A 72,089-nucleotide genomic window follows, 5' to 3' on the forward strand; every position below is an offset into this window, starting at 1 on the left:
GAAGCTATTTGAAAATGGTTTCCACTAAAACAATCTTAGAATTTGTAGCATTTAAAACATTGTAGTAATTAACTGCCCAAGTGGGGTTAAGCATGTGAATTTCACCATCAAAGAGTAAAAAAAAGTAATGTCAAAATTTGACAATTATTTTTGAAAAAGACCCACCTAACATCAACCTCAAATTTTCAAAATAAGTAGCTCTGGTGTTCCTCTTTAACATAAAAAAAATAGGAGGGTATTTTTTTGGTATGTTCAAGAAAAAAGTTATGACCCAATGTAAGCTGAGGGCTGACTTAGGCACCTTTTGTACAAAGCCCCCAAATTTCCAATGACTGTTTCTAGTTTTCTATGTTGAAAATGTTTATAATTGTCAAGACTGAGATGATTTAATAATTGAATTGTGCCAGAAGTTTGAAACTCCAAGTATTTGCTGAAATGACTCAGATTATGTCATTACTTCCAAAATCATGGACTAATATGAAAACTGTTGAAACATTTCAAACAACTGAGTGTCTTGTTTGTAAAGCCCAGAAGATCAAAAGGGAGCATGGTATTTTAGACAAACCTAGTTCTAAAAAAACAACATAGTATTCCTGCAAACACCTTTAATTTAGTCACAGAATTTTACAACAGTGATGAAGTGCTCTGAAATGCTGGATTCAGTGTCAGTAAGCATATGAATTTCACCATCAAAGAGAAATAATAATAATAAAAAAATAATGTCAAAGTTTGGCAATTTGTGGAAAAGTTCCACCTAATATCAAACTCAAATTTTTGAAATAAGTAGCTCTGATATTCCTCTTTATTATATAAAAAAATTAGGAGGGTGTTTTTTTGGTATGTTAAAAAAATTTAGTCTCATATTTAATTTTCTAGTAATACGATATGCATGGCTAAGTTAGTTTTTTTTTTTACAATGGTTGATGATTTTTTTTTTAAAAGGGAAACTCTTAGCTTAAATGTAATTTATAAAGTTATTTTAAAACAATATGTGCCTATTACGTAGCGTATATAGTCAGGGGTAAAAGTGGGTCTGAAACGGTAGAGAGATGGTAGGTAGCGGCATGACGTCCCGCCGTTCCCCTGTCTATCTTTGACCATTGTAATTTTTTTTATTAACTGGGATGCTGTACATATTTTTCGGAGGTAGGAGGAGGGCATCTTCCCGCGTTCCCCTGTATTTTTACTCCTGTATATAGTGCTGTTTGATTGTTTTTACGAAAGGAACATTGAATAATAGTGAACTATCGTCATGTAATACACATATAACATTTACATGTTGGTTGATTGTGAGCAATTTGAAATATTGAGCCTAAGATCTCTTATGACAAATTTCAGAGAAGGTCTTAATAACTTGAATTTCTTCTTCAGAAGTGCTTTAATTTCTGAAAGTACCAGTTGAAATACTAGGTACTCCGATATTAATGATGCAGTTTTCATACGGAATCCAGCATGGATCAGGTGTTTGGGGCAGAAAAATACTTTCTCGGGTCCATAGATATGAAGGAAATTCATATTACAGTCACGATGTTCTTGTGAATTCTCAACCATCTTTCCAATCCATCATTTCTCTTCATAAATGCACGCAATATAAATTGTTCACATGAAAGGTTAATGTCTTTTGATTCTGCTTGAGTATTTAGAGTGAATGTTGTCTTTGAAGAAGATACACGACTGACTTCAAGCTTTGACAGGTTCGTGGGTTTATAATGATGACTCTCACGTGTCCCTTGCAATGTGATGACTTTTCAAGTCTCCTTTGAAGCATTGGACGAACGTTTTCAACATCTTCAGCCACACACACACACACACACATTGGTTATAGCTTGACAAAATTAGAAGAAATCGACAACAGTATAACAATCCAGTGACTGGATTGTTATCCAGTGACCTCTGTAAGCTAGTATGTCTCGCTAGACATTTCAGCATCCCGCCTATGCCATCGCAAACACTTTTGCCGTTGCTTGTGGCAAAATAGTTCCACTCACAAGTGAGTACAAAATCATTTATTGAGGCCTAAGTTGACAGTTTTTTTTAAAAATATAGTTTTTATATCGGGCTGCTGACCCATCTCTAAAGCACATAACGTGTTTAATCTGAGGATAAACATTGTTAACATACTTGAAAAGAATAACTTGGAAAGCATAAAACGTAGCATAACTTTATCATGCTTTAAAATATCACTGACATAACATAATCAGACATTTGATAACAGAAGTTAGAGGATCTGGATAGTATATTCCAAAAGGACGAGAATGAACTTGAAACCAGTGGCGTAGCACACTTTTGCGCCCCTTTCCCCCGCAAAGTATAGAGAAGGGGCCCTAGTTGTAAAGCCGATAGAAGTAAGATTATCCAGGTTATTTTTTAAATGGGAAGGTAGGCATGTGGCACATCAATTAACACTGTTTTTTGCAGGGGAATGCAGTCTCTCAAGCAAAAATGCGTTATCATGTCCCGTTCTAAAGTTATGACGCCCCAAAGTTGACGGTTTTCTGTTTCCTTGCAGTGAGAGCGACATGGCACTAACGCTGCAAGAAAGACGTGATGCCCCAAATTTGACAGTTTTTCTTTTCGTTGCAGGGAGGGCGAGATGGCACTGACAAAGCAGGAAAGAATTGAGATCACCCTAATGTCTGGGGAAAGAAACAGTTGGGTGATTGCCCAGGACTTCAACGCGCGCCACTCCGAAAGACCTACAATAAGCCACAACACCGTTAGCTACCTCATTAGGAAATTCAGTGTAACTGGTAATGTTGCCGACATACCACGGTCAGGTCCCCCACGAACCGCGTCAGATGAGGAAACATCCACAATGGTGCTTGCTGCGAGCATGAGAAGTACAAAGCGCAGCACAAAGGCGATAAGAGGTGTACCACGTGCTTCCGTGATGAGGATTCTCCATACGAACAAGTGACATCCCTTCAAGCTGCAGCTTATCCACAACCTTTCAGAGGATGATCCAGACCGCCGCATGGAATTCATGAATTGGGCTTTGTTACAATATGACCGAGATCCGAATTTCCCAGCCAGCATTCTCTTCACAGACGAGGCAAACTTTTATTTGGATGGGGAAGTGAATCGTCAGAACATGCGATTGGTCGCATGCAAATTCACATGCTATTAATCCTTGCAAGAGTGTTACCCCTGCTCATATCATGGTGTGGTGTGGCATATGAAACACGTCGATCATAGGACCCTTATTCATTCCTGTTACCCTAAATGGTGTCCGATATCTGGACATGCTACAGGAGTTGGTGATTCCGTTGCTTATCCGCCCTGATGCCACCTTGCCGCGATATTTTCAGCAAGATGGTGCCCCACCGCACTATGCGCTGTCTGTGCGGGAATGCTTGGATCCGCATTTTCCTGGATGTTGGATCAGTCGCCGAAGCCCTGTGAAGTGGCCAGCCCGGTCGCCGGACCTCACTCCTTTGGATTTTTATGGGGACATTTAAAACACCTGCTGTATCAGGAGAAGATTCAGGATGTTGGACACCTACAGGGACGTATTCAGGACGCCTGTGATAGCATCACCCCCGCTGTGTTGTTACGGGTACAGGAGGACTGGATTAAGAGACACCAGTATGTGCTGCAATGGACGAGAAACATGTGGAGCACATCCTGTAGGTGGGACTTTGGGACATCATAACTTTGGAACGGGACATGATAACGCATTTCTGCTTGAGGGACTGCATTCCCCTCCAACAAACAGTGTTAATTGATGTGTCACATGCCCTCCTTCTATTAAAAAACTGGATCCAAGATGGCCGCCATTCACCACGCATTCATCAATCGGTAGTTCATTTACCTATGTCCGCCCTCCACTAGTGAGATTTGCTTTACTCGTGTTTTTTTTTCAAAACAATACACTGTACAAAGACTTATGGAACACCCTGTAGTTTATCAATACGAGTAATAACTTCATACTTTGTATGTTTATTGAGTTTTTCTCAAGTGAGATAAACTTATCTTTTTGCTTAGTCTACGTCTTTTTTATAATACGAAGAATCACTTCATGCTTTGTATGCCCTTTGCTTATCTTAAGATTCTTGCAGAAAGCAAAATAATTCAATAAAAATGCCTGTATGTCGATTTCCTACTTCGTGTATTTCAGCGGACTTTTGCCCCATTGCGATAGGACTTTTGCCCCCTATACTGGGGTAAAAGTCCGAATTTGTCCATCTTTTTTTAAATTGCTGTATCTTATTAAGTAATAAATTGGTAGGCTTTCTAGCACCTTCAAAACATAGAGGAATGTCCACTTATACTTCTGTGCGAAATTCGTTATTTTGCCGTTATATCTTTCTGCTCCAGCGAAATTCAAACACCAAACTGCGGCTTTTCCCCCCGCTTACTCTACGTCGGACCATTCTTTAAATTTGGGAATTGTGATAAACAAAATTTTAGCACGAGGCGCGAAATTTGAAACAATACTTGGAACTTTAGTCACAGCTCAGTCTAAGATCATTGGTGGTGGTTGATTTTACCTTGAGCTTTAGAAATCTGATAGCTAATCTTATTGAATCTTATGGCTCATAGACGAAAGGCAATACATGCTACAACACTTTGAAATTTAGTCACAAGGTGACGTTTTTTGTTTGGTCAATCACTAGCAAAGTTATTGTTGATGCAATTTGATTGGCTGGTCACTATCTTTCACGCAATCTGATTTTTGATTATTTTCAAGTCTTTGCTGTATTCAGTTTGTTTAACATTTATCAAATACTGTTTAAAAATCTTGGTTTGAACATTTTCGTTCAACATTTTGATAAATATGATTAAAACCGTTTATTTGTTAATCGAATGGTTAAAAACTGGATAAAGTTTGACGGTTAACCGTGAAATTTTTAAGTTTGAAAACTTTGTTTTCAAAAATTTTAGTTTGAAGAATTTTGTTTGAAAAATTTTTGTTTCAAAATCTTGTTTGAAAACTTTTTCGTTTCGGGATTTTGTTTGAACATTTTTCGTTTGAAATTTTTGTTTGAAAATATTTTCGTTTCAAGATTTTGTTTAAAAATCTTTTCGTTTGAAAATTTTGTTTGAAATTTTTTCGTTTGAAATTTTTTGTTTCGAAATTTTTGTTTGAAAAATTTTTAAAGTTTTTGTTTCAAAATTTTCGTTTGACATTTTTTAAGTTTGTGCACTCATTGGTAAAGGACCATTTCGTAACTGTTTAGAACAAAAACATCTGGCAACAATGTTTATTATGATGCAATAGTACACGTCAGAACATGGTAATGCAACGTCATTAGTTTTGCATCATCGTTCGAGTTAGTATTCTTCATAACGTCATCATGGCTACTTGTCTGCAGTTTCTAAACTCACGTGATGTGATGAAATCATTTGCCAAGATTACTGATTTACGACAGAATATACCGTACAGAATCTTAGCTAGGCGAATGATCCCTGCAAGGTTTGGATTAAGAATCGTATTGAGCATTGAAAATGATAAGAATATTATTTTACCAGCAAGATATTTACCAATGGAAGCTTCAAAACAAGAAGAACTCTTACGTTTATTAAACACTGAATCTGTAGCTATCTTTATGCTACAAAGGATTCTCGGGTCGAAGTCATCAATTTGAATTCAGTACACAGCCGGATCTGTGAATTTGATTTTGTCAGCATGACGTCAGCAATTGTGATGAAATCATGAATTCAAATGTCAGCACATTCCATTCCAATGACGTCAGCAACCCACACAGCAAGGAATATTTCCTCAATCAAAAGAAAATATTTTCCTTGGTTTCCAAAAGGTTTTCCTTCTCTGAAGATTTCCATGCTGGTTTCCCCAATGTATTCCGAATATTTCCCGAAAATATTTTCCCAAAAATGTTTGTAAAACATTTTAGAAATTACCTGGAGTACATTTTGAGAATGCTTGCCGGAAAGTAAAACCAGGAAAATATTCACAAAATATATTAGAAATATTGTGTTGGATCTAATTTAATATGTTTTCACTGTTAAGGGAAATATTTTCGAAAGATACTAAAAATGTTTTCCATATATGATACGGAAAGCAATCAAACGAAATATGTTCCACATATTTAAAAAATGTTTTCCATATATGATACGGAAAGCAATCAAACGAAATATGTTCCACATATTTAAAAAATGTTTTCTAATACGTTATTTGTAATATTTTCTATTTTTACGAGAAAACGTATTAAATATATATTTTAAAAAACATTTAGAATATTTTAAAAATAAATTATTTCGTAATATAAGAAATATTTTTCAGAAATGTTTTAAAAAGGTTTACTTAATTTTTACAAAAGTATTTTGGTAATCTTCTCTAACTTAAATTAAATATTTTCGTATGATATTTTAGTATTATTTCCAGAATATTTTATGGAATTTTGAATATAAAACTTTAAAACAGGTAAAAGAAAACATTAAAAATGAATAGAAAATGTTTTCCATTGTGTTTTGGAAGATATTTTGTGTCTTTAGTGAACAACATTTTCTGATATAGGTCTATTATAGAAACATTTTTACATGTTTTCAGAATATACTGTTCCGTTACTGGAGAAAACATATTCCTTGTTATATCTGAGAAGTATCCCAAATATATGCCGGAACTGTTTTTTAAAATGTGTTTGGAGAACATTTAATTAACTACGGGAAGCAGTGGCGTTAAATAAGCTTTCCGGGCTTAAGCCTCCCCCGAAATTGTTTTACTATATTAAAGTAAATGAAATATCCTGCACAATTTTCAAATTTTCAGGAATAAAGTTAGCAAAGATTCCATCCACGAAACAAAATCGTAAATATGCCACTGAACTGGATGTGCATTTTTAGAACGTTAGTAGGAATATAATGTATGGAAAATTTTCACAAATGGTAATAGAAATATTGTGTTGAATGTAATGTAATATGTTTTCAATGTTGAGAGCAGGGGTAAAAGTGGATCTGAAAAGGTTTGGGGACGGTAGGTAGCGGATGACGTCACGCCGTTCACCCTGCCTATCTTTGCCCATTGTAATTTTTTTTAGGAACTGGGTAGACGCCGTATATATTTTCTCGAGGTGGGGGCGGTGTCCCCCCGTACCTTTACCCCTAGTTGAGAGAGAAAATGTTTTCTAAGTAACACAAAAAATGTTTTACATACATGATAAAGGAAACAGAATAGGCCTATAAACAGAATAAAATGTTTTCCAACATGTCATTTACATTCTTTTCTATTGTTACAAGAAAACATATGAAATATAATTTTTAAAATATTTCGAATATTTTGAAAATAAATTCGTTCGTAATATAAGAAATATCGGCCTATGTTTAGCAGAAGGGGTCCAGATCTTTTCTCTAAATAAATGTTACTATTTTGGTAATTTCTGTTCACATTCGGTTAGTTTAGGGTAGGGTTGGTTAGTTTAAGTTAGGTTAGGCTAGTTTAGGTTACGTTAGGTTAGTTTAGTTTATGTTATATTAGTGTAAGAGTCCCACATAATTTTCCAAAAATGATAGAATTTCGCTTATTTCTACTAATATTAGGTTAGTTAGTTCAGGTTAGCTTACGTTAATTTATATTAGGTTAGGTTAGATTTGGTTACGTTATGTTACGTCTAAGTACTTGCATCACTCATTTCTCCTGTAAATTTTGTGTTTTTTACGTGCTTCTGGACCTTTTGTACTAAACATACTCCGAAATATTTTTAAAACTCCTATTAATTTTGTATGGAAATGTGTTTGTTATCTTGTCCTGTAACTTAAATGAAATATTTTCATGCAATATTTTAGAATTATTTCCAGAATATTTTATCGAATGTTGAATAAATTCTCTCACGAGAGTATCGTAGTAGCATTATTACCAATCATTATACTAATTATAGCAGCACCAAAGAAATATATTTGTTAAAAATTTGAAATTTATGATATCCAGTGTGTGAGATTGCTAATTAGCATCGCTACATCAACCGTCATTTGTTTATCAAAGGTACCAGCATTCCTTGCGCTCTATGTTGAATTCACAAGTCAAGACAAGAAGGAATATTTAGAAAATAAATAAATAAAATAAAATAAATCTCAGTATATTCAATCATGTTGAAGAAGATATCTTTATATAGAAAAAGTAATGATTATGTATATTGCTCGTAATATTCCTTTAACTGAAGAAGATATATGGGAACTTACGGAAATAATCAGCTGACAAGGGAACCTTCCGAAAATGATAGTTGCAGTGAAAGATGTGGCCTATGCCAATTAAAAGAGCTGTAACAGAGATGTTCATTCCCAAAAAATTAGCTGCCCATAGCAATAGGTTCAAGAAATATAAAGGGTGGAAGTTCGGGAAACAGCAAGGTTGGACAAGGGGGAAAAGTGCAAATTCCGCAAAAAAGGGGGACACGACAAAATACAATGCTGACAGGTGATGTATAGAAAGAGACTTGTCACAATAGGGAACAAATGAAGGCCATCAGTGGGGTTAACAGTGTTGCCAACTGCAATGAAAAGTACATGTTTTGCAAAGAGCACTATATGAAGTGAGTGCAATATTCAGGGTCAACCTGTCATGTAGAATACAAGATATGGCGTGTATAATCAGTGGTACAATCTAATAAAAGAAAATAGAAAACACAGAAGTACGAAAAATACGGAAAAGACGGAGTTGGCCATAATGCGCCACATTTGATCGCGAGCTGTGCATATTAGAATAAACAAAACAAGAAGCACCGACTATGCAGGAAACCGACGTACCTAGAGTCGAAAAGAAAAACGAGTTCCAAAGTTGGCAACACTGACCATGAAAATCCAGACAATTCTAATGTAGTTAGGCCACTCGCTTCACAAAAAGAAAATTCCGGCAACAGGCATCACTCGGAATGCATCAATGCTAGAGTGATTGAGGCAATGTCAAGTCGGGGAACTTGAAATGGTTGGGTTGAGCCAACAACCGATAATAGAAGTAGTGAACATTATGTCATGGTTGGGTCGTATGTGGGAATATACAGGGTGTCCCACCAAACTTTGTGACCTGAAAGATTTGCGAAAGGAACAAAAATGTGACGGATCCAGTTGTGCAGGAATGTACCAGTGTCAGGGGGTAATAAAAGTCTGTGAGAAGCAAGTGCCCCCAGGATCCCCATCATAGGGCCCCAGGAGCCAATTTCAAACTTTCAAATGGCAACAGGGACCGAGTGGTAACTCTCTCGATAGATCATGGAATGTGCAACAACACCTATAGGAAACATTTGCTATATGAAACATGTTTTTTCAAAATAGCCGCCACAAATATATGTTGTGTCTTAACATGGCATCGAACATTGTGATCTCGAATTGCTGCGAAGCGATAATAGATGTTGCAAATCCAATTGCACAGGAATGTACTCATGTCGAGGGCCAAGAAAACTTTGTAAGAAGCAAGTCCCCAGGCCCCCATCATAAGGCTTGAGCGGTCAACCGCAACATTTCAAATGAGAACAGGGGGCGGATGATATTTCTCTGGATAGATACAACACCACCTATAAGAAACATTTGCTATATGAAGCACGGGTTTCAAAATGACCGCCAAAAATGCACGTTGTTCTTGTCACCGAGCAGATATTTTGGCGGCCATTTTGAAATCCCATATAGTAAATATTTCTGATATGCGTTGTTGCATATTCCAAGATTTATCGAAAGAAATATAACTTGACCGATGGTGCTATTTGAAATTTTGAAGTTGGCCCCTGGGACCCTATGATGGGGAACTTGGGGGTACTTGAGTCTCACAGAAGTTTGTCGCCCGCTGACATGGGTACATTCCTGCACAACTGGGTGTGTCACATTTTTTCGCTTTGAAACTATTTCAGTAGCAGAGTTAGGTGGGACGCTCTGGATATATCATATAGGCGGTGATAGTACTGCAGACAGCAACCCACAGCAGATCAAGCCTTTGATTATGTTTGCTTTCTACAGGTGTGTATATGTGATAGAAAGACTACAAAAGGTTCCGACACCTCTAGAGTACTGTTTCGAGACATTCACAGGCGATCATTGTACCATGTGTGACGGATTAGCAGTATTCCGCTGTGCTCACTGCAAATGTATCTTCTGTTTGGACCATTGTCTCATCGAACAATTGCACGTACAATGTGGACGAGCATGTACAAATGATGCGAAGGCTAATGCCTGTTGCCGGAATTTTCTTTTTGTGAAGCGAGTGGCCTAACTATATTAGAATTGTCTGGATTTTCATGGCCATTGTTGCCAACTTTGGAACTCGTTTTTCTTTTCGACTCTAGGTACGTCGGTTTCTTGCATAGTTGGTGCATTCTTGTTTTGTTCATTCTAATATGCACAGCTCGTGATCAAATGTGGCACATTATGGCCAACTCCGTCTTTTCCGTATTTTTCGTACTTCTGTGTTTTCTATTCTCTTTTGTTACATTATACCACTGATTATACACGCTATATCTTATGTTCTACATGACAGATTGACCCTGAATATTGCACTCACTTCATATAGTGCTCTTTGCAAAACATGTACTTTTCATTGCAGTTGGCAACACTGTTAACCCCACTGGTGGCCTTCATTTGTTCCCTATTGTGACAAGTCTCTTTCTATACATCAATTGTCAGCATTGTATTTTGCCGTGTCCCCCTTTTTTTTGCGGAATTTTCACTTCCCCCCTCCCTTGTCCAACCTTGCTGTTTCCCAAACTTCCACCCCTTATATTTCTTGAACCTATTGCTATGGGCAGCTAATTTTTTCGGAATGAACATCTCTGTTTCAGCTCTTTCAATTGGCATAGGCCACATCTTTCACTGCAACTATCATTTTCGGATGGTTCCCTTGTGAGTTTAACTATCAAACACAACACTTATAGCCTAAAAGAAGATTTTTCCGAAGTCGGTGGCGCACCTCAACACTGTTAATAGTGAAGAGGAAAGAAAGATAGACAAGAAAAGTCGGTAAGTATAACGATTACATAAAATAATTTAGTTTTATTGTCTGTATAAGTGATTGAGTGTCTGTATAGTATACATGAAGCTGCATCAGTTCCCGAATAAGCAGGACGCTCATACTTTTAGGGATTATTCATTGAGTATGTACGAACTTACAAAGGGGGGTAACAAAGCGACTTTTATTTACTTATCGACTGATACGAAAATAAAAAAAAGAACGTACCTGTACTTTATATCTGCATGTGTAGTGCCCTTGTACTTTATCTATGACTGTGTGTGTGGAGGGGGGGATTTAACGCATATCGCATGTCTTGTGCACATGGGTACTTCTTATATTGCTCTACGTAGAAAATTTATGGTATTTCATGTAGAAATGGTAATAGAACACAGAAGAAACGCAGATCAGGGGGTTCTCATGTATACTATGTATTATCGAGAAATTTATGTTTACAAATTAATAAAGGTATGGGATGCTATATTTCTATTTTTCATCTCTATACATAAAATACCGTGAAGGTTTACTTTTGGCTCACCAGTCGAAATAATTGCTGAAAAATAGATTCTTTTAATAATTTTCTTTTTATTGTCGGATTGAGTATAGCCCGCTCCCCCTAGTGATTTTTAACGAGTCATAGTGATTCTAACGATTCATACTAGTTCATAATGAATCGGAATCGCATGTTATAAAGATTTTAGATGTAGGGCCTAAATCTTGCGGTAAGGAAGCTTTAGTATAAGTAATAGTAGTAGCTTTAGTAGCGGTAGTAGTAATAGTAGCAGTAGTAGTAGTAGTTAGTAGCAATAGTAGTAGTAGTAGTTAGTAGCAATAGTAGTAGGAACGGGTTAGAAGCCCCGCACGGGTTGGTTGGGTTCTGTTCTCGATATAAGTAGTAGTAGTACTGACTCTTCCAGTTCCGGTGACAGGGGGGAGCGGGCTATACACAAGCCTTATTGTCTCCTAAAGATTTGCGCTAGGCGATTTGAAATACATCACATGGAATAGATAAAATTCAAAAGGAGCGTCATATGTAATTGTCGAAAAAGTATAGTTATTCTTTTGATTTGCGTGTATATATACGTTGCCGAATGTATGACGTAAAAACTACAGTGCAAAAAATATAAATCAGCCTGTACTACGTGGCCACTAAAAAGCACCAATAGGCAGGGTTGTAGAACACAGGTTCCTCTTCCTATTTATCTGTAATAAAAACAGAAATCAACGTGCCCTGCGGGGCTCTGACCCGCCTTCACTTGCTAACGCTCGCTCGGCAATACTATGTGAATTAAATATTTTACTTTGGTACAGAAAAGAAACATCTATTAACCTATATGGGGGACCTGTGTTCTAGAAGCTTCCCGCACCAATACTGTCTGAGTCAGAGCATTGCGAAGTTGGAGGTCAGCAGGAGCGAGGGGATGCTTCCAAAGGGAAAATATGCGGGGAAGTCTTTACTTTAGGCAAGGCAGTGACAATGACCAATTGATCTGAACCGGTTTCTGCAGTTACAGTTCCCAAGAAGGAAAGAGAAAACAACGTGCCCTGCGGGGCTCTAACCCGCCTTCACTCGCTAATGCTCATTCGGCAATACTATGTACTGACATAATATCACTGCCTTGCTCAAAGTAAAGAGTTTAAAAAGATGCGTACATTACCATTTTTATGACAGGTTATAATAATTCTGCGTGCAGTTTTACTTCTGGTGTGCCACTCGAAAGCAGTGTTTCTTTCAAAAGTAATGTTCCGGGGGCATTGCTCGTGCTATTCTAGTTATTATTATATTATTTTGGTCTGCTCCGGGGAGCCACTGCTCTCCCAAAGACAAGTCTGGAAGAAGCACTGCTCGAAATACTTAGTGAAATATAATTCTTTCGCTACTTTCCTTCTTGTCTATTTAATGATTTTCGCCAAGCGACGTATAAATTTTTCACTTATAAATTCAAGGGGACCGTCAGAATTAATTGTCGAAAAATTACAATTCTTTTACGATTTGCGTATTTATACTGATTCCTGATGTGTGGATAAGAAGTCCAAAAAATACAAACCAATCTGTGTTATGGGGCTACTAAAAAGCACGAATGCCATTTAACCGAGTCAGGGAGGGTGAAGGCGGGGGGCCGAGGGGATGCTTCCGAAGGGAGTAGGCACGTACATTTCTATTTTCGTGACGGGATAATTGCGCGTATATTACCATTTTAATGACGTATTTACGATTTTTTTCAGGGGAGAAGAGCTTGGCTAACTTTGTTCTCCAATATAATTCATTTACTTTAATATAGTAAGTACAATTTCAAAGGGCTTAAGCCCGGAAGCCCCCCTTAAATACACCACTGGGTTATAATAATTCTTGGGTTCTCTCGAGCAGACGTTTACGCCGAGAACTAAATTTATAGATAAAATATGATGTGAAATATTTTTCGTGAAGGAATGAGAGTGTTAATGTAAGTTATTTCTATCATTGCACAGCTTATTGAAATGGATTTTGAATGCAAATAGGGTAGAAGTAAGCGGCGGGAATTTCCGGTTCATACGTCAGTTGTGAACATCTGCGATGGCCGTAATGTAAACTTTTTTTTTTTTTTTTTAAGAATTGTGTAATAAAGAGAGAAGGATTATAAAGTTTCTACAGAGTCATGGTATGGTGAAGCGCAAAGTGTGGAAAAGATTTATTAAAGAAGAAAAATTCAGAACAGAGGCAATAGCCCTACATACACTATTTTCTGTCGTAAAGGTAAGAAAGAAAGGCGGTGTAACACTCGTGTATTAGCTGTGAAAGGTATTTTTTTTTTAAGGATCGAAATTAAGTGTTTTTGAAGATAAGAATAATTACAAATATTGTAAATGTTTTTGCACCATCCTCGTTTATGCGTACCCCCCTGCCTTGTCGCTGACGTGCCTGTTCGCTACGCTGTCGCTCGGGCCCCCCTGCTGTGCTTCTGCCCTGACTCAGATAGCATGCGTGCTTTTTTTACTGGCCACCTAACAGAAGTTGTTTCGCTTTTTCTTTTAGAGCTCCTCATTTAGTACATACGGGGGCGCGGCTGCTCAGTGATAGAGCGTTCACCTCAGGTGCTTGGGGTCCCTGGTTCGATCCCAGCTCGCGCCGTGTGGACTTTCTCGTGGGTTTTCTCGGGGTTCTCCCGTTTCCTCCCTCTTTCTTTATTTCTCATTATCACCGTCTCCTGTAGCCTAACCGGCATGACCGTGGGATATTAAACTTAAGGATTTCTTTTCGTTTAGTGCATGCTCTGCAAAAAGAAACCGGAAGATGCAAGAAATGCGTCAAAATTTGGTAAAACAGTCTGCTTGAGTATTACCTAATTCTGCCTGCAGGTTTACTATTGGCGTGCTGCTCGAAATAATTGTTGAAAAATTATAATTCTTTCGCTAATTTTTTTATTGTCTCTTAAATGGTTTGCGGCAGGCGACATGTAAATATTTCACCTGGCATATATAAAATTAAAGGGGGCCATCAGACTAGATTTGCCGAAAGATTACAATTATTCTTTTGCGATTTCGTATATATATATATATATATATATATATATATATATATATATATATATATATATATATATATATATATATATATATATATGTATATGTGTGTGTGTGTGTGTGTGTGTATTGTGTTCAGGGTTTGCCCAATTGGGCCCAGCCCGGAAAAACCCACCTGGGTTTTTGAGCTTTTCGTTGGTATATTATTGGTGCAATTAAGGTGATCAAGTGATTGGAAGTGGTTCTTATTAGATTTTGGACTTTCCTTGGGCGAATTAGTTGCTTTCGCGCTAAGATATACAACATTCAACGTAAGACCCGGGGGCGCGGTGGGTCAGTGGTAGAGCGTTCACCTCCAGTGCTTGGGGTCCCTGGTTCGATCCCAGCTCGCGCCGTGTGGACTTTGTGGTGGCAAATACCGTGCTCGTGGGTTTTCTCGGGGTTCTCCCATTTCCTCCCACTTTCTACATTCCACCATTTCACTCATTTCTCATTATCACCATCTCCTTTAGCCTAACCGCATAACCGTAGGACGTTAAACTTTAAGATTCCATTTTTTCAACGTAAGACCTTTATAAAGTTCTGAATGCATTAAAAAAGCCGTACCTTAGATTCAGAGTGGAAAGAATCATAGAAGTTGTCATTTGAAGAGGGATACACTATGTTTAAATTCTTGTATAAAAAAAAAAAACCTTTCTGGCGCCCTTTTTGTTTTTTCTTCGCTTTAAATACATACTATTGTGCCATGAATACTTCTCAGAATCATCTTCCTGTAAACTTTATTTGCCAAAAGCATGTACTACAAGCGCTGTTATAACATTTAAAACACTTCGAAAATCCTTATTTTAGCAAAATGCGCAATTTTCCCATCTTCAAGTGACACGTTCCATTTAAGTGTCCGTGGAAGAGAGAGTTGAACATGTATAGAGTATATTTGAAGGGTAAGGGGAAAATAGAAGGAATGTCACAAAATTGTATTTTTGAGAAAACGGTGTTTTAATATTGAAAACCTCGTAAAAAGGCATAGGCTTAATCAAATCTTTTGCCTGTTTTTACATAGATATTTTTACATCTACGGGCATATATATATACAGGCAAATAGTACCAAAAGTCACCATCACATAGGACAAGTACCCAATAAAGCACACACATGGACATTCCTTGTTTTTTCCCCTTACCTTTCATTTCATCCTTTTACTGAATTGTTCTGTCATGTTGGTAGTTTTTTTGAGCATTTCATGATTCATTCCTATATTCGCGATTTTTTGTATTCTTTGCAATGCAACGTTATCAAAATTATTCATTTGTATAAGGCAAAGTAATATGTATGGCCTGCTCCGTGGGAAAAGAAATCAAGCAAGGTAGCGGTCATCAAGGCCTTAGTAACCACGTCGGCATTCACCTGGTACGACTGAGGGAAAAAGGATGATCGGGTCCAGATTTGAGATCAGAGCATTCGGAATGAGACGCTAGTTCTTCATCAACTCAAATGCTGCCACATGTTTTCAAATTATTATTATTATTATTTAATATTAGGTTTAATATTTATAAGATGCTATACTTTTTAAAAATAAATGTGTGACCGCTTCAACATGTTACAACGTCCGTAATTAAGCTACAGTCTAAGGTATGTCACTTTCAGCTGTAGCTGTTGTCTTCCTTGCCATTTACATTTTCTTCAGGATGTTACTTTTGTAACACAATAATGTCTTCACAAGCTGCTGTAGGTCCTACACGAACATTTTAAATATTTTTGTAAGTTTAAGATGTAATAATTGATCTTTAATCATTCCCTGCTGTTATGTTATTAAACGCTGCCTATTATTTTTATTTTCAGAAACTGTGTAACACAAGAGAAACGTAAACGTAACTAACGATGAGATCGCGTAGATTATTGGGATTTGGCTTCAACATGTCATACAGAGACGAACAAGAAGATCAGTTAAGAATTCAGCTGCAGTTCCACAGAACTTTAACTGACAATTCGCAGCGTCGAATTTATAGTTAGTTGTGGTAATCAAAAGTGACATTATAAAGAAGCAAATACGTTTTCTGGTTATTCAACAATGTAATATTTCTTGAAAGTTGCAAAAAGTGACATTTCGTGAAAAGATCTATTCCCCATGCGCCGTAGATTTGTAGAACATATTTTCAGCAACACATAAATATTGTTGTTGATTTTTTTAATTAGTGTCAGTGACATAATTTTCTAGAACAAGTGAAGTTAAAATGTGAATTTATGATATTTGAGAAGTTTGTTCTTAATGTATAGAAACAAATAATACAAGCAGCATGAAGATGCTGCTGAAGAGTATTTAAATAAATAATGCCAGAATAGTGTACATTTATATTTTTATTTAACTACTAACCGATATAAACTTATATAGATGTATATTTATTATAGTGTACAGTGTAAATTATAACTACATAATGTTAACTTGCTCTCATAATTTTAAGCTGCTTTTATTATTATTATTACTATTAACTCAAAATCTTATTTACACACAGAAAGCTTCTGGGTGTTCCACTGCTACTACTGGTATGTGGCCACGCCGTCTATGTATGTTGGGGTGTCTTATGTGATGTTGCGAGGTTCAGACTGCAAATTAGAGCCTTCACAATCATCGCGTGCCAGTTTACAAAGCGGCTATATTGGATTTATTATTTTTAAGATAGGAAAAGGATTGCCAACAATTGTTTCTTGAAATGGATGTCTAAACTTCAATCCTTTTCGTATTAAAAAAAAAATCCAATACAGCCGCTTTCAAAACTGGCAGGCGACGATTGTGAACACACTGATGTGCAGTTTGAATGTCGTAAGTCACATAAGACACCCCAACATATATGCACGGCGTGTCCACATACCAGTAGTACCAGTGAAACACCCAGAAACATTTTGTGTGTAAATAAGATTTTGAGTTAAAAAAAATGCTTAAAATTATGAGAGCAAGTTAACATTACACTGTTTATTGCATTACACTGTTTACATTGTAGTTATAATTTACACTGTTTTTTTTTTATTATTATTATTATTATTATTATTATTATTATTATTATTATTATTATTATTATTATTAGTAGTAGTAGTAGTAGTAGTATTTTATTTTTATTTTGTTTTTATTTATTTATTTATTTATTTATTTATTTTTTGGTCTGAGTCTGTGGGCCGCAATGGTTCCTCGTCATGAAGACAGAGTGAGGCGAAGACGTCTAAGCAGGTAAAATTGTACAGAAGAATCTTATGTTTTCTTCCAGCTGCTATGTCACAGCCTGGCCGCCTTGTTTTCAACCCACTATTTGTTCCCAGCAAGAAGCCGTTATACCATATATGCAGAATGACGCAAAAGTCCGGGGCCCATAGGCCAACTCGGTTACTATTGCAGGTATGGAAACACGGTAAGATATGTAAGGACTCTTTTAAATTTCAGCAACACTTTTGTTTTTGTACTAGTGTACCGCTCAATAAAGAAAATGCGTTACCATACATCATGTCGGGCTACACGAATGAAAGAATGTGTGGTTTGAAATTAGCTACACCGAGAAGAATTGAAAGGAGACACAGTGAAGGATAAACGTGCAAATGTAACATCCACGCCAGAGGCGTAGCAACCACGGTGTTGGGGGGGAGGAGGAGCAGATACGAAGGACGCGAAATTGGGTCTTGCACTGTATTTTTCATTGTGTCTTTCCGTTCCCTTTGGTCCAAATAATTTCAAACCACACTTTCTTTCATTCGGTGTTGTCCAACAGTGGCAGCGTTGTACTTTTCGTTACTATTGGGCGGTATACTATTATAAAAACAAAACTTGCTGCATTTTAAAAATTTCCTTCTGTATCTTACCTTGTTTCCGTATCTGCAGTAGTAACCGAATTGGCCTATGGGCTTTGGGTTCTATCATGTACAGAAAATATTCTGTAAATATTTTGTCATGTACACAAAATATTCCCTAAATATTTTGTCATGCACAGAAACTATTCTTTAAATATTTTCTGTGATGTACAAAAAATATTCACTAAATATATTTTGTCATGTAAAGAAAATATTTTGGCATATGTAGGAAAATATTGTCTGCGTTATTGGTAAATAATTTTAAAATATTCCATGAGAAACATTTTAAAAACCATTCCGTTAACATTGTATAAAACGTTTCAAATACTTTTTCAGTAGTGTTTGGAAATCGTACAGGAAACATTTTTAGGAAAACTTTTCTAACGGCGTATAAAATATTTCTACAACGTTTTTGAGTATATTCAGAGAATATTTTCAGTATTATGTGGAAAATGTTTTCAACAACATATGGAATATATTTCCTTAAGGGAAGTAGGATACATTTTCTGAAGGAAAATGATGGCACGTTTTAGAAACGTTTTGAAAATATTTCATTGCTGTGTGGGAATAGCTCTATGAAATCATCAATGCAAACGTCAGCAAATTCCGTGTCAGCCCCTAAAATCATTCGAGCAAGTACGTTTTAAGCGGAAAGATGTATAGTTCTAACGATAAAGAATTCCTCTTCGCAAGCTTTTATCCGATAAATATATTTAAAACAAAACAGTTCATGGTTGGTATCTGTGCTACAACGTTTGAACCTGTGATTCGATTGGAAAAAGCAGAACAATTTGCTGTACAACTGAACTTTGAAGAATGGCAGATATTATGTACACGAATCGACCAAATGAATGATTATTTTCATGGTGAGCTAAATGTGACCATAGTCAAATCATTAGGCTTAAATCATGAAGTTGTGCTGCGTACAGTCGTCGAGAAGAAGATGGTGCTGTTACGTAAAAAGAGCACACTGCATGAAGCCCGCAACATGGTGTATCTAACGCAATTTTGGCGGCGGCGGCGGGCGCCACGCTCGTGGGGACGGAAAATTGTCCTCAAGTCATGCAAGTACTACTCTCAAAATATTTCAAAAGTGACTTACTCCACTCTGCCATCCAACGCCTCAGTTTTCATAATAGTCCACGATTTTGGAAGTTATGACAGAATCTGAGTCCCTTCAGCAACACTTGAAGTTTCAAATTTCTGGTACAATTCATTTATTAAATCACCTCAGTCTTGACAATTATAAACATTTTCAGCATGAAAAATTAGAAACAGTCATTGGAAATTTGTGAGTTTTGTGCAAAAAATGCTTAAGTAAGCCCTCAACTTACATTGGGTCATATTTTTTTCTTGAACATAGATTACCAAAAAACACCCTCGTAATTTTTTTGTGTTAAAGAGGAACACCGGACTACTTATTTTGAAAATTTGAGGTTGATGTTAGGCGGGCCTTTTTCAGAAATAATTGTCAAATTGTGACATTATTTTTTCTTTTTTTCTCTTTGATGCTGAAATTCATATGCTTAACCCCGCCTGGGCTGTTAATTACTACAACGTTTTAAACGCTACAAACTCTGAGATTGTTTTAGTGAAAACCATTTTCAAATAGCTTCAATATGTCCAGAGATCTAGCGCTTTCAGTACGTTAAGTCGAGGGCGGACTTAGGTGTTTTTTGCACAAAACTATCAAATTTCGAATGACTTACAGGAGTCCCCTTTGAGGTAAAGCTGTAACATTTTACAGGTGTGTTGTATTTGAGTACTACAACATTTGTACAAAATTTGAAGAAAATCTGAAACATGAGCCACCTTGATTATTTGATTTAATATAGAATGGCCATTAAATGAAAAAGTAACTTTCTCAGTTCAGCAGGATGTACGAATGAAGCTTAAGAGTTCGCAAAACTAGCACGCGGAACGTACATATTGTTGCGTGAGGAAACTTAGAGCTTGTTGAATTAATTTGTCACTAATGGTGTATTCATAATCATAATTTATTGCATCCGTTCATCGTCATACAAAAGAATTGTACATGTCACTTATATATATATATATATATATATATATATATATATATATATATATATATATATATATATATATATATATATATATATATATGTATGTATACACCAGTATACATAAATATACATACTATTATTACATATGGATTCTTATAGACTCACTAATTTACTTACTATACATTTAATTTTACGCATACGAATTATTTTGTACATATTCTTCAACCGAGTAAAAGCATTGCTCTATCAAGTACCTTTTAAGTTTGAATCTAAAGCTATTTACAGAGACTTGATTTTTTTATACATGATGGAAGTAGATTGTATAATAGAGTACCTTTGTGCGTAACTGATTTATTTGTATATATTTGTTCTATGTGCATGCAAATGAATGTCATCTTTACTTCTTGTGTTGTACCTGTGAATGTCTTTGTTAACAATAAATTCACTACTATGTTTTTTTTTCAAATACATTAACATTTCGAGCAAATACATTGAGGGAAGAGTCATTATTGCAAGTTCCTTAAAAATATTTCTGCAAGAAGAGTTCCATTCTACTCCTGCAAGTACTCTTACCACTTTCTTCTGTAGTCTAAAAATAACAATACTTTTAGGTGCATTTCCCCAGAACATCAAGCCATATTTTGTTATAGAATGAAAATTTGTGTTATATATACACACTTAGCTGTTTTTACATTAATCTTATCTCTTACACATCTAATTGCATAACATTGCGTAACTTACTTCTTACATGTTCTATATGTGGTTCCCAGTTGAAAATATTAGATATTTTGACTCCAAGAAAGGTAGCAGTTTCTACATATTTAACTGTTTTATTATTTATTCTTATTATTGGATTGACTTGATTACTTTTACCATTGTAAAAATTTAAGGCACATGTTTTATTTGCATTAATAATTAGGTCATTTTTTCAGTCAACCAACTTGAAAGTTGGCTCATTGGCGTTTGGCAGTTTGAAGCTAATTCTCTTTCATCTTTCCCACTAACTATTACATTTGTATCATCTGCATATAAAGTCACACATGAACTGTTAATACTTTCAGAAAGATAATTTGTATAAAGAAGAAAGAGAAGTGGCCCTAGAATTGATCCCTGTGGCACTCCACGATTAATAATTTCTTCATTTGATACACATTTTTGAATTTTATTATTATTATTGATGGTTTGGTGACGAGCAAGGGAATAGCCTGGTGAATTAGTAACATCACGTTTTCGTTTTACATAAGACATCGTACTAGAGTACGTTTGTTTCATCTTGGCACACTTTCCGCCAGTTCATTTGGTTGGCTTTTAAAGATTTTCTGCTAGCACTTACGCGAATGTTCTAATCCAATAGACGTCTTACTGCCTTTGTCGTGTAGGTGACGTTAGTTGTCAGCCAGCCCATCAAATGAGATCATTGGTATTTGGCGGGTAGTTGAAGTGCTTAGTTGCCACACGCGAACAAATATGTTACAGTGACTTGTGAGTGGTGTGGCGTTTTGCTGCTTCCTAGCGTATTGTAACTAACCACTAAACCGTGGCGTGGGAAGAACGCGTTGCAGACAGATCCATCGTTTAGGCGGGAAGCGTACCAAGACAACGTCACCTGGATACAAGGCCTTACAGCTCCAAAATGACTTCATCATCAGAAGAGCACAGAAGTCTTAAGGAAAACACAAGTCCTAGCCACATTATAATGACTTTTACGATCATTTTGTTCGCATTTTCGCAAATTCGCGTAGAAATGGCTACTTGTAAAATAAAAAATAAGCTAGTATTGTCACAATAATAAAAAATATGACTTACGAAAGAATGCAAACTTTATACAAGTTTAAATTCGCAAGCAGGTTGAAAAACAAAATAATGATTTTATGACAAATCTGTTGTTCTAAAACTGTTGTTTCAAGTTTAAATAGCATTTTTAAAGCTAATTTTATTCCAATGACAACTACAGATACACTCAAAACCACTTACTATGAATACTTTTACATGTTTACATAGATATAACAAATGTAACTGCTGCAACATGCGTTTTCTACACTATTTAACTCTTCATAAGGGTACTTGATTTTAGTATCTTTCCACATTGTTGTATGCTGCTGTTTCGGTTTTTAAAGCAATTATTTAATATGACATTAGTGGTAGCCCAACAAATAATTTTACTCAATTGTTTCAAATCATGTCCCTTACTACATGGGAAGAAAATCTCATCGAACTTCTGATCAACATACCTTTCAGCAAGCAACATAACTACACCTCTTTGATCATTACCTTTCAAGAAAGCTTCGTTATGTTCTTCAATGAGTTTTCTTTTTTAATAATGCAATACATAAGAAGCACAATATTAACAACAATTTCACTTGGATCTATGTGCATTGAAAGTTTTCTTATGATCCGTGTTACATATAGAGCCAACAACATCTAATTTGTAGTGTAAATCATTGCAAGAGAACGATGTTGATCAGACAGAGAGGCTACACATCGAACAGAGGATTTATAATGGATAAAAATTTACCACCATTCTCTGCACAGGGACAAGATTTGTGACTCCAGGGGGTAAGGCCGGATGAGTTTTGACCTGCACCCGTACTGTGTTTGCTGTATTTGTGTGAATTATAAAAAATGCCACTACGTGGCGCATTCGTCTAACAACAAAATTCTCCAGATACGTGAATGCACATAGAAGGACTTAATCTGCAAGAGAATGCTCTCAGCAGATTTGGTGAAAAAATCTTCATTTTACGTTCTATGAAAACTATTAGTTCCATTTACGAAAAAGCACATAAAATTTTCTTTACTGAGAAATGAGAAGTGTCGTATAATTTTGAACATTTTTGCCAACAAATTATTGAAAATTATTGACTATAAATCATTATAGAGATTAAAGTGAAAAAGTGTTTTTAATTATGTTACAGTTGTTAAGTAATCGTGAATAAGTAACCAAGTAATCAAGTACGGTATTTAATGTGTGTATTAACGTTAAACAAGTCCAAATTAAGTGTTTAATTTTCGACAAAAGAAGATACGTTAACTCTAAAACTCTATCAAACTGGGTTACAATATAAGGAAAAGTTTCATGAAATTACAACAAACAAGATGATTTAACTTATTTATATTGTACTTGTAAAATATATCTTCTTTCTATGAAATTTATATTAAGTAGGTTTAATCCCACCAAAAACATACATGTAAAATAAACAAGCCGATTTTTCGTCAGGACTCTGTTTAGTTATCTAAAAAAAAAAAAAAAATGAAATGTAAAAAATTTGCCCTTGCTTATACGTTGTAAGCAATGTCTTGATGATCGCAGAAAAATATTCAGGGTTTTGATAAATTTCCAAATCAACCTTAGTAAGTTTTCAAGGCAGGGTCTGGAAATTTCCTTAGTATTTTTGTGTAATTATCAAAACACTTTAAACAACGTGTAGGCAAGGAACTTGGCATAATTTCTATAGTTCAGTTTTATAGATGAAAAGGTCCTGACAAGAAGTTGGCTTCTTTGTTTCACATGTATGTTTTGCTGGGATTTCGTAATCTTCTTGTTCAGATTCTTATAAATATGTGAGTAAATAATGCCATTAATATATTCACCAACTGCCTATACTTCGTTACTTTCCAAACCAAACCCCAATCGTGTACAATATGTCGAAGCCATTTTTTTTAGTAAACTATAGAAAAATGTTTATACTTGCCCCCTTCTGGAAATCACAAAGCGGGCGCCCTCGTTTAAAGTGTAAAGCATTTTTTATTCAAACGATTCTAGTTATACACAGCTAATTCGCTCTTGCGGGCGGGACCTTTTAAAATTTACCTAATTCATACACATATTTTTTAAAGATAATTTTAGTGACGTAGTCGACTGGACCTTAAGGTCACGATTAAAAAAAATATTTTAAGAAGAAGAAAAAGTAATTTCTGATGTAGAATATAAAAAGTCAGGGAGTTCGACAGTGTCAGTTACGGCGAGTACCTTGTGTGTTGTGATGTTCTGTGAGGAAGAGAGTGGAGTGGGATTTCCTATACACCTACACTTACACTTACATTTTCTTTTACATTTACACGTAGTACATTCTCTTCTTTTTATACTCTTTCTTTTTTTATTTTACACTTTCCTCTAACTTTTTGCTCTCTTCCATTTGGCTTTCTGCCCTCTTTCACCGTCTGAACTTCTTTCCCGATTTGGCCTTTACCTGACTTTGACCTTTTTCTCGATTGTGTCCTGTATTTTCTTCAATTTTGTTCCTGAATCACAAATCCTTCATGTGAGGTATTCAAAAGACATTTTTGCAATTGTAGAACACATGACTTTAATGCTGGTGCACCGATCTATTTGACCGCTAATGGTCTCAAGACCAGACACAGTGATGCCAATTGAAGGGAAATTTCCCTTGGCGCAGGGAAATTTTGAGTAACTTTTGGAGAAAAGGGAAATTGCTTGTAATCTCTCAATATTGCAGGGAAATTTGAACCTCTCCAATCATTTATAGATTGAATGTATTTACGTATCTGATTAATCTCATTAAAATTCAGTATATATTCAACGTATTTATTCCAAACATAATCCGTTGCACATATTTCATATAAATTCTCACAAGTTATCTTGCTTTGCATTCGTTAATATTTATCAACATTACACATCGATCAACATATTCAGTTAAATTCGAAACATTACAACAATGCTTATTTAAAATCTTTTATCAAAATTAATCTTTCTCTTGTTGAATTAAATGCAACGCAATAAGATGAAATATTTCTCAATTAAATTATCACTCCAACTATTATAACAGTTTGGTTTTCCCAATCAGAAGATATTTTTCCCAACCAGAAAATTGATTGTGAAGAGGATTAAGCGATGTAAGAGAAGAAAATCTGCGTGTCGTGAATGTAAATATGTATATATGGGCGAATACTGGGTCATTAGTGTGTGTGTGTGTTTGCGTAAGTGTGCGCACAGAATTCTAAATTCTTAAGAATTCCGCATTTCTAAACTCTGTATTGTGCTTACGAACATTCCTCGTGTACAGCCAAAGACAGTAGCAGCTAGAGTTTTCTTTGTGACTGTTCGTATTCGTTTCAGTAAATATGGGAGTGCTGTTCTTAAGTAAGTACATACCAAATATATACTTAATATTTTCTTTGTACCTTAGGTTACATTAATATTAAAATCTATCATGATATCTAGGATAAAATTAAATTTACATAATATTTATTTTATATTCTTTATGATTTATTTAGGCTGTCCGTCCTGACCGAGGTATTTATAGGGTTTTTCCGCAGTCACACCAGGCAAATGCAGATATTGCACCTTTAACATAGGTCCTACCCTAAACCTTTCCATATTCTTCCCCCTCCTCTATCGCAACGCCTTAGATATCTAAACAACAAATCAAGTTCAAATCCTGCGTAAGCTCAAAGGAAGGCTGTCAGGTATCTGCTTATATGTGGTTATAAGATTGGGTGAGGGGGTGGAAGCGAAAACGATTAAAAATACGTTTACTAAATACAGTACTTGAACGGTTTGGATGAAGGGAAATTTTGTCCGGAAAAGGGAAATTCTGAAGCTTCTGAAGGGAAAACGGCTCTGAAGGAATTGGCATCACTGACCAGACAAGACAAAATAGCAGAAAGTAAGGGGTAGTGGCAAGCAATGAAACTAATTATTTACTTCATACACACAAGAATGAACGTGTAAAAGGTACATGGTTAGTTATAACCACGGATAAAACAGTAACCAGAGGAAAGGGAATCATTAAAACGAGCAATATATATATATATATATATTTTTAAATTCTAAACTCGATGAATTTTGCAAGTGTAACAGGGCACTATGTTTTTTTCTATCAAGAAAAAAACAAAGACGATGACTACTGTTTAATTCAATAAATGTTAGACCTTTCCAGGATATTGACTCCTAAGACACCTTGTCCAACTCATTGGTATAACATTGTTGGTGTAGTAAGAATTGATGGAAAATACTTCAAGTTACGATGTTCACTACTATTATACTTGCTTAGGTAAAAGATCTATATTTTAGTTTAGCGTACCACTGCATAATGACTAAAGTGAGGCTTTACTCGATCAGTACCTCGTACCAAATTTTCACACATTTCTTACATTTTCAGAAATACAGAAAGAATGTTAGAGCTTTGTATTTGGCAGAGCATGCACTAAATGAGGAGCTCCATTACTATTTGCTGATTGACGTTACGAGAGCTCACTATAAATACAGTGTGAACGTATGGCATAACAACTACAATGCATAATACAGGAACAAACTTGTGCTAGGTAGGCACTAAAAGGCACGAATGTAATCTAACAGAGTCAGGGCAGGAGTACAGCAGGGTGGCCAGAGCGATAGCGAAGGGGTGACTGTAGGGAGCGGGAGCGTCAGCGACGGGGTATATACGCATAACGAGGAAGTGGAAGAATATACTCAGAGACACAGTACTTTCACTATCACTCAAACTTCATAGCAATACGCTGTGCACTGACAGTAATTACTTATATTCACACTCTCATTCTTCACGAAAAATGTCACATTATATTTAACGTATACATTTTCTGTTTGGTAGAACCGTCGGGTTATGTTTAGCAGAAGAGGTCCAGATGCACGTAAATAACAAAATTTACAGGAGAAATGAATGATGGAAGTAGTTAGACTTAGCATTATGTAACCAAATCTCATCTAATATTAGTAGTAATAAGCGAAATTCTATCATGTTTTTGAAATTTATACTGGACCCGTACACCAACATTAAGAATAAGAATAAGAATAATTTATTGTCGTTAAACAACATGATGTTGTAATAGACAACGTCAAAATTTAAGTTTGCGTACATGTAATATTTACAATTTTAATTAATCAATACAATATTTTATATTTTACCTAGTACTACTTTTCTATTCTAATCCTGAAATTTCTTCCTGAAATTCTGAAATACTATATATACACTTTTCTAAGAGCCACTTTTTACAAAAACATTTAAAATTTTTAATCTCCATTTCTCTCACTCTGAGTGGCAACAGATTATACAATTTCATCCCTATATATTTATAACTATTTTGAGTTTTGCACAGCCGCACATGGGGAATATTTATTTCATTTTTGCGCCTTGTATTGTGTGAGTGAACACTACTTCGAGTAACATAATTTGTACAGTTTTCTTTGATATACATAAGGCACGATAATATGTACAAGGATGGGATGGTCATTATTCCAAAATCTTTAAAAAAATGTCTGCAAGATTCTCTCTCTGGAATTCCTGTTATCGTTCTTATCGCTCTTTTTTGCCACTTAAATACTGTTTGTGCCCCGGAAGAATTACCCCATAATAGTATGCCATACGAAAGATGAGAGTGAAAGAAAGCATAATATGCAGTGATTAATAGACTTTTACTTACAGATATTTTTAATTTACGTAACACATATACTGCCCTTGATAATTTTTTACAAAGTTGCATAGTATGCACATTCCAATTTAATTTTGTATCTAAGTATATCCCTAATAGATTAACTGAGGAGCATTCTTTTGTATCAGTTGTGGAGCTGCTGAGATGAAAGTATAACTTCTCTGTTTTATTATGATTCAAATGTAATTTATTGTGGAACAGCCAAACAGTAGATTTATCTATTGCTTTATTATTTTTTGTGTGTATTGCGTTGATATTATTATCTTTCGTTATAAATGTAGTGTCATCGGCATACATAACAGTGGTTTCTAATACGTAGTCAGGTAAATCGTTAATATATACCAGAAATAGAAAAGGTCCAATGACACTTCCCTGTGGCACTCCTGTTAATATATCAAGTTCGTTTGACTGTTTATTTTGTACACACACAACTTGTTTTCTACTTTCAAGATAAGACCTGATCAATAGGAGCTCAGTTCCTCTGATCCCATAATACTGTAATTTCTGAATCAATATTTCATGTGAAACAGTATCACATGTAACATAATCTAACCCTGAGCTAAACTAACCTGATGTGAACAGAAATTACCGAGATTGTAACTTTATTTATTTATTTTTAAACAATTGTTGGACCCCTTCCGCTAAACATTAGCCGAACCATCTGCTGGAGTGAACCCCTAAAGTGTTTTAGAATTTAAGAATATGAGAGCTAATATATAGTTACTATAAATAAAGTGAATCAAGGTTACAGGTTATAAATACGAGAATATTTTTTTTACATGTACAAAGATCTAAATTTTTTTATTCAGAAAGGAAGAGTAGTGAGTGAATGCATATAAAAGAAAATTGCATATTCTACCCTCGGAGGAATTTTGCATATTCTACCCTAGGATGTTAGAAACTACCGTCCTATGTTATGATGCGAGTGAGACTATTATAAGGGTAATAATAGAATCAAAAAAATATGAGCCTGTATAAAAAAAACACAATATCTTCATCATAGGTATTCTGTCATTATTGGCAGGTTACTTGTCGCAGCTGAGAAGCTCTGATGCTTCACGGCCTTTCGCTGACCTCTTCGTCTTCACGTTCGGTTTTTGTGTTTTGATATCGTCCATATTGTAGTCTCCTTTGCGCCCCTCCCTCCCTATCCTGCCACTGTACCCTCTGGCACGTCAGTTCCTTCTTGGCCAATACCCCAACCATGTTCACTTCTTCTTCTTCTTCTTCTTGAGACCACTGTATAATATGGTAATTTCCACAAGTGAAATATTAGTGCACTATGTAGGAAACCTGTAATTTATTTTTCCAAATATGAAGTTAGGTACAAGTGCTCTAATCTATATATAAATTTATGCGTTAGCAAGTGTTTTTGCATTACCCTCGTTTGTGCGAATCCTGTTAGTCGGTGACGTGCCTGTTCCTACGGACGCACCTCCGCAGAACCATCTCGCACCCTCCCCCTTGCTATTCCCCCGAACTAAATGAGGTAGATGGCTAACTAACTAACTCTATTGCCTCTGGAACCCGGAGGTTCAATGCCGCGTTCACAAAAGCTTTCCACTGACTTCTGTCCTTAGCCAATTGGATCCAGTTTGTACTTTGAATTCCTGTCTCTGCGAGATCCATCTTAATATTGTCCTCCCATCTGCGCCTAGGTTTTTCTAATGGTCGTTTTCCGATTGGTCTTCCAGTTACGACTTTGGAATCATTTCTACTTTCTTCCATTCTAGGTACATGACCTGCCCAACTCAGCCTCCTAGACTTGACGACCCTAACAATGTTGGGTAAACCGTATAAATTATGTAGTTCCACGTTATGAAGTTTCCGCCATTTTCAATTCCCGTTTCTCTTGGGTCCGAGTATTCGTCTCAGAATCGTGTTCTCAAATACTTTCAGTTTATGTTCATCCCTCAGAGTAAACGACCATGTTTCGCAACCATACAGAACAACAGGTATGATTATCGCTTTAAGGATAGATAGTATTCTTGCTTTTTGTGCTACCTGGCATAAGTTGGTTTGTTTTTTGTAGCACTATCCTCGTTTCTGTGCATCCCTCAGTCGCTGACGCACGTACTCTTTGGGAAAACCTCCGCGCTATCGTAAAGGCCCTTTTCCTGACCCGGTTGGATAAAATTCTCGCTATTTGTACCCACCAATCAGAAGTTGACTCCTGTTTTTTGCACTATCCACGTTTATGTGCGTACTCTCCGTCAATAGCGCGCTTGCTCCCTGTGGATGGAATCCTGCACATGCCACTTCATTGCGCTTTTGCCCTGGCTTAGCGTTCTTGCTTTTAGTGGTCATCTAGCACAAGTTAACGGTTGTTTTTACGGCATACGTCCGGATTCGTATTTATTCCCGTTATACGGAACCTGTAAAGTGAATCTCCACCAATGAGTACCACTCGTACCTAAGATACAAAATCTAAGGCTACAACAACTAGTGAAGTTCATGTTCAAATAATTGCATATAATAGGATAGCGCTTATTAAGTTATGGACAGATATGTTTACACTTATATTATCAATGTGTACGCTTTTTGGGCATACTTCAAAGTAATAACAGTCCAGAACTTCTTAGTGAATCACTTCAAGCAAGAAAAGTGAAAGAAATATACTTTTTTAAACAAAAAAAAAAAAAAAAAAAAAAAAAAATGACGGACTGTTCTTTATTTGTAGCGAGTATTTTTAAAGAAATTATCTGTGTAGTCGGAAAAATTGTAGGTCATTTGTACACATAGAAACAGTGTTCAGAATTTTTATTATTCATAAAATTATAGTCAAAAGTTGACTTATCACAGGCTAGTCTTGATATTTATAGTTGTTGTTATGCGCATAACATTTTCAGTAAATCACCTGCTCCCGGCGAAGCGCCCCTAAACTAACGCCTTAACCCCTCCACCTTCGCTATGCCCTGGAGCGGAAAATCTTCAATAATATCAAGTAGTGACCATATAGCACAGGTTGGTTAGTACTTTTCTCAGATATAATCGTTCTAATGATACTTATGTTTGCAGGCATATTATTTATGAGTTATAAGAATGTAGGCACATTTGATGACATACAAGTGCGTGCAGACATACAGATCTGTACACAGTTCATAGAAAGGTGCCTAGAGAATGGGTCCCGCGTAGGATAGTTGCTAACGCTCTCGCCTTTAGTGCAAGTGGTCCGAAGTTCGATTCCCGTGGGGGACAGTTGGTCGGAAATATGGGAATGCTTTTGCAAGCTTGCCATGCTGAATGAAGTTTTTCCTAATTCACACCAGGCAAATGCCGGGATGGTACCTAACATAATGGTCCCGGACCATTTCTGTGCTTCCTCATTGTTCTTTTTCTCAATTCCTTGCGTGGTGTGATCGCTTGGGGACGTTATTCGTGATATGTGACGAGCTAACAAGGCCGTAGATTCCGAAAGACCAGAAACTGAACTTCTATTCCCTTATAAGAATAGAAGATATTAGAAGAGAATTAGTTTTAAAATTGTAATTTTTGAACTTATATTCGTGTGACGATCCTCAACTTTCCTGATCGAAGGAAGTATCAACATGCCTCAATAAAAGAAGAGTATAGAAACCATGAACGATATTATGTTCATAAAGAAGTTTAAGTTTCACTGTTACATAAATTGTACTGGTTTTTACTGCTACTTTCTGAAATTGTTCACGGTGCATTTAGAATTTTAGTTATTATTTCCTAATAAGTTAAAAACCGTTATTCTGTTGATGTCTTTTTATCTTTATTAGGTGTGATCGCAGAAGGGAATTTGTTTCATACCGATGGAAGACTTGTGATTAGAGTGGAGCGTTTGGGTGCTACTTAAAATCAGTGTATCTTGAAAAAGTTTTAAAAGGCCATAGAGAGTGAAGGCAGGCGACTAGCACAAATGGTTAAGGCGCCGACGATTCACAGCTCAGGGTGTTTCATAACAAGTAACTGAAAGTTCTTGCGAGGTACATATGAGGTGTTAAGATAGTTGTATACTAACTGCTTCTTTCATTAAGGATTACGTGGTGATGACGTTTGACGTTATTTTTACAGGAATGTACTGCTGCATAAGAAAGTTCCTTTGATGATACTCTGTCTTCGTGAATTAGTAGATTTTAACTGTAATTTTTTCAATTATTGACACCCAAATCCTAAAGTAAAATTACCAATTATGTCGGTTTATGATAAAAAAAAAAAAAAAAAAAGTCATTACTGTTCAAATAAATGTTACTTGTAGAATTTCTAAGTCATTGTGCCCTTAAACTCAACTTATACTAGACGTTTTAAAAAGTATAATCTAAAAATATATATTCCACTTTCGAATACCGATACGACTTTGTTATACCAAAATGTTGCATCTACAGTTTTTTAATGAAAGACATGTACAGTCAACAGCAGAAAATTCCCCCCCCCCTTCTCCCGACTGCTACAACTACATTGGATCGGATCCAGTACTTTCGTTGTTTCAGAAAATGCTTGGTCAGATGCGACCTAATTTATACCTAACATTTCAACCAGGAGACGACAGTGGGCAACCCTGTGGAGAGCTGAAAAAGGCTTTTCTGCGGATTTCATGCACGAAAAGACTTCTCCTTTTGAACATTAATCTTTATTGTTTGAAGCGTATTGTCCTTGAGTCTTATATATCAATGATATTATAATTCGTTGTGTGCATAATTTATTCTACTACATTCTGCATATGTGAAAAAGGTAAAAGAACACTGATCATCAATGAGTTAGAAAAGGGTTGAAATTAACTGAAAATATCGAAAATGGAATAGTTGAAGGACAAGTTTGTATCCATTCATAAACGTACTCCAATTCTCCGTTATTGGAAGATATCTTTCCTTCTCCACAGGAGAATATCTTGCATATTACATGAGTGTGGATTGAAATTGAAATTGAAGCACGTTAAAAAGTCCAGATCTGCGAAGATTCGAACCCGAACTGTCGGGATAGAAAACGAATGAGATAATTACTTACCAACGTTGATCTCTTACTTGATATTGCACAAAAACTGTTAAAAACCTTTCGTGTAAGACCAGTCCAGATACTAAGGCCTGTATGAACAGACAATCTTTACTGTAGTTATTCATCATTTCCTTCTTCAACTTAGAAACAGGTCCTGTTCTCAATGACGAAAATCCCTCGAATCATTCCTCAAGTTGAGGCCGCGGTTTTAGTATTGGTTCTGCAGCCTAGGAAGATGGTAGACGTTATTCTTAACCGACTTCAAAACAGGAAGAGTTTTCTTAATTCGACCCATTTGTATATATATATAGTATATAAACAATTAATACTTTTCTGACCAGAGTATATACTATTAAAATTAAAATAAGTCGTAACAGTTTCCATAACATAACGGATTAGATAACGTTAAGTCATTGAAACTGTTACGACTTATTTTAATTTTAATAGATAAATGTATATTCTGATCAGAAAAGTATTAATTACTTAAGTAATTGTTCCAGAGTCAATATGGATGAAGCTATATAGTATATAGTATATAGTATATATATATACACGTTCGTATTTTTACTCATAACTTTGAAATAGTTGCACCGACTCTGTTTACTATTTTTATATTTGAAAGAGTATAACACTTCATTGGTCCTATATAAAGTTCATCAGGATTGTCTCACAAAGTTCTTGTGGTTAGTTTGGCCACGGGCAACAGTGAACAATTCTTTGTCCAGTGAACAGTGACTTATTCACCAGACTCAGGCAAACCTTACTACCAGTCACCAAACCAATCCCAAGCACATGTTAGTTTAAGCCTAAGCATTTCGTGTTTCAGCAGCAGAGAAAAGTCAGCTATTCTTCCCCCCCCCCCTTTTTTTTTTAATACTAATAGTAATTAAGCTTACCTTATAATGCAAGAAACAATTTCCATAGGAACAAATATTTATTTTTAACTCCAATAATGAAGAACAACAAATGTAAAATATACGGAACAATAAAATCCATGAAATTATTAGTATATGATTTCAAATTCTTAACAGTACTCAAAATCCAAATGTGAATTTTTAAACGCGCCTTCCAATAGTCAAATAAAGGTATATTACAATCTTTAGTTTTAATTTTTCTAAGTGCTTGGGGTCCCGGGTTCGATCCCAGCCCCCGCCATGTGAACTTTGTGGTGGACAAATATCGTGTGCGTGGGTTTTCTCGGGGTTCTCCCACTTTCTTCATTCCACCATTTTATTCATTACTCATCATCACCGTCTCCTTTAGCCTAACCGGCATAACCGTGGGACGTAAAACTCAAAGATTTCATTTCATTTTTCTGACCTTTTTTTTTTTTTTTTTTTTTTGTACAATACGAAACAGGGTAAGTCATTACGTAATTTGACTTTTGATATTTTAAGATTCTAATTTATTCTAATATATACATGCAATTCTTCACTATACCAACTCTGATAACTAGAGTCGGTATTTTTATGTAATATCAACTCCCCAAATATGTACATAAATATGTAACAAAAATCGCTTAAAAATGTAAGAAATGTGTAATATTATATAACAGTATGTAATATTACATATATTACATATTTATGAAAACGTAATATTAACACGCGTATGAGTATGCAATATTCAAACGAATTATGAAAATAAAAAGGAAAATCTACTACACTTTATCCTGCTTAATGCGTCTCCCAATGAAGTGAAATGCTTGAACAGCTGAGATAGCTGGGACGCGGACAAAATCCAAGCGGATAAAATCCAAGAGGACAAAATCTAAGCGGACAAAATCCAAGCTAAATTCTGACAAGGCGGACAAAATCCAAGGAACACTATCATGTTCACAGCTGTGATATGTACCTGTGAACACCCTAATTAAATTGTATGTTTGTTTCTTTCTTCAATTGTCATGCATTCTAAAGTTTTATCTGTAATTCTTCAATTTATTGAAATAATATTTCATTTACTTTTAAAGAACTGAAAATCCAATAAAACATGTAAGATTGTCACAGTAAGAGTGCAGATGAGCTTTAATTACTTATCACATCCATATGAAAGTATGTAAAAATATTGTGTGTGTACAAATACATTATAAAAGTATGTATTTTCTTCTCAATATATATACAGTATAATACCAGGGTGGCCACTCACCTGGAAAACCTGGAAAACCGGGAAAAGTCAGGGAAATTTTTAATTCTGGAAAAGTCAGGGAATTCTGATGAAAAACCGGGAATTTTTACTCGGGGGAAAATTTACGTTCTGCTGTATTCCTAGTCATTTAGCCAGTTTATTTATATACAAAATAATTTTGGTCGCTGGGGGCTTCGCCCCCAGATCTCTCCTTCGTTCCAGGTTTCGTTTATCTAGCTCTGCTGGTTTGGGCTGCGCATACTTTCTTCATATTCTTTTGACATTTAGTGCTGCCCATGAATTGAGCTGGAGCGAAATCGGGACCATTTTGTAATTAACACACTTGTTTTGTTCGATGGCTTCTCGATTTCCAGAATTCGCTCGGGGCTGCGCCCCTGCATCCCGTTTTGGTAGCTACGTGATTAATATAAAGACTGAACGGTAGTTGAGTATTTCTGCCGGAAAAGTTCCGAATGTGTGTCGAATTCCACAAAATGTAAGGAATTTTGGTTAATGCGTGTATTTCTATGTGGAATCAAAAACTGTGTGGATTCCACATGCATTTGTACTCAGTGGCAGCAGTACTTTTTGCGACACACGATTAATTGGCTATGCTTTTTACATATATTTGACCTTTTAACCACCAATTTGAAGTAATGGCATTCCCCTCCCCCCAGTTTTTACACCCAATTCCGCTACTGCATGTACTACTGTTCTTAAAAAAAAATCAGCTACAAACAAAATTTTCTGATTTCTTAAAAGCACATTTTATTAGTGCTCATTTACTTCAGTTCCGTTGTTTTGTTACACAATATTTCCTATCTATGTCGACCTGTTCCCCGGTTGCATAACCACCGCACGCCATTGCTGGCAAGACAAAACCTTTGGGACCCGGGCCTACCTAAAGTTGTTAATGCCGGCTTTCTAGACCGAAGTCCGCTACTTCTTAATACAGGTAGCTCCATAATTGTCCTCTCCATACTCTCTGGGCCAACACCAAAACTTTTGAGTGTCCACAGGAAATCGAACCCGGAACTACGTGCATCGTACGTACGCACACGCGCTAACCATCCGGTTCAGTATATATATAGTGACTAGCAGAATTATTCGGACACTATAGTGTTTGAACAAAAGATTGGATTTATTTCAAAGAAAAAGCAAATGTAAATTATATGCTATCATTTTCTCTGACATCCAACAAACATGAACAATTTTAGACTTCGAAAATAAAATAACTTAACAATCAATGTAAAGTAGTGAGATCAAAACAAACACAATACGAATTCGGATGTTGCAAAATTATTTGGACACCTGACCAGAAATCACACTTAACGAGTAAAAAATATAAAACTCAATATCTAGTAGGCAGTCCTTTCTGCTTAAGAACTGCATGTAGTCTATTTGACATACCATTCACAAGTTTGCGAGTGTATGCAACAATAATCTTGACCCATTCTTGACGAAGCACGTCCTTCAGATGCGCTTTCGAGGTTATGCATATTTTTCGAACTTGTTTCTCTAGTTTATCACACATTTCGAACTTGTTTGTCTAGTTTATAACACATTTCTAACTTGTTTCTTTAGTTTATAACACATTTCGAACTTGTTTCTCTAGTTTATCCCACAAATGTTCAATGGGGTTCATATCTGGAGACTAGAGAGGGGGATGGAATGTCTTTGGGCAATTGTATAGTAACCACAGATTTACAATGAGCTGTGTTTCGGGTAGAATTTGAATGTATCGAATATCCACATTTTTCTGCCTTCTTCTTTAAATTATCTTTGAGAATTTGGAGGTAGATGTGTTTCTTCATTGACTTTTCAATGAACACCAACTCATCTACTCCGGACGCTGACATGTAGCCCTATACCATTACGCTCCCTCCTTTGTATTTTACTGACGGCTGCAAATTTTGTTCCTCCAGTTCGGTATTGTTTCTTCTCCACACCAGTACCTTCCCATCAGAACAGAAGATATTGAACTTACTTTCATCAGAAAAAATCACGTAGTTCCACCAGTTGGTACCCATATACTGGTATTATTTCGCAAAACTTGTCTTTTCTTCCTGTTTGTTTTGTTGATATGAGGCTTTCTGCATGCTACGCGGCCATGAAAACTAGTTCTTCTCAGGACTCTTCTAATTGTATCGGGACTCACGTCGCCATTTATTCTCCAACCTCGTCAGCGATTTTTGAAGCTGAGTGACTCTTTTTTACTGATCCTTTCGTTGATCCTTGATTCGTTGACCCTTTTTTATTTTCCGGACTATTGCGGATTCCCGTCTCTCCGAAAATGTCTTTGGACGTCCCGTGTTAGGGAGGAAATCAACTCTATCTTCAACCTTGTATCGCTTGATAATATCACATACTGTACTTTTCTCATTTGCGACATCTCTGCAATTTTTCTGCAGCTTTTTCCTTTTTCATAATGAAAAATTGCTATTTGCCGCTTTTCAAATGTCGCGTTCTTTCCTCTTTGACCCATTCTTTGTGTTGACAACGAATTGTTGTATCTTACTGCCACGATCTCAAGAAAATTGTTCAAGTTTCGATGGATGGCCCACATGTTAACTTCAAATTTTTAAGTGACCTGCAGAAAGATCTTGCAAGTTCACCTTCAGATCAAATTCTTCTTGATATTGGAAGTTGTGGGCTGCATACTATGAATTGTGCTTTTAAAGCTGCCATGCAAGCAACAGGTTGGAAATTAGAAGAATTCCTAAGGGCGTCTTATAATTTATTCAAAGACGTTCCAGCTCGTCGTGCAGATTACATAAGATGCACAGGGTCTTCTGTGTTTCCGAAAAAATTTTGCAGCATTAGATGGACAGAAAATTCGGACGGCTTCCCGGGCGATGAAAATATTACCGAACGTAAAGAAATACGTACAGTGGGCTGTTGATGAGAAGAAAATACCACAGTGCAAAAGCTTTGATACTGTAAGACATTTCACAAATGATAACCTGCTTGGTGCAAAACTTGGCTTTTTCACAACATTAGCAAAAACTGTTGAACCTTTCCTGCGTGAATTTCAGGGAGAAACTCCATTAGCTCCGTTCCTTTACAACTCGCTCCAGGCCATAGTATTGTGTGTTGCAGGTCGTTTTGTAAAAGATAGTGTTTTGGAAGGCCGGTCATTGGTTAAGATTGATTTCAATAATAGCGAAAACTTAAAGCCAGCCAAGTTTGTAAACATTGGGTACACATCAAAGGATGCTATACGAAAAGCCAATACCGTATCGGATAGACAGACTCTTGAATTTCAACAAGACTGTCGCGCAGGATGTCAGAAATTCATACTGAAAATAATGGACAAGTCACCTCTAAAATTCAACCTGACAAGAGCAATTTCTTTCCTGGATCCAAGTGTGTTTGTTATGGATGACACTGTAGTTGCAAAGAGATTGTCCAATTGCCTAGAAATTGTAGAATCCAAGAATTGGATTTCAGGAACATTAGCTGATGAAATCCAAGGCGAATTCAAAGTTTTTGCTAAAAATCCTCTTGTATTGGAAGCAATGAGGACTTATGACAGGAAAAGTAAGAGATTAGATGACCATTGGATGGAGATGCTGCATTTAGGCGCATGCTCAATACATATGACTGATTTTGTGAAATTTCTCCTCATTTTATCTCATGGAAATGCTAGTGTGGAGAGGGGATTTTTCAATCAACAAAGAATGTTTAATTGAAAATCAAAGCTAGTTGAGTCTAATTGCACTCAGGCAGGTACATGATAAAATTTCAGCTGTGGATGGTTTTGATAAGTTTCCAATTACAAAGAGGGTTGTCCATGCTGCCCGCAATGCTCATGGAGTATATGTTGAGTCTCTGAGGAATCAAGAAGAGGAAGAGAAGAAACAGAAGAAGAGAAATGCCATTAAGGATAAAGTTATTGAACTCGAGGCAAAGAAAATGAAGTTGTTGAATGATGTCAAGGAGAAACTGTCTGCAATTGGTGATGAGATTATTGGTTTGAGGTCTTAAAACATTTAAGTGGATGTGGTCTTAACTTCAGTTTGATTGTAGTGAACTGCAAGTCTGTGATTTGAGGTTTTAAAACATTTCAGTAAAGTAGTGTTCGTTCCAGTAATTTGTGTTTTAGTAGTGGACTGTGTGTGTAGTTTTGTGACTAGTATTAAGCTTAAGGTTGGAAAGCGATAGGGATAGACATTCCTCTTCTCGTTCTGTGCAGCAGTTGGTTACAGTGGAGTGGAAACACACAAGAGAATTGAAAATTAGGCAAGTAAGTGATTAAAATTAGACTATTTATCTTCGCTAATGTTTTTTGTGATTCTTTTTTTAATAATGATCCTCTAGTCCACATTGCATTTCACTTGTAGCTTCTGTTTAAGCTTTGAAAAACAATGATATACCAATTTTAGATCTCTCTAGAAATTTTCTGGAAAACCGGGAAAATTTCTGGAAAAGTCAGGGAATTTTGAAATTCCAAATGAGTGGCCACCCTGAATACATTTAAGACCCCAGCATATTATTGTGAGACCAATCATTGGAGTATTTTAATTCAATTCTTATGAGGTGGCATACAGAAGTCTTGATTTGTTTGTTAGTAGTGTTTTATGTATATTTCGAAACAAACAATTATGAAATATGAAGTGTGTATTTTTAATAATGTAATAATGTGTGCGAATTAAATAATGTAAAAGTGTTATCTAGAAAATCGAAATGTGAAAATGCGTCTAGACAAACTAAATGAAAATGTATATATTATTGGTTATTTTGACAATTGTAACTGAAGTAGATACTTTGAGGGTAGAGAAGTATTTTTTATATCTAAATTATATCTTTTTAATTTTATTTTTACTTTAATTCTCAATAAATATAATAGAATTAAGTAAGTAGTGTACTCTTTTTAAAACTGGGCTGCTTTGCTGTTATTTGTTATCTCTGATATTAGCCAGTGCTTTCATTTTCTGGTTAACTTATGTGAGTATACTCTTTTTAGTCAAAATATTTTTGATCACCCTAAATTGGATTCACCTGGGCATGTCCTAGCAGTGACCAGACTATTTTATGAGTAATTAAAGCTCATCTGCACTCTTACTGTGTCAATCTTACATATTTTATTGAATTTTCAGTTCTTTAAATGTAAATGAAATATTATTTCAATAAATTGAAGAATTACAGATAAAACTTTAGAATGAATTACAATTGAAGAAAGAAACAAACATACAATTTAATTAAGGTGTTCATAGGCACATACCACAGCTACGCACATGATACTGCTTCTTGGATTTTATCCGCTTGGATTTTGTCCGCCTTACCAGAATTTAGCTTGGATTTTGTCCTCTTGGATTTTGTCCGCTTGGATTTTGTCCTCTTGGATTTTGTCCTACACTCGAGATAGCTATACGTCACTCTCGTGACTGATTGCAGGGTAATAAAAATCAGACGCGAATGAAGGAAGATGTGAATCGGCTAGAGAGATACAGGAAAGCTCCGAGAAAAGCAATGCATACGGCATTTGTACGTCAGAAATCTCATGTGGTGTGTAGTCCCGTTTCAAATCTAGAACCTTTTACACTAAACGCGCATCCGTCGCCATGGCCCAGTCTTGAAATTAATTATACGCAATATACAAATTTAAATACTAGAAGCAACTTAAGACGAAATGTATTGTTTTATATATATTTATTTCATGCGGGGAAAAGCAGTCCTATATCTTTTAAACAATACCAGCTGAACTAAGATTGAAGAATACTTCCACTAATGAACATTTTTAATTTGAAATAAAGTACTTACAAAAGATGTGTCTGCAGTTCAACTGTGTGTTGTTGCACAATGGGTTACAAGGTACATTTCCAAATGATCAGAAGCAAAATTTTGTCGGCGATCGGATAAAATATTCTTGTATGCAGAGAATGATCTCTCCACATCACATGAGATAACAGGAGCGTATTTCAACAGGGGGATGTAGTTGGGAGAAATATCTTCAGGGGGGTTCTTGTTTCATAGAATCTCACACACTGCCAATAGGCTGTCGTAACCCGGGTTTCTTTCCAGCACTGCATTTAGTTTCTTTCGAACTTTTTCTACTACATCTCCACACACACCTTGCAGCAGTCTCTTTGCATCCTCTATGATTTCCATGGATTCCGGAAGAGGCCGCCCAACAGTCTCTAGCTTTTTAATGCTTGTAGGTAGCCAACGAAAGTTGCTGTCTATGTATGCAATATCACACGCTACTTTTAAGTCATTAAACAGTTTCTGATCAATGTCAACTGACACAGCAGACTCCGATGGAAATGAATGAACAACAGGCTTAATTTTTTGAAAATGTTCATTGTAGAAATGTACAACCTGTATCCAAGTACCCCATCGCGTTAGCACAGGCTCCGGAGGAAGTGGCACGTCTGGTAGTTGATCTCTGTAAACTTGAACACGTTGTGGCGCCTTAACAAATATTTTTTCGTGGAAGAAACTAGTTGATTTACTTCGCAAAAGTTGTTTCTCACCTCTTCAGCAACACACTGAAGAGCATGGGCCATACAGGTGAAATGAATTAAGTGAGGGTAAAAAACTGTAAGTGCTCTAGCCGTTTTTAACATGTACGCTGCACTGTCTGTAAAGAGAACAAGGACTTTTTCCTCCTGAACTTCTCCCGGCCACAACACTTTAAGACCATAGTTTACAGAGCGAGCAATCGTGGAATGATTCGTGCGTTCCAGCAATTTACTCGCAATAAGATAGGATTTAGATGGAACATCTTCACTTAACTTTCCAATCACTAAATTTGCTACATAACGTCCCAAAACGTCTGTTGTTTCGTCCACAGAAATCCAAATATATGAACTACCTATTTCTGCCCTAATGGTATCTATAGCTTCCCTATAACAAACTTCGAGATAACACTTTCGAAGAGTGGATTCGTCAGGAATTCGACGCCCGCAGTACTTCTTCAGAAAAGCATGCTATTTTGGCACTTGAACTTTGTTCCAAGGAATGTTTGCTGCTATCATTGCTTGGCACAATTCTTTGAAAAACTCATTCACTGAAGTATCTTGATGCATTTGTGTCAAGAGTACTTGTTTTTATTTATTTATTTTTTTTTGTTTTTGCAATTCGCAAATTTTTATTTCTATCCATTTTTTTTATTTATTTTTTTTTATCACACACTTGGCACAACACCAGTTTACCGTCCGTAGTAAACGCATCATCGATAGTTACCCACGACCGCAATTTCGCGGATAAAGTAGAGGCAACCGGAGCCATTTCTAACTTCGACGGTCAATACAGAACACGTGCGTTTTGCAACTGCAATACTAGAGTACTGTCCTCCTGTCAGTCAGTTGAACAAGCGAAGTTCTTTGAAAGCTTATTTTACCTGCTACGATATTGCAATTGTCGCCAGCTTCTTGGAACGAACTCTTGCAGTAAATTGCTGGAAGCACATTAGTATACAGTTTTAACTTGAATTGCAGGATTTGCTCTCATCTTTTTTCACATCCGACCTCCGATAACAATTAAATAGACTTCATTTTAGGAATTTCCTGGCCAGTCGCCTGTCAGGCACGCTATCTGTTTTTCTCCAGAGTTGAGAATAAAGGGCGCTGCTAATGTACCCCAAAGGGAAGATTTTCACTTGTTTCTTCTTATATTTCTTTTGTTATCCGCGAAAATTCTGCGAAACATGGTTTGACAAATAAAAAAAAGAGATATTTCTCTTTCAGGAAAGAAACGAAAAGATAGACATGACAAAATTGAATCTAGATGCAAGTCATGCACAGTTGGAGAGTTTATTATATTTATTTTAAATTAAAATTTCAGTAAACGCAAAATTTTAAGACAGTTTTATGTAAAAATATGTAGAAACCATAGAAATATGTAATATTGGTCAAAATAATATTCTCCGGATTTGTATGTAATTACATATTTTTTCCTTCATATGTAGGTTCGTCAAATCCTTAAATGTTTGTGATTCACACCTGTAGGGTGCTTCAACTCAAGTTTCATATTGGGGGCGCGGTGGCTCAGTGGTAGAGCGTTCACCTCTGGTGCTTGGGGTTCCGGGTTCGATCCCAGCCTCCGCCAAGTGAACTTTGTGGTGGACAAACACCGTGCTCGTGGGTTTTCTCGGGGTTCTCCCGTTTCCTCCCACTTTCTTCATTCCACCATTTTCACTCATCTCTCATAATCACCGTCTCCTTTAGCCTAACCGGCAAAACCGTGGGACGTAAAACTCAAAGATTTCATTTTTTTCAAGTTTCATATTACATATTTTTACATAATATGTAATATGAAACTTGAGTTGAAGCACCCTACAGGTGTGAATCACAAACATTTAAGGATTTGACGAACCTACATATGAAGAAAAAATATGTAATTACATACAAATCCGGACATTACTAATAATATGTGCTCAACATGTACCATTAATTTAAAGCAATTATTTTAATAAGTCAAAAGGTTCTCAACAATCTTGGGGTCCGAACCTACGGAGGAAATTCTATGCCCATTGGAGAATGATAGAAGGGCGAAATAAATTTAAAATCTACTCCTCCGCTCAACCTCCTAACATTCCCCACTCAGCACAAGAACTCCAGCCTTTCTGCATTTGAGCCTTTTAACCATTACTTACACCCCATTAACATTCTAACGAAGGACAAATTTTCCACTAAATAAGTCCACAACAGACTTCAACTATATTAATATCATTCAAATATTAATAGAATATTTCATCTTCTTCCACCTTTTACAATTTTACCCCATTTGAACTCTACTCGCAAATCACTTGCCTCATTGTTGTACATATCACTTTAGGACATATTGCAGTGACCTGTGAAACTTCTCTTCTGCCGTAACGATTGCATAATGAAGCGACCATTGCTTCTGTTCATTCGGACTAAGAAGGTCGGATCTAAATAATGTGCATTTCAGCCATTCGATCTGCCTAGTTTAAATTATGAGTATAGCTACAAATAGTTATGGCATTAGATACAAATAATTGGAGATTTAGTTTTTTCCAGATAGTTTAGAAACTTGATATGTTGTGGTCTTAATATCTTGTACCAACATAAAAAACTTGTAAGTTTTAAATGATCGTGTAGCGAGATAGTAGATATTGAAATTAGATTAGAAAATATTTTCCTGCTGTCTCTGTTATTTTTTTTTTTTTTTTTTGATTTAATAGGAAGTTGAGTTCTGTTATCCTATAATAGCTAGATAGTTGAATATTCCTGTTTATTTTATTTTATTATTGTTTTAATTATTTATTTATTTATTTTATTTTTTACAGGTGTGGAATACCAAGTAAAAATCGTTGTTTGTCATTTTAATCTATAACTATTATGGGGAAAGCAGTATGGAATCTAATGTTGAATTCATAGACGTCAGTTGCATCAAGCGCGAACAGTTTTACGAAGAAGACATCGAGGAGCAAAAAGCAATACAAATTACAGATAAAGTTGTAAAAAGTGAAGATAGTGGACCAGATGATAAAATTTCCTCAGTATTCTCTCAGCGGAAAAAAAAGTTCCAGGATGAGTATCATCTAACGGAAGAAATAAAAAAAGAGGAGGATAAAATAGGTGAAGCAGAAGGTGGAGTCTTAGGGGAAGATAGCTACATTCTTCCAGACGGTGGAACTACTAATTTAGAAAACTTTATGCAAATGGAAATTGTAACGGAAAATCGGAGATTAAAGTTTGCTGATAATCAATCACGTAAATTAACGTCCACATGGTATGCATTTAATTTATTAAAATTTTAAAAATAATAAGTGCGATTACTGCGTCCAAATACACATAAAATGCACTAATATGTTTAAGCAATCTCTGTTGCTTTCGTGTTAGTAGCTTTGGATACTCTGGGAAGTGAGAAGACTTCCATATGTGTTTCCTAGAGCCACTGACGAAGACAACAAACATTGCTTAATCAAATTAATACAGTTGAAGTGCATTTTGGTGCAGTAAGTTGTTACTGCACCTACAAGTTATACAAATATGCGTCAAAAATCGTATCCTTAAATAAATACATGCGATTAATTTCTCCGCTTTGAGTACTGTAAATACTTACTCCTGAGCTTTGAGTACTCCGCTTTGTTTTCTGTTTTCTTCTCAATCTTCTTAACAGTTTCGTAGACTCGTTACAGGAATTTCAGATGAAATTTGAATCTTCATGGATTCCTTGTATTGTTTTCATTTTTCGTATCTTGAAGTAATGGAAAAGCTATCTTATGTTTTATATATTTGAATGAAATAGCTAGTAATTTTTGGTGGAAAATTGTATCCTACAATTAGCTGTTGAAGTTGTATATTATAGGATGAATGATATGATAGCCAGTCCATCATAATCTTCGCTCCCAGTAGATGAATACCTCTCCGAATAAATAACTTTTGAAACCCAAAATCAAATCACAGACATTGATATTTCTAACAAAGGTACCGGCAATGATTTTACATACACACACACATATATATATATATATATACATACATACATACATACATACATATACAATAATAATAATAATAATAATAATAATAATAATAATAATTAGTATTATTATTAAGTATTCTGCCTACTGGCAGGTCCTGGGAGTAATGAGGTTTCTTTTTCTTCTTTTTTTTTCTTTTCTTATTAATTTTCAGTTTAGGCCTGGAAATGTTTCTTCCATCTTTCTCGACTTTCAGTTTTCTCTTTTAACTACCAATATTTTTTCTAATTTTCAAGTCATCGATCAATTGTGTTCTTCTTCTCCCTACTCCTCGCTTTCCTTCCACCTTTCCTTCTATGGTCGTATGAAGAAGACAGTTTCTTCGCGTGTGTCCAACCCAATTGGCCTTTCTACGAAGGAAATAAATATGGTTGCTGAGTGATGGAGCACAGATCTCTGATGCAGTCCCAGTCAATGTGAACATGTGGTAAACAACATTCTGTCCATGAATTGTATCGAGCTTTCTAGTTTCCTTTCGCCTTCTTATCATTCTGTTAATTCGTCGTCATCATTAAGTTACACTTATCGTCTGTCTTCTTTAGCCTACAGGGTATTAACGTGGAAAAGTTAAGACCTTTACGTTTTTAGAGCTCTCTTACGGGCAGGTGGGAGAGAGTTCGAGGGATATGGAAGCCAATTAGAAGGCAGATTTGAATTACAACCTCAACTAACTGACGAAAATTACGGATTCAGTACTCAAGTACCACGGAACACGGATGAAGCTCGAAAACAAGAAATATGCAGATATTATATGTGGATAACAAGATATAACCTAATTTGCTTAAAATCAAATTACCTAGTATTTTGATTACGAATGACCGAGTTCATTGCTGAAACAGAAATACTTTAAAAAGCGTTATTTTAATTATACATTTTACTATGTATAAAGAAATACTTGTGTTTATAAAACTCTTATGTATGAATCATTTTGTGTATCACTTATTCATCAGATCTTAAAATTGTAAAGAAACATTAGTATTTCAAAGAAATTTACATTTCACAATATATATACACGAGAGGCATGCCAAAAGTTTTTAGATTTTTGAAAAATCAATTTATTTACACAAAACCGTACAATTTCTCGAAATAGTCCCCTCAAGCATCAATATTTTGCCTTATTAAGAATTTAGGATTTTAGATTTTTGGGTTTTTGGCATCTATGGCCATTTAGCCTATCACGTTTCAGGGATGACGTCCCTCGGCGAGCACACTATCCGGGAAAAGGAAAGGAAGAAATGATTTTGGGAAGGAAGGAAGCGGCCTGGGACCTATAAGTTAGGTACCACCCCTGCATTCCCCCATGTAAAGTATGAGAGGGGAATTAACACTTCCTCTCAATAAAAATTATTCTCATTACACAGTGAAATAAAATAGAAAATAGGGTAAAATTAATATATAATCACTGCCTTTGTTGACAAGGTGATATAATTTATTTTAATTACTGAATGATCACTTTTATCAGTAATTAAGACTACTAATATAATTGCTTTTGTTTGAAAGGGAAAAATCTCGATCATGAAGCAGCTAGAATGGGATGTCCTCGTCAATTCCTGTTCATATTTGTCAAACTGCACAGCAATTATTTCTTCTTTCTTTAACAGTTGTTTCTTTCATTCTTCGCGAAACGTCGATGATGTCTTGAATTGAGAGTGACATTGAACTAAAAATTGAGCTTGAGTATATAACTTATTCATCAGTAAAATTACCACCTTTCAGTAAGCCTAATGCGGGACACACTTGTCTAACAGTGCAGATTACCAGTTCCTTATACCCAAATATGTGCATGGGACAGTTTAGTAAGAATCATAGAAGGAAATACGTTGTCCTATTCATGAATGGAAATTGCAATGAAAATTTAAACCAGAGACGGAAAACTCGCAGTTTCAGCTTGTTGGCGGTTAATTGAATAGAAGTTAGGAACCATTGGACCGACCAAAGAATATCATCATTGGTGGTGATTTCACTGCTGCTTTATAACACGAAAAATTTTAGCGCTAAAACTATTTCGATATCTTGATAGTCATAATACATATCGAGGATCAAAATTTACAAACTCGCTTTGTCGCATATTTTATAAGTTTGGTTAATTTGGCGTCCCGCTCTTAGGCGTAATTAGGGATGCTAAATATTTTCTTAAAATCCGGAATGGCCTGCCTAATTCGGGATAGATGGCAACCCTATTCATCACGTTATCTCTTGTGGCTGTATAGGTAGTGTACACACCGTCGAAGTGGGAAACCTGGATTCGATTTCCGGCGAGAGTTCATGCAGTTCGGATTTCGTGCTAAGATGTAGATGTGGATCATATCCTCAGTGCTGAAAGGGACATTAAACTCTAGTCAACCAACCACTCCATTCTATTTTATTTTGTAAATGAAAATCGTAATAAGAGATTATTGATAAATTTCTCCTTCTTTCTTTAATTAATAGAAATTGCTTAAATAACTATCTTATTGTTTACAGCTCAGTACAATTGATTAATAGAGGTTCGTAGACTCGAATTCATTTCGTGTTATGCACAGGGGTAAAAGTGGGGGACGCCGTCCCATACCTTCGAAAAATATGAACTTTGTCCCCCAGTTCTTAAAAGATTATGTGTTAAGATAGGCAGGGAGACGGCGTGAAGTCATGCCGCTACCTACCGTCCCCTATCTTTTCAGATCCACTTTTTACCCCTAGTTATGCATATAGTTGCCAACTAATAAACAATTCTATGTACTACTCACATGTATTGAAAATATCACGATGCTTAAGTATTACATTAATTCTCAGCATATCGGTTTACAAAATATAATAACTCATACGAATTTTCGCACTTTATTATTTTCAGACAGTTGTCCCCCTATCAAACCCCTTGACTTGGGTATAATGAGAAGTGAAAAGTAAGTTCAAATAGCTGAGTATTAAATTTTTGAATGAGACCATTGATATTGTAATGATTTGGTAGAGTCAATAATGGACCGAGATTTATCCCCTTCACCAATTTATTAGAAAATTTAAATACAGATAGAGACTAAAATAGTGTCTATCTTGTTATTGACCAGATGAGAGGAAATAGGTGTTTTGCACGGTGACCCTTCTCTCAAAGCAGTCTCCAAGGCACCTGCTGGTTCTGGTGAGTCTTGAAGGATAACCCCCTGAGCTCAAGGCAGCCTCGCGGGGCTTGGTTGTAGTAAGGATCCCTAGTCCAATGCGACCTCGGATAAGGATAGGTGTACCCCTAGTCCAGTGCGACCTCAGGGCTGGTGTATTTTATTTGATCAGTTGGTCGACTGATGCTGGATCCCTCGGTGGTCGGGCTTTTATCTGTCCTGTTCGGGCCCTTCCGTGAGGTCCGTCTTCTTTCGGCGTTCTTCGGTGTCTTTCGTGTCGGCTTCTTGTCTGCTAGGCTGTTTACAATCAATAGCACGTGTTGTGTTGACATGTGGTTTTGTCATGATGTGGAGATCCTTACAATATAGAATCCCATTTTTTTCAAGGTTGTCTTCACCTAAGTTCAGTTGGATTTCATCATTCTTATATGGTAAGACTCAAACACATTCCTTTCAATAGGCGATATAATTTTTCTAATCACTTGAGCCTCCTTGATACTGTGATTGGACATCCCTAGATGTATAGGTAGAGCTGAAAGCAATGAAACCAGCATCCGATTTTATCTCATATGCTTCTTAATTCTGGTGCCGATATTTCTCTTGGTCATATCGATATACAATCCATTAACGAAGAATTTCTTAAACTCTCGTATGTACGCATTTTTTAATATTTTTATAGTTTGTAAACTATTTCTCTATCAGTATAACGTACCGGTAAATCTTATGAATCACGATTGCGTAATTTGGTATTCGTGTCTGCATATAACTTCTAAACATTAACAATATACATTGCAACGTTGACATCACTTTCTCACTTTATTGTGAGAAAGTCTGTCGTTAACATAAGCCTGTGTACGTAGCATCACAAAGTTACTTAAATGTGCTGTTACATAACTGGGAGAACTTTCAACTACCAAAACTATTAGATCCCCAAACTATGCTATGCATCTGTCAGGTCTTGTAGAACAGCTTTGTCATACCTCCTTTCATCTGTCGACACATATCAGAGCAAAAACAATAAGAGATATTGAGAAGCGATTTTTTTTCAATCGACTCAGCGTCTCAAGAGTAGGTTCCTTCTCCTCGGGTGACCGTCTATTTAAAACGGAAGTTGTACGAATTAGTCGTTTCTGGTTTCCACGTTTATCGCCGTAGAGCGAAAATGGTAACAAAGAACAAAAATATGTTGTCTGCAAACGATTCAACGTCTCAGGGAAACATAGCAGAACTATCCGCAACACACTACAAAGGTGAGGTGATTGCCATTTACTATACTTCCAGTTTCAGTGTGGCTTTCCACAGAGAAAAAACGGTAAGGGATATCGAGAAGTAGTTGTTTGCAATCATTCAGCGTCCATTTTTTCTGTTTACCTTCTGTTCAAACCGGTAGTAGTTAAAAATTAACCATTTCGGGTTGATCGTTTATCACCATAGAATGAAAATATCAATACATAACTAAAAGCAGTTTTATGCAAACGATTCAGCTTTTCAAGATGACATACCATGACTATATTCAGAACTCTACCAAAACAGAAGTGGTTCAAATTTACTATTCCAATTTCAAGACTGGTTTCCATAGAACAAAAACATTAAGGGACATCGAGATGCGGCTTTTTGCAATATTTTCAGCGTCTCAAGATTACGTTCCATCTTTTCTATTAAGCATCTATTCAAACTAGAAGCGATTTAAATTATTTCCGGTTTCAACACATAACGCCATGAAACAAAAATGATAGTATATGACAAGCGGTTTTCTGCAATCGATGAAGGCTCTCAAGAGAACATGTCATCACAACATGCAATGTTCTCACAAAACCGGAAGTTGTTGAAGTTTACTATAACTTGCGGTTTCAATGTTGATTTTCATTGAGTAAACACGTTGACATACGTAAATGCAATTTTTTGCAATAGATTTCATCTTCTCCCTTAATCCTCTATTCAAACCGGAAGTGGTTCAAATTAACCGTTTCCGTTTTCAATATTTATCGCCATAGAATAAAAATGGTAGTAGATAACGACAAGCTGTATTCTGCAATCGTTTCAAAGCCTCTAAAGAATATATCATCAACAGTTCAACACTGTAGCAAAGCCAGAAGTGATTCAAATTTACTACTGCTTCCAGTATTAATACTGAATTCCATAGAGTAAAAACGAAAAAAAAAAAAAAAAATCGAGATTTTTGAAATCGACCAGCGTGCGAAGGATAAACTCCATCTCCTCTGTTGATCCTTTAGTCAAATCGGAAGTGATTCAAATTAATCATTTCCGGTTTTAACGTTTACCACAATAGAACGAAAACGCTTACAGACAGCAAGAAGCGTCTTTCTGCACACGATTCGGCATCTCAAGGAGACATACCATGACCATCTGCAAATTTACCCAAATCGGAAGTGGTTCAAAATTACTTTAGGTTTCAATACTGATATCAAGAGAACAAAAACAGTAGGAGATATCGAGATGCGTTTTTTCTGCAATCGATTCTGCATCCTAAAATTAGGTTTTATCTCCTCTCTTAACCCTTTATTCACACCTGCAGTGATTCCAATTAACCATTTCAAGCTTCAACCTTTATCCCCATAGAACAAGAATAGTGAGGGATAGTGAGTAATGGCTTTTTTTTTATGTGAATTTAGCATCCGAGGAACAGGTTCTATCTTCGATCTTATTTATCTATTGCAGCTAGTAATTGTAGATGTCCTACTTCAAGTTTGAGTATTGAGTTCGTGTAGTTTGGAAGTCTACTGTAGTTTCGCACTGTAAAACGTACCTCATTTGTTTTAACTTCGTGTCACTCATTGCTTTTTTTTAAAAAAATTAATTATAATATATATATATATATATATATATATATATATAAATTTTTATTTCTTCTTCGCTGTACCATGTTCTATTAACTTCCCTTCGGTATGTTCATTGATACCGTAGAAGGTACCAGAAGTCTCTGTACTTGATTTTTGTTTTGTTACACATCTCTTTGCACTAGTTTGATGTTATACATATTTTGATTTAGTGTCCTTAATATATCATTTCAGTTGCATTGTATTGGTTTTGGACATGGGAATAATACTTGTATATCATTTATATAGTTCTTCTTAGGTGCATTATTTCCGTACTTAATATTACATTAATTTATTAACATAATTTGCGATTTCTTTTGAAATATGCCAGTCGATGCAAATGTAAGAAATAACCGAAATTTCATTTTATCCAAAACAGAATTTATAACTTTCTTTATTCAACCTATTTTGTAATACTGCAGTCGTAAGTTATTTTGTAACAATTAAAAATACATACGCTATTAATTTCTACATAGATTCAGCTCAGGCGAGTTCGCAGGCATGTTTTGTTTTGAAATATAAAAATATTTTAGAGAAGAATTAACGATGTGAGTTGTAGCATTGACATGTTTTAACACCTCAAATAACTTATTTTTTATTATCATTATTGATAAGCTTTTCAGTCTGTAAAATTCATGTAAAATAAGCGGTTCTTAATCATATAACGTATTGATATTTGTTTCGGCATAGGGATAGCAGAACAGAAGATCCATCTACAAATGTTTGTATTCGACATTCAGATGTGGAATTTGAGAAGCTGTTGGTCAAGTGTCCACACTGTCAGAAACCTTTCTCTCGATACGATCTTGTGAAACATATAAGAACTCACACCGGAGAGAAGCCATATACGTGTCATGAATGTGGAAAAACTTTCTCCAGACAAGACTATCTTACTTGTCACTTACGAATTCATTCTGGAGAAAAGCCTTATACGTGCCATTTTTGTAGTAAGTCATTCTCAGGTGCTGGGAACATGAAGACTCATATAAGAATTCATACTGGGGAGAAGCCTCATAGTTGTCCTCATTGTGATAAGGCGTTTTCTACGACTAAATCGTTGAAAATTCATTTGCGTACTCATACAGGTGAAAGACCGTATATTTGTAATCAGTGTAACAAACTGTTCTCTACAGCAAGTAATCTAAAGGCTCATGTGCGAACACATACAGGGGAGAAGCCGTATCTGTGTGAGCAGTGTAACAAAGCTTTCCTTTCGCCCAGTGATTTAAAAGTGCACATTAGAAAACATACAGGAGAAAAGCCATATATCTGTGAACACTGCAATAAGTCTTTTTCAACAACTAAAGTCCTGAAAATTCATATGAGAACACATACAGGGGAACGACCCTACAACTGTCAGCATTGTAACAAGTCCTATTTAACAGCAAGCAACCTAAAAGCACATATTAATAGACATGCAAGTAGAGAAGACAATAAGTTGAGAACTGAAATTTTAAATAATATAGTGACTGCTTTGCGAAGGATTGATAGTGGTGACTGAGGTGATTTGAAATATTTCTTTCACAATTAATATTTCCATATTTTTTCTTAAAAGAAAGTTCTTTTGAAATAATATATACAGATATTTATTGTGAGTTTTTATATTTTCTTTTAAAAAAGAGTGGAGTTACTAAGGTATAATTACTTTCAAATTCCATGTAGCTCTCTCATAACGAAATATTTTATTAGAAACTTTCTTAGTTGCTTTGAAGACATTAACATTGAAAAAGAAAACAATGCTTAACTTCGTAATTAACAGAGTAATATTTATTAAGGATGTAAGTAATGGTTTCTAGTAAACCAGAGTCAGATTTGTGTTAAAATATGATTAGTTTTCATTGAGATCATCAGAGTCTGGCTAGATTGTTGTGGCATTGGAATCTGCCCTGATTCGATCCTCAGACCTTCGTCTACACGGGCTTATGTCATTATACCTGGAAACTTAGCATAGGACAGTATCCGGCTGTTTATAGGATGTCAAACCGTTGTTGAAAGATGCAAATTCATGGATTTATGTGTATCATAAACTGCAACAAACGGGAGGAACATATCTTTTTTCTTGTACTATCGCTTTGCCGCGTTTCCTAAAAAAGCGTTTCTGTCGACCCAAGCACTCCTACTTCTACACCTGACATCGACAACTACAACCAGGAACCAGGGAGAAGTTGGTATCCGGACCATGTTTACGAAGTATTTGGCTTCCATATATATAAACCTGGGACACTTAGTTCACTGTATGGTCAGACCTAATGCTGGCTTCTTATTCGCAAGATCTTAGAAAAGGATAAAAAATGTCGCCTGCTGATCCTTGCTTTGAGACCAAAAGTTTGTTGTTGAGACAAAGTGAAATCTGTGGACTTCAGTGGAAGCCACATGATTAAACGGAATCCTGAACTCCAATATCGTCCACAGGAGACTACTGAGGCTAACGATCCTTCTAGTCAGGTGTCAAAGCATTCCCTTAACGTGCTTGTCCTCTAGACTCACGTACTATCTACTTTCGTCTAAGTTTCGGTTTCTGTATTCTGTCAAAGCATTTGGTTCTTATAATCAAATTACTATAAAAACATCCGAACATCTAGGTTAAGTGTTGTTTGTCGACCTCTCTCATCCTTGATACTGGAATAAGTATATTATTGGTAAGACCCCAGATTCTACTATTGGAAAATTACACTAAGTACTGTCTTTTTATTACTAGAAAGGAGGCCCGTATTTATATATTATGCGCCGCTGTGCTCTAAATAATATGCTGTCTCCACCTCCCTGCACAAAGTAATGTCTCAAACAAGGAAACAAGCTGTGATTTTGCAAACGTACCAGCTTGTCTTGAGTAGCAGTTTAGGTATTGCAAGTTACAAAAGTTACAACATAATTTTAAATGGCCTAATTCTCTCAGTGATAATTATGATGTGGTGTTCTGCCCGAAGATAGGTGTTTGACCCGAAGGTCCCTGGGAAATGTGAACCTATGGGGTCAGTCCGTGCTAAGTGATCACGAAAAAAGGAAAATTGCCGCTCGAACTTTTTTTTTTTAATCTAATTTGTTCAGAAATGTTGAGTCGATGTAAAAGTACTTCAAAACCACAATTAATTATTTTTTTTTACAACATCGCATTGCGACGCAGCAGCTGCCGCCATTTTGCGTTTTCTCGATTTCAGGCGTTTACATTGTTTTGAAAATCTCAGCATGTATTTGTCCTACCAAATTAAAAATTGCTGGACTTCTCCAACTTGTGCTGAGCTAAAACTTTGATCTCTTTAACATTTTTGCCTAAAACCACTTGAAAGGGATGAAATCAGGGCCTAACATAGCAACATTTTTGGACATTGAAAACATGTTTGGGAAGAGGAAGCAGCTGACGTAGAGGTCTGAATTTGTGTGCGCATGTAGTCCGGGGTCATAAGTTTATACTCAAAACTTTGTAGACCTGTAGCTGCTCCCAAAGGCCTGAAAAAAATTGTAAAGTTGGGAAATTATGCCAATTCGGCGTTCTCTGTCCAATATATCCAATGGGGCTGGATAAAAAATCTGAAATTTTGAGAATAGTTACTCCTTTAGTATACCAAGACACAACAACAAAGCGCGTTTTGTGCTTTTGAGTAGAAGGAGGTCAAAGTATTAAGGAGTGACGTCGTACTCTGGGAAGGTGTTTTGTTCATAAATTCAATTGGAAATTCGTTGTTGTGACGTAAAGTAAAGAAGGAAGTAGTTCAGTCAAGGTTCTCACGCTCGTTTCTTTCCTCTAGTTGTGGCTCACTGTCTTATCATATCCACAACAGCAGTAGTGAAGAATGCCGCTTCAGCAGAAGGCGAGAAAAGTCAATATGTACACTTGACAAAAAGTGCGTAAGTACTCATTGCTCTTGCTGCTTGCTATACCAATGATATTCAATCATGTTTATTCTTGTTTTAATGTCAGCTCATGTAGGAGACTGTTGTCCTTTTGTTTGATTTACATTCCCTAGTTAGTGAACACTCAGTCGCTGTAAACACTGAATTTGTGAACAACGAATTTCCAATTGAATTTGTAAACAAAACACTTCCCAGAGTACGACATCATTCCATAATACTTTGATCCCCTTCTACTCAAAAACACAAAACGCACTTTGTCGTGTGTTATGGTATACTAAAGGAGTAACTATTCTCAAAATTTCAGATTTTTTTTTATCCAGGCCCATTGGAGATATTGGACAATGCAATATGCCAAATTGGCATAATTCTCCAACTTAAACGATTTTTTTCCAGGCCTTTGGGAGCAGCTACAGGTCTACAAAGTTTTGAGTATAAATTTATGACCACGGACTATGTGCAGACCCAAATTCAGACCTCAATGTCAGCTGCTTCCTCTTCCCAAGCATGTTTTCAATGTACAAAAATATCACTACTGTAGTCCTTGATTTCACCCCTTTCAAGTGGTTTTAGGCAAAAATATTAAGAGGACAAAGTTTTAGCTCTGCACAAGTTGGAGACGCTCAGTAAGTTTCATTTCGGTAGGACTAGCTCATGTGGAGGTATTGAATAATTTGTAAATGCCTCAAATCGAGAAAACGCGAAATGGCGGCAGCCGCTGCGTAGTAACGAGATGTTTTAAACATCCAATGATAGTGGTTTTGAAGTACCGTGATATTGGATAAGCATTCATGAAAAAATTAGATTTTTTGGAGATGGTCGAGCGGCACATGCTTGATCACTTAGAATGGATTGACTCCATGGTAGTTTACCATTGCCTTCCATGGAATGATGATGATGTACTAAGGACGGATTATTCACATTATTCACCGTCAGTAATGGTTTAGTAGCATGTATATTAATAATACAGTAAGTTGTCTTGTCTGTCTGTCTGTCTGTAGCTTTTTTCAATTCGACAACCATAATAGAAACATGAAATTTTAATATATTTTAAAGCTAACAGAAAAATGGTCCAAATGACTTGTTCCAGGTCCCTAGGTCTCATCTGAGCTGAGATATGGGGGTGCAAAGTCCCCATAAGAACAACATAGGACATTTTAAAAATAATCAAAAACGACCAATATTAGAGTTGAATTCATATATTTTGGGGTCGCTGAGATGAATAGTGACAGTTTTAATCCAATTCAACTTCAAGATCATACTCCAATCCCCCAAGGAAGGGGGCGAGATTTTAAAAATAATTGAAAACGACAGATATTAGTGTTGAATTCATAGTTTTCGAGATCGCTGAGTTCAACGGTATCAGCTTTCACGATGTTCAAGTTCATCCTCACCCCTTAGAGTGGGAGAGGATAACATTTTAAAAATAGTCAGATAAGCTAGCTAATTAGTAACTACTGTAATTAGAGCAAATCACACACATTTACAAATTTCCTCGCGCTTGCGCGGGACTCTGCGGGTTGCTAGTTTTAAATATTACTTTATTGTCAATCCATAAAAAAAATTACTGCCCCCCCCCAAATTCTACCGCCCTCTACTCGAGCACAGAATAGCGCTTACCTAAATACGGACCTACTGGAAAGTGATGGAGAATGCTGTGCCTTTTTTTATGAAAAAGATGTATAATTTTTTTCTCTTAATTTTTTATGTATTTTTGTTTACTAAGTACGAATTTATTCTAATTGATACTTATTTTTAGCAATCTTAAGTTTAATTTCCTGTAAATCTTCGTTATTATATTATTATTTATTATTGTTATAAATCTTTGTTATTGTACTATTGTTATTGTTATATTTTATACAAATATAACAGATTAAGAACAAGTTATTCGTATTATACTGTCTATTTATTTTGTATTTTTCTTAAACGAATAACGACACGATAGCCTACAGAGGTGTCTATTATAGAACCCGAGACTGACGCTTACCTCTGCCTTTAATTACAGAGGCTAGCTATTTTTCTTTTTATTGGAGTGTCATCCCTATCTTCAGGAATATCGTCCTCCATTCAATGATATTATTGAATCCCAAATTCAGAATGGCATATGGCAATTGCGCTTCAAAAAATGCTATGTTGTCGTCATGAAGGATAAGTTGTTGAAGAAGTTTATTAATTTTTTTTACTGGTCGATTGTGAGATGTTTTGGTGTATTTACGAATCTTACTACCATAAATTTTGTGTTTCACATGTCTATTCTTTTTGAATTTTATTCTACAGTAGTAACGCGCAAGGGTGTTAATTACAAATCAGTGTGTATTTTCCATTCTAATCTATCCTTTGACTACATCCGCTTGAGATAATCCCATCTAATGGACACTTATTCCTTCCGTCACATCCTATCCGTGAATTTCTTATTGGTCACCCTGTATATTTAACAAGTCCCATCCTCTGCATCAATTTCTCATGATTTTCTTCTGTTTGATTTGTCTGGATTTTCTAGCATTTTCAAGAAATAGAAACTCTCAACTTTGTAAATTAGCCTTATTTTGCTCTTGTAGGTTATTGTGCTAATTTCTAATCAGCACATTCTTCGTCCTTCCTTTCCGACTAGCGGAAGTTGTACTTTATGCTTTTCTATCGACGTGAATGCTATCTCATTAGGGCGTGTCATTTTTGAGGGTGAAATATACTTTTTGCAATTTTTCATGATGAGGGGTCTTAAAAGTATGTTTTTAGGTATGAGAAATTCAAATCCGTAGTTAGTTTTGTGATTAAAGAAATTCTAGCTAGGTAAATCAAGATTTGAATATTAGCACAAGAGCAGTTTTCGGAATTTCATACTGAAATACTTTCGAAAATGCCATGCAATGCTATAAAATAAATTATTTTTCCGTACAAAACATTTTATTAATCATCAAACATATTAATAAAGCTAGAGGTACAATAAGAAAGAGTATATAATCAATACCTCGAGAAAACACACAATAAAATTTCTGCATACATAGACGTACGTACTGAAATACTGTATTTAGACTTTATATTATTGTTTTGCTAGTTACTAAGAACAGAAAGCATTATTTTGATTACGTATTATTATACTTTATAGTTGTTTTAGTAAAAACATGTAACATTCTTCATGTTTGAAGTATTTAGCTTCTGTTACAAATCTTGAGAAACGCATTTTTCATTGATTTTAAAAATATCTTACTCAACCACAATGACAAACTACTAATTTTCAATTATAATGAATTATTTTGTCATACAGTTCATACACTTCTTACTTACTACTATATATATATATATATATGCTACATTTGTGTTACATTTTGTCCTTGTCCTTGTTTTACTTCATACAAATCCTTAATACAAATCTATTCAAGAAACAGCAACAAGTAAGCACTATTAACGCATAAGTTATTCACAAAACAAGTTTCATTATGTCCTATTTTGATTCATTTTCGGACATCATCTGTGGACTTGTTTCTTGAACTATCATGTACCCCTCACGTTTCTCATGCATATAGACTTTTGCTGCTACTTCTGTGACTTGTTTCATACACCTTTCTATAGATTGAGCGTGATTTGGCCACTGTAGTACTTTCATCGGAACGTCTACAAATTTCTTTACTACTACTGTTGAAAGTTTGCATGCCAACTGAGGTTCATAAACACCTTTAGACCAGTAGATCATCTCTAGCACGAACGAGGCGTTGGGGTTGATAGCAGGTGTTTTCTTCGGACGTACAGAGATATTTCCTTGTACCGCTTCTCTTCTCAAGTTAAGTATCTTTTGAAGTACAGCATCCACAACAATCTTCTTCATATTGAGTCACTGCAGTCGAAACAAGATGTGGCGTGGCCCTTTTTTCCAGCAATGCTTGACTTTGATGTTGAACCAGCAGGGTTACAGACATTAACAATGTATTTCACTATCCGCCTAAGATTTATGAGATATTTGACGTTAAGTTCATGTTTAAAAACCCACAAACGACGCAGTCTATTTGCTGTAGTCAACCATCTTGAATGACTGACTGGACCAATTTCAAGAAGCTCCAGATCCCATGGAGGTTTTCCAGTGAGAATGGCCTGTGTAATCTGATATCCGTATGCTTGATCTGTAGATAAATCTTTTACGATATTTTCACTCAGCGCAATAAGAGACTCTCCAATTGGGAGTTTTTGCTATGGAGGATCGATTTCAAGTCCACTAACTGCGTCTGGCATATCTTCAATAGTACCTTTCCACTGATTGCTAGACAAAATTATGCCATCCAGTGTTGTGATTAAGTGTCGCAAAGGTAACCCGCTGGTGTGAAGAGCACACACTAACCAATTTAGCTTACGACCGAGTTTGACTTCTACCCAATGCATAGTACGACCTTCCCAACCAGTGTTGACGTTAGTAGAATCACCTCCAATTGCTTATAAGATTTTATCAATGCCCTTCTAAAATCTTCAAGATTATCAGCAAAAATTTCAGCTTGCTTTTTATTGTCACAATCTTTCTGAGGAGTGAAATGATAAAGATAGCGTCCACCTGGCTCGCTGTAATCAGAATAGTGTTGTTCTCATATAATCCCAGGGAACTGGTGATTTGAATTTTCTGCTACCAGCATAACGTTCGTAATATCTTCACGGCCGTCAAAGATGCAGTAGATTATACCTTCCTGACAGAACTCATCAAATTCTTGGTCCACGGATTTCATTATTTTTTCTTGTGCTCTCTTCACTTTATTGTGATCAATCACAAGCCTTTGGTCTTTGTCGGTCATCAAGCCAACATCCGTAAGGGCGGCGGTAGATACGGCAGCAGTGGCACGCATGCCGACACCATACCAAATGCTCTGTATGATAACATAGCTTAATGACGGGAAGTTCAGAGGGTAATAATTCTCTGCTGGTTCCAATCAAATTACTCCTATGTGTAAAAGTATTACGTTTTGTTTTTGTCTTAAAAGTCATTGTAAAGGAACATCAAGAAACCACGATGTTAATATAAAGACTAGTTGAAAAAGTTTACACACACAATTTTTTTTGTTCGTCGTCCCGTTTAAAGGGTTGTGCCCTTTCTTCGGGTAAGTGCTGTAATGTAAAGAGTTTTTCACAGTCCTTTGCACCTTTCAAAAACAAACCGCGTAACTTGGTGTTGTATCACTGCGCGCACATCTATTTGCTGATTGGTGAAGAGGAAATTGTTTCGTCTGTTTCCCGCAATATTTCTGCTGCAGCACGTGCATGTATTTCTGCTACTGCGATATGCATTACTCATCTCACTCTCACACCATTGCCGTCATATAGGGCAAAATAACCAATACTATATAATCCCCATCCTTTAAGAGCAACTGAACTTTGTTATTTTTCTCCAAACTGTAATTATGGATAAAATTACAATGAGTTATGTCAAATTATCAAGTGAACGATAAAGAGATGGCGCTGGTATGTAACAGCAAGCATATTTATCATTAAGGGAGATTATTTCTTTTTCATCTATTACCTAAATGCATATCCATGAAAAACAGATGGTACTTTTCCCCCGTAAGTTCAATTTATTGATGTGCTTTCTTACATTGTACAGCATGCGAATGTACAAATACTAACTTCAGTCCTACAAAGTAAGTAAATAAATATTCTATGAGAACTTGAAAATTAGCTATTATAGGTCTTAATTTTCTTCAAGTGAATTGAACAACGTTGATATCGTTTGATAAAGTATTTGATTTTCTTCTGCACTTACGGGTTTGCCTTGTTCATGTTTAACAGAATAACTCGGAGCAGCAGGTAACCTGCTGGCTTCCTTGGGCGACATCTTTAAATTGTGGCGCGCACTTCGTGTGTTTTGTCATTTGTTGTAACACTTTTCTCTTACAAATTTGAATTTGGTTCAAGATTTCGATCCTATATAGATACATACTTTGAGTCGAAACCTAAATGTTCTTACTGTGCCTTAACAATACATTAATTACCATAATACATTGCATTTGTTGTGTACTATTTGCTCATGGAAGAATAAACTGTTATTAGTATCATTTTCAATATTGCTAACTCATAGTTATTTTTCAGTTTTTCACAAAGAATGGTTGTCAAACAGTTGTGTCATTTCATGAAAATGGGCTAAGAAAATGAAAAAGAGAAATCAAGTGAACTCGCTGTTCTTATTGAAGATAATAAGTTCCTTATAGTATTTCAGATCTTTGACCTTTCATTAGAGATGAGGAAATAGCCAGTTAAAAAAAAAAAAAAAAAAGAGCGAGAGAGTGAGGCGAATAGAGAGAAGTTAAAGAAGATAAAGCCTGTTTTAGTGATTCTTTACGAAGTAATATGAGGCTAAGTTTTTTCAGTTATAATTTGTATATCGCGCTTTTAAAATGCAATCAGAATAAATGACCATTTAAAAGATGCAAAAACCGAATATTCGGTGCCAGAAATGAAATAATGTACACAGGAATCTTCAACATTTAAGAATTTTTATAATATTGGATAGGAATGTTCATAACTTTTGAGTCTTATTTTTTTCTGGCTGCAGTGAAATTAAGAGGAGGTACTATGTGCATGTTAAATAATGTCTTTATTCCTATGTAGAATCTAAAAAGTTTCTTGGAATTTGTTGAATAAGATGTCGATAGAGTCTTCATATTCTCATGACTGATATTAGTTTATGGTGTAACTTTTCTGTTAGATATCAAATGAAAGGATAAATCACGAGGCTTCAAAATATATTTTATCGGTATTTTATTACATATAACAAGGGAAATAAAATAATAAATTCTCTATTCAAGAAATAAGTAAACTCAGTAGTTTTCAAGTTCTTGCAAAATGAACAATTGCTTGTTTCAAACACTCGATCGCCTGTAATGGAAACTCAAGGAGCTCAATTTTGAAATGAAATGAAATCTTTTAAGTTTTACGTCCCACGATTATGCAGGCTAGGCTAAAGGAGGCGGTGATGATGAAAACATGAATGAAATGTTGGAATGAAGAAAGTGGGAGGAAACTGAAGGACCCAGAGGAAACCCACGCACACGGTATTTGTCTACCACAATGTTCACTTGGCGCGAACTGAGATCGAACTAGGAACTCCATGTGCCAGAGGTGAACGCTCTACCACTGAGCCACTGCGGCCCCCCAAGAGCTCAATTTTGAATAGAAGTCGTGAGTACAACTGCACATGTTTCTAGATCTGACTCCATTAACTCCTTTGTGGCTATATAACCCACGTACTCGTCGTCGGGCGGGAGACTCACGTTCAATTTCTCGAGGAAATTCATGTAATTCGGATCACTCGTTCGGCTGTAGGTCCAAATCTTATAGAACCTTGTTGTTGAAGGGGACGATAAACTTTAATACATCCATCCAACCATAGGTCTCCTAGTAGGAACACTAAGTCATCATGTAATAGTGGCTCTGAATCCTAACATTTTAAGTAGATTCTCAGCTAGAGGAAGTGTTAGGAGTGGGGATAGTAAGTTTTAGTTATAATTTACACTGGTAGAAGAAATTCAACGTTCTGCCCTTCTTCCTCCGGATGCGTGTCTGAGTTTACATAGCAGTTCAAAGATACAGGAGAGCAGTGCCTACGCCACTGCAAAAGAAAGAAAAAGGTTCCTGATTCCCTTATCACAAGCCCATGCCCTTCTATTTTTAATCTCATTGTTTTCCCCCCTTCAGTTTGTTTATTCATTTCTTAGCACAAAATTGCATATAACATTTTTTGTTTAATTAGTTGGCAACATTTCTGAACTGCAGTGTGTATTGTTTACAAGGGGTGCAAAGCTTCGTGAAAATCAGAATAGATCAATTGTCTCTATGGAAATGTAGGTGGTCTAAGGGTTGTCAGGTTTATTATTTCTTTATTCATCATATTTATATTAAACATATGTGGGTTGAAATGATTCCAGGAGAAAAAATAGATAACACAAGTAGTAATAGGTTAATGGCTAGAAGTAAATATTGGCAGTTATTACATAAACAAATTATGAGAGGAAAGAAAGTTGAGGGCTGCAGTAAGAAAATGAACAAATGTAATGAATGGATGAAATGCAGTGCTTTGGACGTCATATCACAAGGTTATGTTAGTTCAGATGAATGAAGTTATCTTCTGTTCCTGGGGCGATTCAGGAACTGATGAAGACGGAGGAAGCCCTTGTTAATAGGTATTACTGTGCATATGATGGATAGATATGAGATGAAAGTTCATGCGGTCGGTAGATTGTATAGATTTCGGGGTCCAATATGTCATCATCTAACTGTAAATGATATAATGTCATGAAGTGTTGTAGAGGGGTGTCAATGAAAGTTGGTGGTGCATCGTTGTCACGGTCGTAGCGGAGTATATCAAGTATCATAGGATGGGGCTGTGCCATACGTTTGCTGATGTAACGTATACGAAGTTGTTCGAGATGCGTTAATAATGGCGGAAAATCGATCATCTCATAAAGTAAACGTGTTGGATGCGGTAGGCTTATGCGGTATGCTAGGCGTATAGCATGGCGTTCTAGTATTGCAAGTTTTTGATAGAATTTTAATGGCGCAGATGCCCAGGCTGTATGTCCGTAGGTTAATGTACTCCGCATGAAGGTTTTATATGTATTGAGAACGGTATGTGCCTTTAATCCCCAGGTTGTGCCCACTAATCTTTTGAGAAGATTAAGTCGATTTTGCGCTTGACCTATGAGTTTGGTGAGGTGTGGAGTCCAGGTAAGATGAGTGTCAAAAATGACACCGAGATATGTAATAGTACTTGAAACTGGAATAGGCGTAAGATCAACCTACACACTCAAATTTGAAGCTCTTAATCTTATACCCTTGGAGTTATTATATAATAAATGTGAAAACTTTAGCACCCGTTTAAAATTGAAAATGTATCTAATTTAATGATTGTAGAATACAGATTTGACATAATATTAAAACTGTAATTCAGCAATATGAAAATAGATAAAACTAATCTTCACAAGCGTGTATTTCTGCTCAATAAATGAAATACAACGCTGGCGCCATCTATGAACAACAAAAGTAAACTTGAAAAAAAAAAGAACGAAAATGACAAAACTTTGGACTGATATTTACCTAGCAAAACAACATTATATCGAATTTGTAAATATATGCTTCGAAATACAATGTCAGGTCTCAACTTTTTAGCACCCCTCATTTTAGGATTTTAAAAATTGAAAAAATCGACACGCCCTACTATCTCATGTTTTCTTTCGAAACATGTAACAGGTACTACGTTTCGTGTGATTGTAGTCTCCACACACCAAGAGAAAGTTTAAAATAGAAGACAGAAAATGTTGACATAACAAGGTTAAGTCAACATTTTCTGTCTTCTTCTATCCTAAACCTGTTACATTTAAGAAATATGCATGGTTAAAACTATTTGTCAACCTTCCTACGTAAATTTACTATCACTGCTAATCTACTTCCAATTAAATTAAGAATATTTATATTGTGATATTTATTTTATATATGACGGCGCTGCGTGTATAATAACAGTACACCCAGTAAACGATAAATGTTATTAATTAATATGTAATTAGCACTACGAGGTTTTACAAAGACCTTTAAAAATAGGGTATATAAAATGCTATAGTACACTTTAAGAAGTTTGCTTTGAGACTAGTTATTTTATCTGCCTTTTTTGTTTATACTGCTCCTAAAAATCACTGTATTTTTTGATTGTGTCTGGGCCCTGAGATCTTTTTATTACAATCGCTCCAATTCATTGCAAACTTAAACCAAAAACAATAAAATAATCCTCAGGCTTGTTTTTTTACACCCATCAGGGGTGTGTGTAATAACCTCGATATGTGATGGCGCTTCACGTGCTCAACAACAACAATAAAATTCAGCAAACGACAGATGTCATCAGTCAACATGTGATCCAAAAAGAAAAAGGAAAAAAAAAAAAGAAAAACATCATCACCTTCCCAGGTTCTACAAAGACTGTTATAAATAGGCTATATAAAACGCTGCAGCACACCAAAAAACTTTAGTCTGCTCTGCGACTAGTCGCCTTATCTGCCTTTTCTTGACTGCACTGGACTTTAAAAATTACCTTACCCTCTCTTGGCTGCGTCTGGATCCTAAAATCTATTTCCGCTCTGTTGGCTGCGTGTGGACCTTAAAAAGCCCATCCTTTTATCTTGCCTGCGTCTGGGTGCTAAAATTCCTGTCACAAACTTGGCTGTGTCTGGATCCTAAAAAACGCAATACACCCATCTCTTTGCTGCAGCTTTGCCCTGAGGTCTCCCAAACCTGTTTCTTGACTGTAACTGGGGTTTGGGACATTCTTAAGTATCACACCAAATTAAAAAGCTCTATTTGATCTTCAGACCACTTTTTATATCCTATTATAAAGTAGAGCTTTATAATAAAACAGTTGTGAGAGAAAGTCCAATACCGTATACCGTTATTTGTCTCTACCAACCTGCTTTCCGGTAAAGTTTGCAATATGTATTTGTCATTTAGGACTCAGAGAGATACTTTCAGTCATTTTATCGTAAATTTTGCGTATGTTGTTGTTGTGATGAATAAATTATTGTAATCTGAGTTGGATTTCTCTTTTGCACTTATTTATTTTCCAGATATTTTCATATGAAATGGTAGCAGCTACATACAGGCTGTTGTAAAATACCGTTTACAACGTTTGAGGGGTGACTGAAAACAAGCCAGAAAATCTACTTACAAAAATGTTGGAGAGTGTGTAATTTCTGAGTTATGAGCTGCTGAAATATTGATAAAATGAACTTTTGGGCGCCATAATACACATACCAATAACGTTAGAGAAAGCGGTGTGGTGAATTTTACAGGATGTAACACCTTTGAGTTTTAAAAATTCCAAAATCAAGATGAGTAGGAGTGTCGTTTTATTTATGTTCTTTTGACCTACTTTTACTCTCATGGTATTCGGGAATCCATTTCTTCCTTTGGGAAATCCCTTGCGTATCTTGTAAAACTCACCATACCGCTTTCTCTGGTGTCGTTGATATTTGCGTTATGGCGCCCTGAAGTACAATTTTTCTGATATTTCGGTAGCTCACAATACGGAAAGGATGCACTCTGCAGTATTTTTGTACATAGATTTTGTGGATTGTCTTCATGCATAGATTAACGCTTAACCCTTTGGGGATCTCATGGTACAATTTGTACCATACGGGGTGTTTCATGGTACATTGCGTTATAACACTCTTATTTGAGCTTTTTCGTCCGGTTTTTTTTCAAGTCCAGAGGCATTGCAGAAGACATTACGGATGGTTTCACACCTTCCTGTGTCGAGACACAGGAGGTGATGACGTCATAAGTCTAAAATTTATATTTTTGTGTAATACCTTTTAGGGGGGTTTATGTAAAGTATTTTTGGCGGGCTTATTTTTGCACGTAGAAGATTGAAATTTTGTACAAACATGCAGTCTACCGAGTAGTATTTACCAGATTTTTTCTTCAGATTTCTGCGTTAAAACAGGGGGGGATCCAGAGGGTCAAATAGTTGAAAAAAGGGATACTTTTACCCAAAAATCCCGTTTTTCCTCATTTTCCCGCCTTAGATACACGATGGAGACAAGTGAATGGTACCGCCTGAAAAGCAGTTCTATTCTGAAGAGAATGATGTGCGACACATGGCCCTAGGGTAATTAGGGAAATGTCAGGGAATTTTTATCAAAATATACTTCTGTACAGGGGAATTTTGGACATTTTCGGTACTATTTTTCTGCTGGCTTATTTTTGCACCTAGAAGATTGAAATTGTGCACAAACATTCAGTCCACCGAGTAGTATTTACCAGATTTTTTTTTCAGATTTCTGCGTTAAAACAGGGGGGTACAGAGGGGCTAAACGTTGAAAAAGGGAAATTTTTACCAAAAAATCCCTTTCACGGGATTTTCCCGCCTTAGATACATAATGGGGACAAGTAAATGGTACCGCCTGAAAGGCAGTTCTATTCTGAAGAGAATGATGGGCAAAACATGACCCTAGGTAATTAGGAATGTCTCAGGGAATGTTTAAAAATTTCCCTCTGTATACGGGAACATGGGACATTGTCGGTATATATATATTTTTTTTTGGGCGGGCTTACTTTTGCAACTGGAAAATTGGAGTTGTGCATAAACATTCAGCCCACCGAGTAGTATTTTACCAGATTTTTTTCAGATCTCTGCGTTAAAACAGGGGGGTCCAGATGGGCTAAAAGTTGAAAAAAGGATATTTAGACCCCAAAAATCCCGTTTTTCCTCATTTTCCCGCCTTAGATACATGATGGAGACACGTGAGTCATACCGCCTCAAAGGCAGTTCTATTCTGAAGAGAATGATGGGCGAAACGTGACCCTAGGGTAATTAGGGATGTCTCAGGAAATTTTTTACCTGAGATCATGGTGTTTTACGGTAATTTGGGGCATGGTGGGAATTCCTGATAAAATTTCTCCCGCCCTTGGTATTCAAGATAGAAACTTGAAATTTGGCACACGCATTTAGTATACCAATTACTATTTATCAGATTTTTTAAGATGGCTATGTTCACACAGGGTCGCTCCAGGGGGGCCCAAAGTGCGAGAAAAAAATTTCCCTCCGAAATTTTCTCTTTGACATCATTTTTCCCCGCTCCTGGTATATGGTATGAGCATGGAAGTGGTATCATTTGAAAGCCAGCTCCATTCTGAAGAGAATGAGATATGAGTGACGATGCAGTAGCTGCTTGACTGAAAGTCTAAAAAATAGCCCAAAAACCCCGGATCTCTTAAGGGTTAAGCGTTGTAGACGCTATTTTGCAACAGACTGTATACACATCTATCTGATTGTGACTATGCGAAGCTCTGAATACAAACATTTCACACGCGTACAATTTTAATTTCGGCTAATTTTCTTATTTTTTATTTGCAGATTACGTTTCATTATGCATTAGGAGACAGATTGGAATTTTTTACCTCTACCTCATGGAGCCTTCTAAATTAGAGTTTGTTATCCATTTTTTCACCAAAGTGTCATTGTCATTGTGTAGTTTCTAACGATAAGATAGATGTATCGTGAATATTAAGTTACAAATAATTTTGTGTTCTGCATGCTGTACGAGATTTTGGATTGTTCCGGAGTTGTGAGTCATGAATGATTAGAGAGCTCCTCCAGGAAGCTGTTTATTAAGAACAATAATGATGATGATGATGATGATTATTATTATTATTATTATTATTATTATTATTATTATTATTATTATTATTATTATTATTATTATTATTACTATTAAATATTTTGTAAGTGTCTGATAAAGGGGGATCCAGTTTTTTAAAATCAGGCGACCTAAAGTTTATACATTCCATCGTGCACTGTTAGGACCCTGAGAGGTATTAAGTTCATTGTAGATAAAGTTTTTGACAACCATGCTAGTAAAGGCCTAAGAATTCCAATCTACCGGATTTTTTTTTTAAAGTTGTGTGTGTATACATAAGAGGACGGGCTGAAAAGTTTTGCCTGTTGGTTAATATCCCTCCCACTTTAATTTGCAGAGATATCGGAACTTTTGCTGAGCGTTCCTCCATTCTTTACCTTCAATAGCACGTAGCGGGAGTTGAATCTGCCCACGTGATTAGAAGTTGTGGCTAAGATGGTGACTGGTATTGACTTCCAGTCAAAGTAGAGAACTGTAATCAAATTCTTGATGGCGAAAGCAGCTTTGCCAGCCTAAATTTTTCACCGGATGCAAGTTGTGTACAGTGAGGTTTACGTGGACGAGAGTACCATTCGAAGATGGGCCAACGCAGTCAGAGGAATCAATCCAAGGCATTATAAGCTTACTGACAAGGCGAGTTCTGGAAGGCCAGTAACTACCACCGATGAGATGTGACTCATCAAGAGGCGATCAACAAGTTGACCCGAAATCGACGCATAGAGCAGAAAAAGATTGCCCTGCAGCTCTATATCTCGAAGGGACGAGTCGTTTTTTTTTAAATAAGGAAAGTGCTGAAATACCGCGAAGTGTGCGAGGATGGGCTTCGACGATGCTGACAGATCAGATGAACGTCATGAGGAAACGGATGTCCGAGAAAAATATACGATTATGCGTGGCTGAAGCAACGCTTTCTTGGGCAAAATCATAATAGACGACGATCGTGCGGCCACCACTATGACCCAACGATGAAGAGACAGACCATGAAGAATCATTATAAAGATTCTTCCATTAAAAAAGAATCAAAGTTTGTGCATCTGCGAGAAAAACATGCTGACTCTGGTTTTCGGTGTGAATGGCGTTGTCCACATCGACTTTCTTCCGAAGGATACCACCCTGAACTCAGAGCTTGTCATATATCCATATACGCTTACTATCAGGGGCGAATCCAGGACGCACTTCTGGAGAGCGGTGGGTTGTAATGCTGCTACGTAGAACTACTTTCAAGAGCTCCGAACTGTGGGTTTCATTTATATATAAAATAAGAAAGTTTCCTCATCTGGGGGCTACCGCCTCCTGGATCTACCCCCGCTTACCATGCGCTTGCTACTATAATTGCTGAAGTTTGTTTATTATAGGAGCGTTTAGAGCACAGGGCAATCAACCTATAAAGAAGAGAGAAAAATAGACAAAAAATCTGTAATGTAAGCTTCTGTGCGTTGGTCTACTTACCTTGATTTGGGACTTTAAAAACTTCATCCGTTTTTCCACTGAAAAGTATAGATATATCAGCAAGGAAATAATTAAACCATGACAATTTAATCGAAGTTCATCGTAATGTTACCCATGACAAATACTTTACCATAGTAGGGAGGGGACACCTTGGGGTGCTTTTTTCCAACTGCGCATGCGCAAACAAGCCACGCCCCCTTCACACTGATTGGCTGGCGCCAGTTACGTGACCCCGCCCCACTGGCCACGCCCACTTGCCCCCGCCCACGTTTGGCCACGCCCACTGGACTCACGTACTCGTTCCCTTTTATGACCTACTGCGCAAAGAAAATCTACATCCTGTGTCAAACTCGGGATATGGGGGGGTTTTCGAATATGCCACACTTATTTTACCTGGGTCTTATATATGACACTTAAAACCCAATCATTCGTCAACGAAGCCGCACTCACCAACAACTACATGTTCCAAAAATACCGACCATCGAGGTCAAAGGTCAAAATACTTAAAACCTAATAACTCGAAAACGGAGCCACATATTGAGGTGGTGTTTTGGTCATCAACTACCACATGTCCCAAAAGTCAAAACCTAATAACTCGAAAACGGAGCCACTTATTGAGGTGGTGTTTCCACCCCGCCACCTGGCCACGCCCACTGGACTCACGTACTTGTTCCCTTTTATGACCTACTGCGCAAAGAAAATCTACATCCTGTGTCAAACTCGGGATATGGGGGGGTTTTCGAACATGCCATACTTATTTTACCTGGGTCTTATATATGACGCTTAAAACCCAATCACTCGTCGGCGAAACCGCACTCACCAACAACTAAATGTTCCAAAAATACCGACCATCGAGGTCGAAGGTCAAAATACTTAAAACCTAATAACTCGAAAACGGAGCCACATATTGAGGTGGTGTTTTGGTCATCTACTACCACATGTCCCAAAGGTCAAAGTACTTAAAACCTACTAACTCGAAAACGGAGCCACGTATTGAGGTGGTGCTTCCACATTTAGTAATTGACCATCAACTACTGACCATCGAGGTCAAAGGTCAAAATACTTAAAACCTAATAACTCGAAAACGGAGCCACATATTGAGGTGCCGTTTCCACATTTAGTAGTTGACCATCAACTACTGACCATCGAGGTCAAAGGTCAAAATACTTAACCTAATAACTCGAAAACGGAGCCACATATTGAGGTGCCGTTTCCACATTTAGTAGTTGACCATCAACTACTGACCATCGAGGTCAAAGGTCAAAATACCTGAAACCTAATAACTCGAAAACAGAGCCACGTATTGAGGTGTTATTTCCACATTTAGTCATTGGTCATCAACTACTGACTAAATGTGGAAACTCCACCTCAATATGTTGCTTCGTTTACGAGTGATTGGGTTTTAAGTATTTCATCATCGAGACCAAAGGTCAAATACTTAAAATCTAAACACTCGAAAACATAGGTGTGTATTGAGGTGCTGTTTCCATATTTAGTAAAGAGTATGGACTATTTAACATAGCACAGATTACATAAGAGTCGTTCTCTTTTTCATCTCCTATTTTAGCATAGCATAGAATACACACACACACACACACACACACACACAATAGAGATTATTTTCTTTTACGGTGGTAGCTACCCCAACACTCTTGGGTTCGGCAATGGCGGAGTTAAATATTAGCCTTTTTAGCAGAGTTAAAAAATAACAACACCATTTAACAAGTCTGGTTATTCACACACACACACACACACACACACACACACACACACACACACACACACACATATATATATATATACATGGTTTACGGAGAACTTAATCTCACGCCAGTGACCATCATCATCATCATACTCTCATAAATTAATAAAGCATAATATCATTAGCATCAATAGTGGTGAGTGAGAACTTGTTTAAGAAAACGCGTAGTGAATAACCAGACGCACGACATGCTAGATATAGAAAACAATAATGTCCACATAATTGAGATAAATCACCTTGATTCCTATTATTCCATGTCTATTATTCCATGTATAATACAGACAGTTTAGTTTTAAAAACCTTATATGATGTTGTATATAGGGAGATATATCATAGCTATCGAAATACTCTCCTACACGCATATTAGATATATAAACAGCAACCCAATGTTCATCAGACTTATCACTAGAATGTGTATTTATAATTATGGCTGCTGGAAATGTATGAATAAACAGAGGTAACTCATCTGCAGCATATACACACATAAAATGATTTTTAGGCAGGTTTTGTTGTAGTGCCTCATAAAGTTCAATTGTATTTAACATTTTTTAATTAATATATATTTGTCTCTAGAAATCAATTTCTAATTTTGAGGAGAATTCACCATAAATAATTGCTGTTGCAGGAGATGGCAGTGCTCCTTTAAAATGTACCTCTAAACGTACATTTCCTTGCCGTTGTGGACTAGTATGAAATGCAGCACTAGCACTAGAATCGGGGGTTAAATCAAACACTAGTAGAGTATAACCATTAGGATATTCGGC

At 36.2% G+C, this 72,089-nt stretch overlaps 1 protein-coding gene across 12 annotated transcripts; it reads left to right on the plus strand.

Annotated features, from left to right (window-relative positions):
- The first annotated feature begins 25,841 nt into the window (after positions 1–25,841).
- LOC145680937 (uncharacterized) lies at positions 25,842–56,847 on the plus strand. Of its 12 annotated transcripts, none has more exons than XM_081752134.1 (4): positions 25,845–25,866; positions 31,396–31,602; positions 43,986–44,431; positions 51,805–56,847. In XM_081752134.1, exons 3-4 carry the CDS (start codon positions 44,052–44,054, stop codon positions 52,613–52,615), a joined length of 1,191 nt encoding a protein of 396 aa, XP_081608260.1. In that variant the 5' UTR covers positions 25,845–25,866; positions 31,396–31,602; positions 43,986–44,051; the 3' UTR covers positions 52,616–56,847. The 12 variants fall into 12 exon arrangements, with proteins under 12 accessions (XP_081608261.1, XP_081608260.1, XP_081608251.1 ...); XM_081752125.1 differs by having other exon boundaries at positions 25,846–25,934; XM_081752131.1 differs by lacking the exon at positions 25,845–25,866 and adding an exon at positions 25,923–25,941.
- Positions 56,848–72,089: the final 15,242 nt, after the last annotated feature.

This window comes from Thermobia domestica, chromosome 3, assembly GCF_964235325.1.
Source record: "Thermobia domestica chromosome 3, izTheDome1.hap1.1, whole genome shotgun sequence".
NCBI classification, from domain to species: Eukaryota; Metazoa; Arthropoda; class Insecta; order Zygentoma; family Lepismatidae; genus Thermobia; species Thermobia domestica.

Excerpts from the sequence above, each read along its gene's own strand:
- LOC145680937 (XM_081752135.1), top strand. The coding sequence starts at position 44,052 with ATGGAATCTAATGTTGAATTCATAGACGTCAGTTGCATCAAGCGCGAA. Across the intron at positions 44,432-51,804 it reads CGTAAATTAACGTCCACATG|GGATAGCAGAACAGAAGATC; the intron begins GTATGCATTTAA and ends GTTTCGGCATAG.